Source organism: Podarcis tiliguerta (genome assembly GCF_965153285.1).
Source record: "Podarcis tiliguerta genome assembly, chromosome: Z".
NCBI classification, from domain to species: domain Eukaryota; kingdom Metazoa; phylum Chordata; class Lepidosauria; order Squamata; family Lacertidae; genus Podarcis; species Podarcis tiliguerta.
This window is the reverse complement of record NC_139553.1, coordinates 6,440,297-6,512,385: the sequence shown is the minus strand read 5'-3', so window position 1 is coordinate 6,512,385 and position 72,089 is coordinate 6,440,297. Positions and strand designations below refer to the sequence as shown.

Genomic DNA, 72,089 nt, shown 5'->3' with positions numbered 1-72,089 from the left:
GAGACTTGTAACAGTTCCCAGAACAAAACTTCTCTTTGCATAGCATGTTCCAAAATGGTAAAATAGAATAAAGGAGAGCCTAAATAAAGAATTCCCTCCCCTGCCGTGAGCTTACTTTGGTAAAATTGGCTCACTGGCCACCAAAGATTAAGGGCAGGCTTGGTTTAATTTGTGTGCTACATTCTTGTTAATGACAATATCTAATTAAGGCATCTGGTGACAACTCCACATGGAGAAAAAGATCAAGTGGGTTTTATTGGATTTTTCAATAGACTATGACACTGTGGATTTGAATGAATCCCTCGCAGGGGGATGGCCTTTGTTTGTTGAAATCTGTCTCTTTCTCTCCCTCCCTTCCAGCAGTCTAATGTTGTCTGTGTCTCTGTCTCCCTTCCTCCCCACTCTCTCCTTTGTTGTCTAGGATCCAGCCCTGAAATTAAACCCATCCTTCTTATGACAGTGGCTGCTCAATAGAAAGTTAACTCCTTATGAATCAAGAAAACTGGAAGCTACAATTGTTCATTTCAAAGTAAGTGGGTGCTGCGTGAGTATTGGCAGAGCACCTCAGCTCAGCCTAACTCAAGCGGAAAGCCTTTTTTGGGTGGGGAGAGGGACTTAAGGGTTTGGTAGGCTTTCATAGTGTTATTATGGCTTAGGAGTGGAAGGACCAGCCTTTCTCAATTCCACACCAGTTTCACACGTGCTCAATCAGGAGTCCTTTCCATCCTGTCACATTAGCACCATACAAGAGCTATTCACCTGTGGAACTGACTCCCTCTGAAGGTGGTGGACTCCCTTTCATTGAGGGTTTTTGAGAGGAGGCGGATGGCCATCTGTCATGGATTATTTAGCTGTGATTCTGGCATTGCAGGGGGTTGGACTAGATGACTTTGAGGGTCCCTTCCAACTCTATAATTGTATGATCTTAAGCATGTGTGAATGTGATCATAAAAAAATTAAATTTATGCACTTTCCTTGAAAATCTGCATTTTGTAGGCATTTCTGTGTGCTTTTCAATGCATTGTCCACACACACACACACACACACACACAAACACACACAGTGGTACCTCGGGTTAAGTACTTAATTCGTTCCGGAGGTCTGTTCTTAACCTGAAACTGTTCTTAACCTGAAGCACCAATTTAGCTAATGGGGCCTCCCACTGCCACCGCGCCACAGCTGCACGATTTCTGTTCTCATCCTGAAGCAGGTAATATTTCTGGGTTAGCGGAGTCTGTAACCTGAAGCGTATGTAACTTGAAGCATATGTAAGCTGAGGTACCACTGTATAAGCATTTTCCCCATAAAAGACATTTTTTAAACCAAAGCTGCATTGCAAAATTCAAAGACATGCTTAAACCAATGGATAGTCATGTACTAATCCACATATAAGTTCAGGACTGGCAAATTAGATTGGTTTACATTAAGATGCAGACCAAATAAATTATCCTCCATCAGAGCCGTAGCTGGGGGCGGGGGTCTAATCCTGGGTGAAGCCTCCAGAGGGGCGCCATTGAGGCTCCCAGCCTCCCAGCATGTCTGGGCTTTAGCTGGAGAGAAAGATGAAAAAGTGAATAGCAGCCGCAAGCTCTGTCCTTCTGAAGAAGGCTGATTTGCAGAGAGAAGGAGAGTTGGGAAATCTGGAGAGGCTGTGCGGCTCTTCCGGTGAAGCAAAAGATAAGATCCCCTGTGGGTTTGCTACTGTGTGAGAAAGAAACTCTGGAGGGATGGAGGGAGGGGTGGGAAGCTGAGGAAGAGAATCAGTTGGACTAGATGATCCTTGGGGTGATTCTATGATCACTTCAGAACTTAGAATGTGTTTAAACAGCTAAGGTTGGGTCATTTTACAAAGTATACATGATCTACACACAGGAAAGTAAAGGGGGTGTGTGGGCATTTTTCCCTGCCAGAGGCAGCTCCCTGACAAGCTTTGGTCAGCCTGGCTGCATTAGGATTGTAATGGAAGGGCACTTTCTACTTTAGACTCGCAAAAAGCATTTCTTCCCTCACATGGAACCTAAAATGACTACAAAATTATCATTTCCTAAAATGAGTAATCAAACAAAAATAAAATTGAAAGGAATCTTGTTGAAGCTTACTCAGGAGTAAATTTGCATGTCTAAACTCATTGAAAGGGTTTGTACGGGACCAAGAAGAGGGGTGGGACGCGAGTGATGCTGTGGATTAAACCACAGAGCCTAGGGCTTGCTGATCAGGTGGTCAGCGGTCGAACCCCCGCGTTGGGGTGAGCTCCTGTTGCTCGGTCCCTGCTCCTGCCAACCTAGCAGTTCAAAAGCACGTCAAAGTGCAAGTAGATAAATAGGTACTGCTCCAGCGGGAAGGTAAACAGCGTTTCTGTGTGCTGCTCTGGTTCGCCAGAAGTAGCTTAGTCATGCTGGCCACATGACCCGGAAGCTGTACGCCGGCTCCCTCGGCCAATAAAGCGAGATGAGCGCTGCAACCCCAGAGTCGTCCGCGACTGGGCCTAATGGTCAGGGGTCCCTTTACCTTTAAGAAGAGAGGTAGGTAGCAAAAAGCCCGAGAGAGAGAGAGAGAGAGAGAGAGAGAGAGAGAGAGAGAACATTTTAGAAGGAAACCAGAGGGTCTTAGCTGATCTTATGAAAATGCAGTGTTTTAATGAACCTATGACCAAATAAATCCAATTCAAAACTTGACCTCAGATAGACAGTTGTTGCACGTGGAAGTTCTACTTTTGACAAACAATTTGCTTTTACTGGAAGGGATGCTCATTTTCCCTTTGGTCATATAGTCATAATACTTCTTTGTATGCAAATGATATATTGTCTCCTTTTTAGGCCCTTTACAAATAAATGTGTTGAGGTGTGTTTGTTTGTTTGTATGTGCACGTATGCAAACATGCATCTGGGCTGTGTGGGGTGTGCCAAAGTGGGTCTTGAATTCAGGTGACAGAAAGCCCAGTTTCGGCTCTTCCTGTTATAGTTATTATGTGAGCGGATAACATCAGAGGTTGTTCCATGTGGCTGCCTTAGAAGGCAATGTGAGACAGAAAATGCCCCTCCATTGATTTGTCTGAGACTAACATACATTTCCAGAGCTTTCCAAACTGTGTGTCATGACACGTTAGTGTATTGGGTGTGTAGCTGTGTCACACGAATGCTTCTCATGCTCCTCCTGGGGCTGGAAAGCGGTTATTAATTATTATTATTTATTTAATGTATATACTGCCCGAAACTTGTAGGTCTCAGGGCGGTCCACAGAACAAAATCAAAATATATAATCACAAAATATATAATCAAAATAAAAACAACAACCCAATAACCCCCCCCCCAACCCCCACATTTTAAAAGGGCATAAGATGTCAGTCAAATCAACCAAAGGCCTGGTTAAAAAGGAAGGTTTTTGCCTGGTGCCTACAGGTGTATAATGAAGGCGCCAGGCAAACTTCCATGGGGAGAGCATTCCATAGATGGGGAGCCACTGCAGAGAAGGCTTGTTCTCGTGTCCTCTGGACCTCTCAAGGAGGAAACACATGAAGAAGGGCCTCAGAAAATGATCTCAGGGTCTGAGTAGGTTTATATGGGAAGAGGTAGTCCTTGAGGTATTGCTGTCCTGAGCTCTTTAAGGCTTTATAGGTCAAAACCAGCACTTTGAATTGGGCCCAGAAACTAATTGGTAGCCAGTGCAGTTGGACCAGGATCGGTGTAATAGGCTCAAGCCTTCTTGCTCCTGTGAGCAACCTGGCTGCTGAATTCTGCACCAGCTGAAGTTTCCGAACCGTCTTGAGAAGGCAGCCCTATGTATAACACATTGCAGTAATCTAACTTTGAGGTTACCAGAGCATAGACAACAGTAGTTAGGCTATCTCTGTCCAGATAGGGGTGCAGCTGGGCTACCAGCTGAAACTGATGGAAAGCACTCTGAGCCACTGAGGCCACCTGAGCCTCGAGCAACAGCAAAGGATCCAGAAGTACCACCAAGCTGTGAACCTGCTCCTTCAGAGGATGTGTAACCCCATCAAGAGCAGGCAACCTCCCACCCGTTTGGTCTAGGGAACCACCCACTAACAATGTCTCAGTCTTATCTGGATAGAGCCTCAGTTTGTGGGCTCTCATCTAGTCCATTATCGAGGCAAGACAATGGTCCAGAATTTCCACTGCCCCACCTGCAGATGCAAAGGAGAAGTGGAGCTGAGTGTCATCAGCATACTGCTGACAAAGTACTCCAAACCTCCGGATAACCCCACCCAGCGGTTTCATCTAAATGTTAAACAATGTGGGGAATAGGATTGTGCCCTGCAGAACCCCACATTGAAGGTTCCACGGGGCTGAAAAGCATTCCCCAAGCACACCCTCTGGGAACCACCATCTGAGTAGGACTGGAACCACCACAAAGTGTTGCCACCCACCCCTAGTTCAGACAGTCACTCCAGAAGGATACCATGGTTGATGGTATCAAAAGCCGCTGAGAGGTCAAGGATTAGTTTAACCTCTGGCTTGCTAGTAAAACTGAATTACTGTGTCATGAAAAGATGCATTTCTAAAAAGTGTGTCGCTAACATGAAAAGCTTGGAAAGCTCTCCCATCCCGGCAGAGACTTGCCCAGAGGCTATTCCACTTGGCTACATTTTCTATTTTCAGTCTGGCTGGGACCTATTGTGCCTCTGGCAGGGGACATTCCTCTGGCTTCATTCTGAAGTGAGATAGCAAGTCCACTATATTGGCTGGGACCCCCCACCCCCATGGCAATCTTTCTTGGCTGAATCTGAAGACCCACCCCTCCTCTAACAAGAGGGCATTTTTTTAAAGAGGCTTTAGTGCAGCAGTTGCATTAGGGATCATTATTCTGGTTTGCTTGTTCTTTGCAAACACATTATCTCCTCTCCCTGGATAATTCTGTCTGCTGCCAATTTTCTTTCCCTTGCCTCCTTTGCAAGGGTAAATTAGCTGCTGATTGTGGTAGAAACTGGCTGGCAGATTGCAGCTACTGCTGGTGGCAGTGTTGGAGTTATAATGGGATGTTTGTGAACTTTGGAGAAGTTTTGGACTTGGCTCATAACAGGCCATGGATGTCTGAAATGGTGTAATTCATAACCCCAAGGTGGATGGTGTCCATTGGGGCTGGTAGGGTGCAAGGCAGGGAGGCTACAGTAGATGTGGAGCCAACTAATTCTGCATTTGCCCACATCCTTCTGAGTTGTACAAGCTGGAACCAAGGAGGAGAAAGCCGAGACTGGTTGTAAGTAAGGAGTCAGTCAGGCTGAGGGCAGCTATTTAAGGGCAATTGCCTATTTGGTAATCCAGCACAGAATTACAAATGTTCCAATAGGAAATAATGGAAATTGTCAGCTCATTATGCAAACACTCGCTTAACAAACGATTTTTAGGGAATGCATTGTTTTTCTGAAAGCAGGACCTGCATGCACTGAACTGACACAGTCCTTGCCTCAGGGGCTCATTATCTCATATTGGGAGTGCCAAACAATTTATTTTATTTGAAAAGTTTTCGTGCATAGATAGAGCAAATGTGTTGTCTGATGTGCCAAAGCTTACAGCCTGAGTTCAAATTACAAGAACGGAAAATTTGATAAAATGTTAGAAAGAAGTTCTTGATAGTACAGGCTGCTTGATAACAGGGTACATTGTTTCTGGAGGTGAGGGACTCTCTAGAGGTTTTCAAGCAGAGACTGGATGGCTACATGTATCAGTGATCCTGTAGCAGAGGTTGGACTAGATGACATCTGAGTTCCCTTCCAGCTCTTTGATTCTATGAAATTTACATCACTCAGCCCAAACATCAGCCTGGGGGATGTGTGTATGATATCAGTTATTTTAGGGTTCCCTTGTGCATTGCAAGAAGGATGATTCACCAACAGACAGCCTATTCAGAACATTATCCCAATCCCATTGGTACAGTTAGGCAATTTTATACTCCAGGGAATAATGGCTTTATGGATGTTTTAATTGTAATGTGCATCACTTTACTTATTTTAAAATGTGATAAGCCAGTCCTGCTGATTTGGGGAACCTTCTTTTCCCCAATCCAGCCTAGATGGAGGCACCAGCCAAAACTCAGTTAACTTCCACAAATTATGGGTGATAAATGGAGGTAGAAGAGGGATGGGGAGACAATTTTCAGTTGAGGGTCACATTCTCTTCTGGGCAACATTCGGGGGGGGGCACATGACAGTGGTGGGTGGGGCCAGAAGCAAAAGTGGGGAGAGCAATGAATGCAAATTTTGCATTTGTAGGTCTGTGTCTGCGTGCTCATGCATCCTTCTCTATCCTCCATCCAGGGAAGAAAGAGACGATATTGAAGTTCAGGGTCATATTCCAGCCGGGCAAAAACACCCGAGAAGGGTGCAAATCAGTGTTGACAAGGGATGTGGTCTGGGAAGAGGAGGTAGCTTGGGAGAATGATGTTGGCTTGGGAAGACTCCTGTGAGGACCAGACAAAGACTTGGAGGACAACATTTGATCCCTTGATGTAGGATTCCCAATGGTCAAATAGAACAAGTATTGGAACTCTTTGGCCTCAGCCAGAGTGGAGAAAATTCATTTTCCTCCAAAATCATTTGTGTTGACTTACCTTAGTTCAGCATGGAGTTAGAATGGAGAAACCATGGTTACAGCCACTGCTGTAGGCTTCTGAACCTAGAAACCAGTGTACTAAGGCTTTGGAAAACTAAAGTAGGCAAGTGCTGCTAAACCTTGGTTTAGCATGTATCCTGCACATTTGGAAGTGCCTACCATGTTGTGGCTTGCAAACAATGGTAAGCGTAAGCCATGATTGATGTGATGTCTGTTTCTGTCTGCCTGCTTCTCTCATTCAAACCCATTATGCTTCTTGTGTGGTTAAGCAGGAAAGATTTTAAAGATGCTCCATTGCCCACAGTGCAAATGCACTGCTCCCTGGAACATTGATCAAACACAGGAGAAACTTTAAATTCATGCAGAGAGAGAGAGAAGAAACAACACTCTAATCATTCTCCCATTCAGTAGCTCAGTTCCCTGTTTCTTTTATGGAAATGGCAAGGCAGAGAAATGTATTATTACTCTTCAGATAATATCAATTCTCAAGTTACCACCACTGATTGCAGAGAGTACATAGTCTAATAAATCTTGTCACTGCCATTGTCACTCATCCACCGTCTAGTTTTCCAGGTGGTGAGGGGTAAATTTGCCAAGTTACCTGTTTTGCTTGCCTGAGTCCCAAGATACAAGAAAACTAGCAGAGCAATCTGGGGAAGGGGAGGAACCACTTTTTCCATCCCTTGCTGGTGTTGTGACTCCAAAGTTGACCAGGTACCATGACACAGAGTAAGAGGCTGCAAGGTTTCTAGCTAAGTGGCTGAACCAAGTTCAGATTCCTAAACCTGCTGCTGTTGGAACCCAGCCAGATGGGTGGGGTAGAAATAAATTATTATTATTATTATTATTATTATTATTTGCCTGAGGCTAACAGATGGGAGCCATCCAAACCACCTCCCAAAGCATTAGATCCCATGGAGTCAGAGCCAGGATGTCATGTTGTGTGGATGTCTGATGATTGTCTTCCAAAGCAACTACCAGTACTCTATTCCAAACTTAAAAATGGAAAACGTAATGCTGGTGGTCAACAAAAGAGAGTTTTAAAGACTGTCTGAAGGCAAATCTAAAAAAATGTAATATAAACACTGACAACTGGGAAACACTGGCCTGTGAGTGCTCCAGTTGGAGAACAGCCTTTACCAAAGGTGTCATGGTCTTTGAAGACACTCAAACTCAGGACGCAAGGGAGAAACATACTAAGAGGAAGGCACGCTTGGCAAATCCACACCGTGATCAACTCCTGCCCAGAAACCAATGTCCCTACTGTGGAAGGACATGTAGATCCAGAATTGGCCTCCACAGTCACTTACAGTCTCATTTTTAAAACTGTATTTATGGAAGACGATCTTACTCAGCTACAAGTGATGACAGAAGAAGAAGAAGAAGAAGAAGAAGAAGCAGCAGCAGCAGCAGCTTATGGGTACCTTCTCCTGAGTTGGAGGAACCAAAGACCTCTTGAACAGCCTCATCAGTCCTGTGGCACCTGAAGTGCAAGCGCACGTTGGGGGGCCATGGAGCAAAGGAGGAATGCTGGTTTTCAGGCCAATGGGTGAGCATGAAAAGGGTGAGTCCACAAGAGCACACCTACCTTATGCCCCACTCTTTATATGGACAGGTCTGTCCTTTAAAGCACTGTGTCTGAGTGCTTCCCTCCCACACTCTCCCCAGTAAAAGCTGCTCTTTAACACTGAATCAGAACAAATAGCAATTTAGCATTTTTGTAGATTACTGTTTGCTTCGATTCAGCGGTAAAGTGCAGCATTTCATGGGGAAAGTGCATGGGCATTTTTAAAAAAGCACTTGAACACAGTGCTTTAAAACATGGACCTATGCCTAAAAATGCAGCACAAAAGGTTTTCTGAATGAACCTGTAGTCTGGGAGCAGAGGCTTAAACGTTTTTTAAAGGCCCTGGACTCAACTACACTCAATTATATCGTTATAACTGTGTTATAAACATGTGACACCAGATGGTGCTGTAGAGCAGCCAAAATCGCCTATGTGATTTTGCATTATGAGCTTTATAATGCGTTTTCCTATAATGCTTTTTTAAAGATCCAGTCCCTGTCTGCTTGCAACCATTGTTGGAGCAAGTGGTTTGCTCAGAGCTCTCCATGGTACTGCAATTCTTGCCTTGCTGGCCAGATCAGAAGAGCTTACTTGTGTGGGTAGAGTGGAGGATAGAAGAGTTGTCTTCCCCACTTTTCAGAACACATCCTCTACCACCGAGCTATGGTCCTTCCCCAAAAGCTTCACAAAGAAGTCTAAGATCTTATGCTATACAGAGATAGGAAGCTGCCTTATACCGAGCCAGATCACTTTTCCATTTAGCTCAATATTGTCTACACTGGCTGGCAGTGGCTGCTCAGGATTTCAGGCACAAGCCTTCCCCACCCTGCCTGAAATTGAACCTGGGACCTTCTGCATGCAAGACAAATGCTCTGCGGCTGAGCTGTGGACATCTCCTCTTCTTCCATCTTTCTGAAAACACTCTCAACCTGGCCCAGGGAGGGCAGTGCAACAGATTGCCCATGTCTGTTTTCCCCACCCTTCTGTTTCCTTGTTGTCTGTTTCAAACAATCTGCCAATTTATCATCACAAAATTAAATATTTTAGAACGAGACTTGAGGCTGGTGACAGGCTCCAGACTGATCATCTCTGGCAGAGAAAAAGTGACGGTTCTTTTCTGTCTTTCTGCGAAAGCCATGACTTAATGTTGGCTGGGAGATTGGAGAGTGGCTGACAACTCCAAGCTGTCTGAGAGTAACTCAGTGAAGACTCTTTAAAAAAAAAGAGAAAAGAAAGTGCAATCTGGAGATAACTTAGTGCCAAGAAGAAAAGGGGGGAAATGTGAATCTAATGCATCCCTTCAAACATGAAAAATAGAGGCAAGTATTTATATTTTTAAAAAGAAACAAACAAACATATATTTATTTAATTTGGGGAAAACAAAACAAGAACAAACATATACAGTACAGAGGAGCCATTTGACATTCTGGAATGACCAGTCCAGCAAGGATTAAATTACCATTTCTCATCCTATATTTCACAATACAATGATATGATATAGTAGAATGAATTAACCCAAAGTATGAATGGACCCAATCCGATCTGGGGCAATCTTGGGCTGCTGAACCTGAGTCACATCCCTTGCCTTCAGCATATGGTGAAAGGTATACAATCAAGCTGTCAAATACACTTCTATGGGAGGGAATTGCCTAAATTTCACTAAGCAGTGGCTCAGGGGCTACCACAGAGGATGTCCTCTCCCAGGCAGTCACCACCAAAACTTTCCAGGGTGGTGAAAATACCAAGAGGGCTCTGCTGATCTTAACATTTAAGAGGATTTGTAGGGAAGCAGATGATCTTTCAGGTATTTGGGGCCTAAAACAACTGCTGGACCCAGTCATCTACCACTGCTCATATTGCCGTGCTAGAAAGAAAGAAAAAAACTTACATGGGGTGGGGATACAACTCTGGGAGTTCAGATGAACAGAAAGAGATGTACTGTTCTTCATTGGAAATTTTAAAGCAGAGCAGGGGTGCCAACTTGAACAAAATATTGGGAGGGCCCAGGTGCCATTTGAATGGCAATACCTATCAACTTGGGGGCCCCCGACCCCCCTCAAATATTTTATGGGGGTGAAGGGAATTTTATGGGGGCAAAGGTAGATGGCTATCCACCTCTGCTTTATAGGAGAACTGTAAGAGACTATCTGTCATGGATTACTTAGTTGTGATTTATGCATTGGAGGAGATTGGACTAGACGACCCTTGGTTATGAACATTAACAAGGCATTTCTGGACATTAAAGTAAACATTTTTTAAAAAAGCGATTTGCCTGGGAGAGCACACACTCCCAACAGTCACTATTTAACAAGGACAGCACCCCTTTTATAGTCCCTATCCTTAGTAAACCACTGCCCCTGTTTTGCCTTTATGGGAACATCTGACAGATGCCTTTTGAAAACATTCTTTTGCTAGCATTTCCTCATATGCTCCAGAGTACATTAGTTTTCTTCTTATCCTGCCTGAAACTGCTTCTCCAGATGGTAAACACGGCTTAATGTGCCTTGAGATGTAGGTATTCTAGATTAAGTACAACTGGATCCATCGTTAGACTGAATATCAATCTCAAATGTAAGAGCAAAAGAAAAACACCTCAAACAGCAGGGGGCTTAAATGCCTCCATATTCATTAAGAAAAGAGCGGGGGGGGGGCACTATCCTGCAGTGCTTCAGTTAGGGAACCTTTGGTTCTGGACTTCAATGGATTTACTGTGAGTCTCCTCACCCTTTAGACCAGTGGTTCACAAACCTTTTGTGGACACTGCCTCCTTGGTTCCATTAGGTCATCCACAGTGCTCCCTTCCCCTCCCTTCCCCATAAGAAGCGTCATTCATAATAGTAGTTTGCATGACCCACCAAGTAGGATACTAGCACAAGAACATTCAAAACAGTAACAGTTAATTGCATCATTATTCAAAATTAAAATAGAAACAATTTGGTTTAATTAATTCAACAGAATTTGATGAACTTGATCTAGCGATAACATATCCACAAAGTCTGATAGCCATTATAGCTCCAGTGCCCACTGCCTCCCCCCTGCCTCTTAATGCTGTCCCCACCACCACCTGGTAATCTCGCCCCCGCTGGGGGTGCTTCTACCCACTTTATAAAAGCACTGTTTTAGACAGCAATATGTAGCAAGGTGACTTACAGATGCCAATTTGCATTTTAAAAATCATATGCTGATGTATACATGCAAGTTTAGAAATAAATAGAAATACAATGCAGTTCACCATAGTGGAGAAAACTTTGATCAAGCCACCTGTATCTGCTGTCCAGGCACTAACTGTTGGTGATCAACCTCAAGGCTCCTCCTCTTGTCCGTGCTTAGAGGTTCATATCTTTAAACTGGACTTGGACCAGGTAGTGCTTCAACTCGAGGACATTTTCAAATACCCCTGTTGTTGGACAGCCCTTCAAATAGAGGATTGCTTTCTGTAAAACAGAGCACATGATAATGGGCATTTCTTTCCTTCAAATATGTGCTAAGCCAACTTTGCTCCTTTTCATTCTTCTTACTGGACCCTTGGACCTAAGAACATAAGAAGAACTTGCTGGATCAGAACGCCACATGTCCATCTAGTCCAGCATCCCATTCTCCCAGTGGCCAAGCAAGATGCCTGAGGCCCATGAATAGGACCTGAGCCTAACCTACTGTGTGAAGGTAACATTTGCATTTGTTGCTCCTTCCACCTTTGCCTCTGGTGGCCCCACAAATCACTGACATGTGGTCCTTGGAAGGTTGTGAAGAAAGGAATGCGACCCTCAGGTTGGAAAAGCTTCCACAACCCTGTTGTAGATCAAACATGGCTGTTGAAGGCACAGCATCAAGGCCTGGGCTTGGGCTCAAATGGAGGAGAGGTTCTGCGGAAAAGGGAACTTTAGGAACACAACTATTAAAGATGCAAGAGCCCTGTTTTCTTATTGCATCTGCCTACGGGTGGCACTGTGGATTAAACCACAGAGCCTAGGACTTGCCGATTAGAAGGTTGGTGGTTTGAATCCCCGTGACGGGGTGAGCTCCCATTGTTCGTTCCCAGCTCCTGCCAACCTAGCAGTTCGAAAGGACATTAAAGTACAAGTAGATCAATAGGTACCACTCTGGCGGGAAGGTAAACAGCATTTCCGTGCGCTGCTTTGGTTTGCCAGAAGTGGCTTAGTCATGCTGGCCACATAACCCAGAAGCTGTACGCTAGCTCCCTCGGCCAGTAAAGCGAGATGAGCGTCGCAACCCCAGAGTGGGTCACGACTGGACCTAATGGTCAGGGTCCCTTTACCTTTTTACCTACCCTTAATCAAGCCAGACCTTGGCCTTCAGAACAGAGTATGGCCCCTCTGCACCCCCAAAATCAGGGCTTGCATATCTGTTTTACAACTGCCAGGTGAAATGCAGCTGATAGAAGTTTTGCTCATTGTTAATGTTTGTATGCAGCAAAAAGTTGAACCTCGTGTTTAATACACTCAATTTTCTGTTGTACTTGTCGATGAACGGCAGTTGAAGGCACAGGAGACTTGTAGGGGAAGCAAATGAAAACGTTGGCAACCTAAACTCCGAACAGGATTGCTTATTTCTTGCTGTTGACAGCAGATTAAAATGTTCAAATGAGTGCCTGGGTGCTTTCTAAAGCTGCTTCCCAGTGTCTTCATTTGTGCTCACAAGATCTAGTTTTTATGTACTGGATGAAGTTGCATAAGATTACTGTGAGGTTGATCACTGAAAGCTGATTAGTGGAGGGTGTTGCTAGCCTAAATTTAGGCTACTTTCCCACTTTTCTTCTAATGGTAGAAGCATCGAGGATTCTTCCTGCTTGTAGCTCATGCTTATGCCACAAGGAGGCATTGCAGAGCTACATAAAGAATCTTGCCTCCCTCCTCCACCTCCTTTTTCTATCAAAAGTACAGGCGGAGGAAAAGCATTTAAGAAAGGGAAAAGGCTTTCTTGGTCTAAAGACAATGTCAGCTCTCCGAGTTACACAGAGCTCTTCAGGAGAGGCACAACCAAAGGGCCCTTTTGTGGATCTCAGAATTTTGAAAATTACAGTTTCCAGGTTTAAAGATGAAAGCTAGGAAGCAGATATCAGTAAAATTACATCTCAGCTACCATGTCCTGCAGAAGTGGGGATTTTGACAGGGACAGCATCTCTGACTGTTGCTATTTTATCTTTTAGGTGCCATGGTAAAAACTCTTGAATTAAAACAAGAACAAATAACTGGCTGTTTCCTTATTACTGATGCTATTTCTTTCTGTTTGTAAGTAGGAAGGAAGGCATTGATTGGCAGAGTGAGGCTGATGGGGCAGGGCACCACTTGTCCTAGCAGACTCTTCTCCACTGCCTCTAGGTAATAGGCACCACTATCAAACTGCTCTTACAGTCAAGAAGTGTCTCCTAGTAGTCAACCAAAATCTCCCCTTCCAAACATGAACCATAAGTCCTAATCCTGCCAACGAAGCCTTGACCAATTTAAATGGCTTTCTTAAATACCTAGGCAGCTGCTTCTATTTTGACTGAGCAAATAAATAAACCCGACTGAGTGACAGTATCTGGGTTTTGTTTTTTGTTTTGTTTTTTGCTTCCAGGTTCCAAGGCCTAGTCCCACAATCACCTATGGATTCCTAGCAGTTGGAGTGCCACTGTCTTCACCTAGCATATATTTTGTGGCTTTGACAATTCATCCATCCATCCAGATCAAAGGAGGCTGTGAAAGTGTACCATGTTGTCTGTCTTCAGGCAAGTAGGAAGCTGTATCTGCTGGATTTCTGATTTTGATGGAACGGTTAGAACATAAAGCCATAAGAAGTCACCTGCTGGATGAAGTCCACAGCCCTTCTACTTCATTATTTTGCTTCCAGTGGTTCCTAGGAAGTGCTGTATCTCAGCAGTACAGCATCTGCTTGGCATGCAGAAGGTCCCACCCAGGTTTAATCCATGGCGTCTCCATGTAGGTCTGTGAATTCCCCCTGCCTGAAACCCCAAAGAGTCATTGCCAGTCCGTGTATGTTGTTGTTGTTGTTATATTATATATATACCTCTCAGAATTTTGAAAAATTCCATCCATGTCTTGAAGGCACAGGAATTGTTCCATGGGTTGGGGTGAGGACAAGGCACATTGACAACCTGAGATGCCACCACCTTTCATGAGAAATGTGTGCCAGTGGATGCTGGTGCATTAGGGCAAATGGGGGCACTGCTTTGTGTATATCTCAGTCTGCCCATTGCCAGCCCCCACCCGACTGCCTTACCTATTTTTATTTATTTATACTTTCCCATCTTTTCCTCCAAGAAGCTCACAGTGGCGGCGGCACATAGTTCTTCAACTCTCCAGTTGTGGTGTAGTGGTTAAGAGCGGTGGACTCGTAATCTGGGGAACCGGGTTTGTGTCCCCGTTCCTCCACATGCAGCTGCTGGGTGACCTTGGGCCAGTCACACGTCTCTGAAGTCTCTCAGCCCCACTCACTTCACAGAGTGTTTGTTGTGGGGGAGGAAGGGAAAGGAGAATGTTAGCCGCTTTGAGACTCCTGAAGGGGAGTGATAAAGCGGGATATCAAATCCAAACTCCTCCTCCTCCTCCTCTTCTTCTTCTTCTTCTTCCATTTTATCCTCACAACAGCTCTGTGAGGTAGGTCATGCTGAGAGGCAGTGATTGGCCCATGGCCACACCCAGTGAGTTTCACAGCTGAGTGGGGGTTTGAATCCTGACCTCCCAGGTCATAGTCCAGCACTTTAACCACTACACCACACTTGGCTCAAATTGCCCAAGGTATGGCTCTGTTTGTCAGCTTTCTCCTCAGAACACAGTAGGCAGGAGGACAGGGACAAAATTAGTTGGCTTAGCCTGTCATTGGCTCTGGCACCGTATGCTGTTGGCCTCTCTTTGCCTTCAGCCCTGCCAGTCCCAGTGGGCACCAGCCACCCCTGGATGTGCCTGTTCCTGACTCTCCAACTCTTCACCTCTCTTTGTCTGAAATGAGCATCTCCTTTGATGAATTGATATTGGAAGTACCACCCCAACACCTGCCTTCCTCATAGCGCCAAGCTAGAGATTGCTTTTCTCAATTTTTCTCTCTTTGTCTCTCAGCATGATGGACTCTTAGTGGCAGGTCTGCTTGTTTTAAACTGCATATGATTGATTTTTCTCCTTCCTGCTTTGTGTACACGTGGCTCTGTGCATGCACGCACATCTCTTATTATAATATAAATAGATTTAAGCTCAAGTGAGGCTATTAAAGTTCTCCTTTGCCAATCCATTTCTTTCTCACCCTGGTGCAGGATGGTTATTGTCATGGTTTTAATTTGTTTTCTAGCTTATCCTGCTGGGTTAGAATTGCAGAAGTAGTATTTAAAGAAGTTGTGTGGTTTCTCTCTTTCTCTCTCTCTCTCTCCTCCCCCCTTTCTTTGAAACAAGCAAAGCAGCATGCAGAAGAAGAAGTAAGAACCAGAGACTGGCATGATGTTGAGAGGTGACTTCAAAGAAATCTGAACTGACCTCTATAAAATAAAGAAAACAGTGTTGTTGTTTTAAAATGTAGAATGTTCTGTGTTCTGCTACCAGCTTTGTGATTTATATAGTTGTTGAAAAGCATTGATAAACCACCATTTAAAAAATAAATAAATCTCTAAGCACTGCAAAACATTCAAAAAAGAAAGAAAGAAAATAACATTAAAACAAAAATAGAACATAGCTAGCATAACAGTAGCAAAAAAGCTTAACAGAATCATAGAACTGTAGGGTTAGAAGGACCCCCCAAGAGTCATCTAATGCAATCCTTTGCAATGCAGGAACCACAGCTAAAGAATCCCTGATGAATGGCCACCCAAACTTTGCTTAAAAACCTCTTGTAAAGGAGAATCTACCACCTTCAATGGTTTCACTGCTAAAACCAGGCACCCCCAACCTGCGGCCCTCCAGATGTTTTGGCCTACAACTCCCATGAGCCCTAGCTTAAAGGACCAGTGGTCAGGGATGTTGGGAATTGTAGTCCAAAACATCTGGAGGGCCGAAGGTTGGGGATGCCTGGCCAAAAGAGTTCTTTCTGAAGTCAGGCAAAAAACAGGGCCCGAACTTTTTCCTGGACAAAAGAGTTGCTGCTTCACATATAGTGGAGGGATGGGCACTTCATAGTGCTAGGGCGAGATCAGAAAATGTCTCCTTTATGTTCACCATCCTCCAATATTCTCAAAAGTGTGGTACCACAAGTGGAGCTTCCCCAGATGTTCTATGCAGTGGCGGAGGTAGAGGACTGCGGGGGAGCACACACCCCCAGCAGCGCAATCCTGGTGGGCTGCCATCACGGCTGCCTCCCCACACGCTGGGCGCCACGGCCCCAGGTGGCATGCCACACCCCTGTGGGTGGCGCGCCACACCCCCAGGATGCCCGTCACACCCCTGTGGGTGGTGTGCCATGCCCCCGGGATGCGCACCAGCCCCGCCCCCTCCTGCTCTCCAACCCACCCCCCCGGGGCCAGAGCATGAATTCCACCACTGGATCTACATGATCTTACAGACCTACACAGGGGCAGGTGAGCTTTCAGGTTACCTGGCCATAGGAAACACAGGAATTTGTCTTCTACTGAGGCTGCATCTACACAGCTATAAAAAAAAAAAAAACTACTCTGAAAATGCTCTGAAAAAAACCGTTTTGAAGCTTGCAATGGAAAATTTCACAGAGTTCCGATTTCAGTTCTACATCGCCATCTGGTGTCACAGTGTTATAACGTTTATAACGTTTTATTTTTTCCTAATGTAGCTGAGCCCTGGGTCAGACCATTGGTCCATATAGCTCAGCACTGCCAACACTAACCAGCAGTGGATCTCCAATGTTTCAGTCTCTCCTAGTCTCAAGATGTCAAGGATTGGACCTGGGATCTTCTGTCCACAAAGCAGATGTTCTACCACTCAGCTATGGGCCTTCCATAAATCCTAATTTGCCAGTTTTTATTGCCCAAACCACCAAGGTACTAGAGACCGTTTGCTATCTTTCATAAATCACTGCCCCTGTTCTATACAAGCCTGGTGCCATATTTCCAACTGTTTAAAAGACCATCTCCATTCCCACAAACCCTATCAGGTGTTAAGAGATGCAGGTAGTTCCACCACCCTCAAAAGTGCAGGGAAGAACTTTTTCTATGGTAGCCCCCAAACAGTGAAACTTCCCCCTCCCATAGAGGTGTGTCTTGTGCTTTCACCATTCACTGAAGAGTCATCTCCACCCTGGCCTCTGACGGTTTAGGTATTTTGTTTTGCGGAGTCCCCACCCACTATTCTGTTCCAGTTGTGGCAGTTTGCATGTTTTATCACTGCAGTGGATTGCCTCCAATGTTAGTCCTACTCATAGCAGACTCACTGAAATGGATGTCTAACTTAGGCCCATTAATTTCAGTAGGTCTACTTTGAGTAGCACTAATTGGATGCAACTCAATGGGTGCATTTAAAAAATAAAATAAAATGGTATATTCTATTGTAACTTGCCCTAGGACCATACGGTAAAGGACAGGTGAGACATCTAATAAATAGCTATGATAGGTAAATGGAACCTCCAGGTTTAAAGCAAGTGTATCTCTAATTACCAGTTGCTTTGCAACAAATGGGGGGGGGGAGTTCTGTTACCTATGCTCCCTGTTTTTGGGAGGGCACCCATTTACCCCTGACTACTATAGGGTTGAGCATCTATTGCTTTCCTTGGGGTATCTATTCCATAACACTGGAGCAGCCACTAAGAGGACCCTGCCTTGATATTAAATAGATGTAACTTTCTAATGTTCTCCCCCAGCTGGTTTAAAAAAAAATTAAAATGAGCAGGGATGCAGATGGCACTGTGGTCTAAACCCAGGACTGTCTTAAGCATATGTGGCGCTGGGGTGCAAAGATTTGCCCGGTGCCCCCCCCCCAGTTGACCAGTCCCAGGTGCACAGGAGGTTGTCTCACTGGCTCGGTCGCCCCTGAACTCGTGGTGCAGAGCCACCCGCAGCAGAATAGCCCACCGCGGCATTCTGACCGATGGGCGGGCTCTTCCCATACTCAACTCTCAGGCATCAGACTCTTGGCCTGGTGCCCTGAGAGCCCAGCACCTGGGTGCCCCGCACCCCTAGTGCCTATGGGTAAGACAGCCCTGTCTAAACCACCAAGCCTCTTGAGCTTGCTGATCTTAAGGTTGGCAGTTTGAATCCACACGAATTACGATGGGGTAAGCTCCCGTTGCTTTGTCGCAGCTCCTGCTAACCTAGCACTTCAACATCATGCCAGCATAAGTAGATAAAGAGGTACTCCTGTGATGGGAAGGTAAATGGCATTTCCGTGCACTCTGGCTTCTGTCATGGTGTTCTGTTGCACCAGAAGTGGTTTAGTCCTGCTGGCCACATGACCTGGAAAGCTGTCTGTGGGCAAATGCCGGCTCCCTCGGCCAGAAAGCGAGATGAGCGCTGTGCCACATAGTCGAATTTAACTGGACTTAACTGGCCAGGGCTCCTTTACCTTTTTAACAAGCAAAGGGAGGAAATATGCTTTCTATTAAAAAAAAAACCCTAAGCACAGGCTGAATCCTTGGATTTATGAAATTTAAAATATACCCATAGAAGGGTATCTTTTTAAAAAGATGTGTTATGCATTTTTAGCATTGGCAAAGTTGGTTACTGGAGATGGGGCGGGGGTGGGGGGGTCAGCACTACAGAGGTTGGATTCTGTGCACGTTTGATGATAATTGTTTTCTTAAACGATTTTCTCCTTCCTTTTATAAAAATATCCATAAATTGGCTGCCATACAGTTTACATTGCCTGCTGCGGAGACAAATACTTTAATTATATTTTTTTTTAAAGGGTGGTGGTGAGAGAAAGAGAGACAAGAGGAGGGGGGCGGATATTCCTAACACATAAAATGGGGTGGGGCATGGAGAAAAAGCCTCTAAAAATAAAACTGGATCCCAGAATGAAGAACTGAAGTAAAAATTGAAAAATAAAAAGTTAAATAAAATGAAAAGGAAAGATTCCACTATGCAGGAGGGAGCTGGAATTTTATGGTAGGAATTCCTAAATAGTCTTGTCAGCATCTTGATTTCTAAAAGCAAAAATTACCTTTGGTTTTCACCTCCCCCACTTCCCATTTTGGGAAGGGTACCTTCCTATAAAATAATGAGGTTTTTTGCTACTGCCTTCACCAGGACTTCCCAAACCTTTTTTGGGCCACTGTCCCTTGGTTCCATAAACTCATCCTCAGAGCCCCCTACCCTACTCTACTCTACTCTACTCTACTCTACTCTACCCTACCCTACCCAGAATGGTGCCTAGAAGTGAATGTGGCTGGAATGGTTCTTCACCATTGATTTAACTTGAGAAGCAAAACAGATTCATAGAACAGAATTATAGGGCTGCAAGGGATCCCAAGGGCCATCTAGTCCAACCCCCTGCAAGGCAGGAATCTCAGCTAAAGAATCCATGACAGATGGCCATCCAACCTCTGCTTCAAAACCTCCAAGGAAGGAGAGTCCACCATCTCCCAAGGGAGACTGTTCCACTGCTGAACAGCTCTTACTGTCAGAAAGTTCTTCCTGACGTTTAGTCAGAATCGCCTTTCTTTCGGGTCCTAGCCTCTGGAGCAGGAGAAAACAAGCTTGCTCCATCTTCCCCGTGACAGCCCTTTAGATGTTGGAACACTACCATCGTATCTCTTCAGCCTTCCTAAATTGTGGAGCCAGTGGCCCACTTTGGGCTCTTAAATTTCAGCAGCGCCATGTTCGACGCTAGAATTTGGTGTCCCCCCTTTTCTCGTGTTCTCTTCTACAGCATTGTTGTGGCACCCCATGCAGCATGGCACCCAGTGTCTGCTACCCATAACCGCCTCTGGTAGTGCCCAGAACTGGACACAGTACTCCAGGACATGTGTGACCTATGCAGTATAAAGGTAAAGGGTAAAGGGACCCCTGACCGTTAGGTCCAGTTGCGGATGACTCTGGGGTTGCGGCGCTCATCTTGCTTTATTGGCCGAGGGAGCCAGCGTACAGCTTCCGGGTCATGTGGCCAGCATGACTAAGCCACTTCTGGTGAACCAGAGCAGCACACAGAAACACCATTTACCTTCCCGCCGGAGCAGTACCTATTTATCTACTTGCACTTGACATGCTTTCAAACTGCTAGGTTGGCAGGAGCAGGGACCGAGCAACGGGAGCTCACACCGTTGCGGGGATTCGAACCGCCAACCTTCTGATCAGCAAGCCCTAGGCTCTGTGGTTTAGACCACAACGCCACCTGCAACATATGCAGTATAAAGCGGGACTATTACTTCCCTTGATTGGGACACTGCACATCTGCAGATGCAGCCTAAAATAGTATTCCCTTTTTTTGCTACTGCATCGCACTGTTAAGCTTGTGGTATGCTAACACCCCTAGAGCATTTCCACATGTACTACTAGCAATCCGTAAAGCGTGGTGCTGTGGGTATCTACCTGCCAAGCAGGTCCTCTAGCACTGAGCCATGGACCTCTCCATAGCGACAGAACTTAGAAAATAGGGGGCGTTCCAGTGAAATTGGAACAGTTGGAACTCATGAATGATGATCTTGCCCCACCAAACCTATTCATCCTGTGCATGATCCAACCAGCTATTGGCTCAGAACATTTCTTGAGCCAAACTGCCTGGTGTGAGCTTAGGGGCTGCAAAGATGCTTGTTAACGCCACAAAGTTTTCTGTTGCCTAAAATCCCCAGGCCTTGCCTGAAACGTGTCCCAGCCTCTGACGGTGAGTTTCTACCTGCCAAGCTTGATGAAATCCTCTCTCTTGCTCTCAGGGAATAATTAGACGATCACCTTCAGATGGGTAAGATGAGACCCTGCTTTCCAACCTTTTACCTTCAAGAGAGGAACGGATTATCCTAATGTTCTGAGCCTTGCTAGCCTGAGCCTTGGCACTATCCCCATATAATTAAGACTGTCAGTCAAGCCACACTACCTAAGCACTATATATTTCGAAGCTCAGTAGGATGGCAGCACAAAGGATTGCACTGCATTGCAAAGACAGATGCCATAGAATCATAGAATGGTTGAGTTGGAAGGGACCCTGAGGGTGATCTAGTCCAACTCCCTGCAATGTAGAAATGCATTACTTTCCCCCATTGTTTCATACTCATCTCTTATCTCTTGTTCAGCTCAGGAACAGCCAGTGGGAGAAAACATCCTATTCCACTGGGGGTTATGGATAGAGCTGTAGGAGAAAACTGATTTGATGTAAAGGCAAATCTACCTAATTCGCACATTTCGAACCAATGCATGAATTAAAATGCAGCCATCTTTTAAACTGATTTGATGTCCCCCACCCCGAATCAGATACGTAGGTTTCTGTGTACTGTCAGCATTGAACATAAGCACTCATGGTCCTTGTGAGAGCCAATAATTCATGACTGTGACTCATCTGTGCCAGGCAAAAACATTCCTCTACAACCAAGCCATTCGCTGAATTAACATTCTGTGGCTTTTTGCAGGGTGGGTGGTTATTGGCTTGTCTTTGTCTTTGTCTTATTATGTATTTTGTGATCTCATTCTGAAAGGTTATTTACAAATTCAATAATAAATAATTTTTTAAAAAATAAATAAATTATAAATCCTTTGAAATTTTAGCTTCAGTTCTTCAGACAGGTAACGTACCAAAATTCAGATACTGGGGTGTTTATATAAATGCTTATATGTGTGAAAATATTAATCAAAACGCATTACAGTGGTACCTCGGGTTACAGGCGCTTCAGGTTACAGGCGCTACAGACTCTGCTAACCCAGAAATAGTACCTCGAGTTAAGAACTTTGCTTCAGCATGAGAACAGAAATTACGTGCGGGCAGCAGGAGGCCCCAATAGCTAAAGTGGTACTTCAGGTTAAGAACATTTTCAGGTTAAGAACGGACATCCAGAACGAATTAAGTTCTTAACCCGAGGTACCACTGTATATGGGGGAAAATGCTTTGCAAAAAATGTGTATGTTACCCAGAATTGCATACAGAAATGTGTCTGTTGTGATAAAGTTGCAGTAAAATGTGGACGAATGTTCATGAGGACTCTTTTATTTTATTTTTAATGGAAACTGATATGACAATGCTGAGAACTAAATTAAAGATTGGAAAAATGAGAAACAGGGAGAAGCTGAAATGGGCAGATTTTCGCATCCTGATGGGAAATGAACTCATTATGGGATTTCTTATGGGAAATGGTATCTGGGCCAGCTGTGGAGGAGCATTTTAGTTTCATAAACTTTGGTGCATGGATTCTAAGCGCAGTACAATGGCATCTCATGAGCATTTAACTCGTGCAATTTCAATCAAGCTCCTCAGTTCTAGAACATTCCTGAATCAGAGGCTTAGTTTAGGAAACCTGAAGGGCAGAAGGACAAAACTTGCACCCTTTTGGAAAACGAAATCGAACTACAGTCTTGGCACCACTGGATGCTTTCTGTAGCCAAAAAGAAACAAACAAAAAAAGTTATGAGCTGACCAAGATGTGCATGTAAATGCCCCACAAGCAAATCAGGATGAATGCTCATTGCTCCATAAGCACCCCATAAACAAATAGGAATGACTACTCAATAGAGGCTGCATATACACCATACATTGAATGCACCCCCAAAGATTCATTGAAAATCCACAACACTTAGCACGCTTAACAAACTATAGTTCCCAGTATTTTTGGGGGGGCGGGGGAGTTGTTTGTTAATTATGCTTTAAAAATATGGAGTGCACACAGCCTTAGTCTAAACACTGTTTAAATTTTGTGCAAGTAAATAACGATGAATGCTAAATAAGCAGGTTGTCCAGAGGAGCCCAAAGTAATTATCCTTTAAATTGGCCACCAGGGGGCTCTCCTGATCTGAGACAAAAAAATATATATATTCTCTTATGCTTCTAACAGATTATAGAATTTCCAGGGTGAACGGCAGTGGGTTTCCTTTAACAAACAGACAAAATCCGTATCATTGCGGGTGTTTGCAGAAAATTTAACTCTGTGTAATTCACTTAGTTCCCTTTAATAAAAACATCCTCAAAGCATGCAGAAATGTGGTTTCAGGAAGGCCCAACAGATTTGTGCATTTCATACCTAGTTTGCACCTTTAATTAAATTCAGGAGGGAGTAGTCATGTTAGTCTGTTACAGCAAAAGCAGTGAACAGTTTTGTGGAACCTTAAAGACATTCAGATTTATTGTGGCAGAAACTTTTGTAAACTAGACCCCCTTGAATCAGATGCATCAGTTGGAGACCCACTCATAGCCAGATGCTGTCTTTGAATTGATGTGCAGGTTTGAGTCTTTTCATTTAGGACTCCATCAAAAGTAAGGTTTCTCTTACACTACATGTATTAAATTAGCTGACCGAAACTAGGAATATTGCATTTCAAGTTGTTATAGTTATTGCAAGTAGTCAGAGGAAGGGGTTGTGGCTCATTTTGTATGCAGAAGGTCCCATCATCAGTCTTTTGCACCTCCAGGTGGGAGTGGAAGATTGCCTGACCAGAAAGCCTGGAGAAACGCTGCTGCTCTATTTTTTAAATGTTTTATTTTTCATTTTTTTGAAATTTTTTACAATCACCCAAATTAATTACATTTTCCAATAAAAAATACACAATTTGATTCCCCCCCTTTTGTGGTTTCTTGTGTTTTAAATTTCATTACTGCATCTCCCACTTAAGTCAATTTATTAATTGTTCCCTATGTTTTCCTTAGAGGGACGCAGGTGGCGCTGTGGGTTAAACCACAGAGCCTAGGACTTCTTGATCAGAAGGTCGGCGGTTCGAATCCCCGCAACGGGGTGAGCTCCCATTGTTCGGTCCCTGTTCCTGCCCATCTAGCAGTTTGAAAGCACATCAAAGTGCAAGTAGATAAATAGGTACCGCTCCGGCAGGAAGGTAAACAGCGTTTCCATGCGCTGCTCTGATTCGCCAGAAGTGATGCTGGCCACATGACCCGGAAGCTGTACGCTGGCTCCCTCGGCCAATAAAGCGAGATGAGCGCCACAACCTCAGAGTCAGTCACGACTGGACCTAATGGTCAGGGGTCCCTTTACCTTTACCTTTATGTTTTCCTTAATAAATATATTTAACTGCTTGTTTTACATTAATCCTACTAATGAATTTTAAAAAAAGGTAAAGGTACCCCTGCCCGTACGGGCCAGTCTTGACAGACTCTAGGGTTGTGCGCTCATCTCACTATAGAGGCCAGGAGCTAGCGCTGTCCGCAGACACTTCCGGGTCACGTGGCCAGCATGACAAGCTGCATCTGGTGAGCCAGCGCAGCACACGGAACGCCATTTACCTTCCCGCTAGTAAGCGGTCCCTATTTATCTACTTGCACCCGGAGGTGCTTTCGAACTGCTAGGTTGGCAGGCGCTGGGACCGAGCGACGGGAGTGCTCGAACTGCCGACCTTTCGATAGGCAAGTCCTAGGCGCTGAGGCTTTTACCCACAGCGCCACCCGGGTCACTCTAATGAATTTAGTCATTTACAATTAATGTTTGCATAATCCACAAATCTTTCCCATTCTTTGTTAAAAGTTTTTTCTTCTTGGTTTCTTATTCTTCCAGTAAACTTTGCCATTTCAGCATAGTCCATCAATTATAGCTGCCAGTCCTCCTTCGTAGGAACTGTATCTTCTTTCCATCTCTGGGCATAAATCACTTGAGCGACTGATATGGAGTACATAAACAGTTTTTTAGAAAAAAATCTTTGGGTATTTGTGAACCTAATATCCCTAAAAGGAAAGCTCCTGGTTTTTTATTAAGAGCTATCTTCAACATTTTCCCCAGCTCATTATATATCATTTTCCAGAAAGCTTTTGCTCCCTTACAAGACTACCAAATGTGGTAAGAAGTACCCTCTTTCTCTTTACATTTCCAACATACCTCCGATTTAGACATACATTTTTGCTAATTTACTAAGAGTCAAATACCATTTGCACATCATTTTCATATAATTTTCTTTCAGTGTGTTCCATAACCTCTCCCATGCAGCCAGATCAATGTTATGGCCTATATCCCTTGCCCAGTGCTACTCTATGCAGACAATATGGAGCTAGGTGGACCAATGGTCTGACCTAGTACAGGCAGACTCCTGTGTCTTGTAAATATTTGACACAGGTGGGGCCGCTTTCATTTCATGGGCTCCTGGACCTGCTGTTTAGCTCTTTCCCCCAATAAAATATCCATAGTGTGGGGCTGAACTTCTGGAATCTCAGATATGTGAGATCATGTTCTTTTGCATTCTGGGGGTTTGGTGGGTATGAATTTAGGGGTTGCAAAGCTCACTGGCATTCTCCCAGTTCCATCCTTCTGAGAAGCACCTTATGTTTCCATAATGTCCTGGAACAATGTTAGCAGCATTATTCCAAGGGGCAGTCTGGAATTAAAATACAAACATCCATATTTGAAACACACAATGAAACATTCCCATCTGGACATTAAAACATCCATCAATAAAATATGCAATAAAAGACTCAAGCCACTAGTCCCAATTGCAGGCAGAGTGCAACTGCTCCTGCCCTGTGACCAAGCAGTTTTCCTGCCGACGTCTTCCTGGATGTGTCCGGTACAAAAAAGGAAGCAGCGATTGCATGCAGAGAATGAGGGCTGTGGTTTCCTGCTTCCAGCGACAAGAAAATGACGCAGCATTTCTGAGATGCTTTGTTCAGAAGAGCCCTAAGAATGATAAGAAATAACTCCTCAGAATTAGGGTACTGGAAGGTTATATAACCTGAAGTGAGACTGCAGCTTCTCATGCTGTTCTAAAATACAACCATGATAACTATGGTTATTATTACTACCTCTATTACCGTTGGTGCAGCTGTTAACTTTGGCCTTAGATTTTCAACAAAAGTGGGACATAGATCACCCCATATGACTTTAGTTCAGTTTTCGACAAGAAACCATACCATACCAAACCTAACCAAACCAAACCACAAACTTGAGAGAGGCCTCCTCCTTTGGAGGCCTCCTGGTGCATCCCTCACAATTAGCAAACACAATTGGTTGTATCCTTTTAGGATTTTACCCAGAGTAGACCCATTCAAAATAATGGGTCTAAGATAGGTATAATCATTAACTTCAATGGGTTTAATCTGAGTAGGGCTAGCTTTTGTGGGGCACATGTGTACCCCAAACCATAAGTTCTAGTCACCCACTTCAGCAGGAGTGAGTAGCCTCAGGCCCAGGGGCTAAATGTGGCCCTCCAAGCCTCTCTATATGGCCCTTGGAATTTACGATGGAGGCACCCCTTACTAGCCCTGTTTTGCACTCACTTTTGTGTGTGTGTTTGCCTGGCTGGCCTATGTTCCAATCTCTGCTTAATTGTTTTGTGTCCAGAATGGAATTCAATCCAGCGAATATAATTGGCACTTGCTGTTTCTTTTGGTTTGCAAATGATGTATAATTAAGCCATGCCATCTTTGCATTCAAATGAATGGGGTAGAACATTGTAACGAAAAGATAATGTGCATTAATTAATTCCATGAATTGCCTAGGGTTTTTTTTTGCCATAGCGGAAAGCCAAACAAATAATGTCATTTTTGTCAAAATACAAACTGCAGTCGAATGGAAACATTGCTGCATACAATGAACGCAGGGCAGAATGGAAAACAATGTGTTTGTACATTGCTAGTCTTAGCAGAACACAAGCTTCACATGAATTAACAGTGTGATGCAGCAGCAGCAAAAAAGAAAAGAAAAGCTACTTCCATTCTAGGCTGCTTCAACAAAAGTATAGTCTCCTTATTAAGGGAAGTAATAGTTTTGCTGTATTCTGCCTTGGCCAGACCACACGTGAAGTACTGTGTCCAGTTCTCAGCACCACAATTTCAGATCCATATTGACATGCTGGAATGTGTTCAGAGGAGAAAAACCAAAAAGAACAGTGGAGGAAGTTGGGTATGTTTAGCCTGGTAAGTCCACTCACCTCCCTTGGTGTGGTGGTGTTGCTGCATGGAAGAGGCTTCACTGGGGCCCTGACGGTGGAATTCAAACAGCAGTGCCCTTCCTGATAGGCGGCGGGGGCATATGCTTGGACCAAGGCATTTGAGGTTCAGGAAGGGAGTAGAGCTAAGTGGGGCTTGGAACTTTTGGATTCTGAGCCAGCCCCACTGCTTTAACAAAATGGCACCAGGCCTGATTGGGCGCCTGCCCCCACCGTCTGCCCTTGTCCGGGTGTGTAGCAGGACTGTAAATGTGGTGGTGGCCTCTCTGCATTGTAAGCCCCACTGGACAGTGGCAAAAGTTTGGGTTGTGTCTGTAGTATGCATTGTTAAATTTTGTAAGGAGGAACACACACACACACAGAGAGGGTGGGCAGGGAGAGAGAGAGAGATTCAGTTAGAAATGGGACTGACTTATGACTGAACATGTGTGAAACTTAAATGCACCTGAAACTGCCTTGGTCGCACTGGTTGATGATCTCCGGCGGGCTAGGGACAAGGGTGAGAGCTGTTTCCTAGTTCTGCTGGATCTCTCAGCGGCGTTTGATACCATCGACCATAACATCCTTCTGGACCGTCTTGAGGGGCTGGGAGCTGGGGGTACTGTCATACAGTGGTTCCGCTCCTTCCTCCTGGGCCGTGTTCAGAAAGTTGTGGTGGGGGATGAGTGTTCAGACCCCTGGGCTCTCACTTGTGGGGTGCCTCAGGGTTCTGTCCTCTCCCCCATGCTTTTTAACATCTATATGCAGCCGCTGGGAGAGATCATCAGGAGGTTTGGGCTGGGTGTTCATCAGTATGCAGATGATACCCAGCTCTACCTCTCTTTCAAATCAGAACCAGTGAAGGCGGTGACGGTCCTGTGTGAGTGTCTGGAGGCGGTTGGAGGATGGATGGCGGCAAACAGATTGAGATTGAATCCTGACAAGACAGAAGTACTGTTTCTGGGGGACAGGAGGCGGGCAGGTGTGGAGGATTCCCTGGTCCTGAATGGGGTAACTGTGCCCCTGAAGGACCAGGTGCGCAGCCTGGGAGTCATTTTGGACTCACAGCTGTCCATGGAGGCACAGGTTAAATCCGTGTCCAGGGCAGCTGTGTACCAGCTCCATCTGGTACGTAGGCTGAGACCCTATCTGCCCGCGGACTGCCTTGCCAGAGTGGTGCATGCTCTGGTTATCTCCCGCTTGGACTACTGCAATGCGCTCTACGTGGGGCTACCTTTGAAGGTGACCCGGAAACTACAACTAATCCAGAATGCAGCGGCCAGACTGGTGACTGGGAGCAGCCGCCGAGACCATATAACACCGGTCTTGAAAGACCTACATTGGCTCCCAGTACGTTTCCGAGCACAATTCAAAGTGTTGGTGCTGACCTTTAAAGCCCTAAACGGCCTCGGTCCAGTATACCTGAAGGAGCGTCTCCACCCCCATCGCTCTACCCGGACACTGAGGTCCAACACCGAGAGCCTTCTGGCGGTTCCCTCACTGCGAGAAGCCAAGTTACAGGGAACCAGGCAGAGGGCCTTCTCGGTAGTGGCGCCCTCCCTGTGGAACGCCCTCCCACCAGATGTCAAAGAGAACAACAACTACCAGACTTTTAGAAGACATCTGAAGGCAGCCCTGTTTAGGGAAGCTTTTAATGTTTGATGTATCACAGTATTTTAATATTCTTTTGGAAGCCGCCCAGAGTGGCTGGGGAAACCCAGCCAGATGGGCGGGGTATAAATAATAAATTATTATTATTATTATTATTATTATTATAAATAGACATACCCACCCATTCCAAAATGAAGGTGCCATAAGACTCTAGTGCTATATATGCCCATGGATTTAAAGCACATGACTTTCCTACAAAGAATCCTGGGAACTGTAATTTACCCATCACAGAGTTATAGTTCCCAGCATCCCCAACAAACTACACTTCCCAGGATTCTTTGGGGGGAAGTCATGTGCCATAGATCTATGGTGCCTAGGATGTGCTTATGAATTTATAGTGTACAGACATGGTTAGGCTGGAGACAATGCTACGTAAAGATGTTGACCATTAATCAATAAATGAACATAAATAAATCAGCAGTCCAGTGAGAACAGTTCTCATCATCAGTTATCCTAGGTTTATCCATCCATCCATCCAACATGCAAAGCTTTCACAGCTTTCTTCTCTCATCCCCGCATGAACTCTAGTTAGTAGGTCATTATTATTCCCAAAAGGCATCTAACCACTCTTCCTCCTCTCATTCATTCTCTCAATGGGACTGTGAAACCAGACCTTATTAATGCCAAGTAGCAGATCCGTGACTGAGGTCAACAACTTTGAATTTGTGGTTCATCAGCACTCTATAAATACACTGCCCACAAGCTGCCCAAAAGCACATCCTGTTGCTGCTGTTATTTTTGTTGAAACAAACTGTTGTTCCTATTAGAAATAAGCTGAATTCCAGCAAAATGTGGTCATAGGAAGAATTCACCATTGATCTCTTTGGGAACTTCTGATAGTGTGAACAAGGCAGACAAATACTCAGAACAAGGGAAGAGAAGCTGTGGCTCTTCAGATGCTGCTGAGCTAAAGTCCCCATCACACCTGAGCATTAATTTTAGGGCTGATAGGAATTGAAGTTCAGCAACATCTGGAGGGCCACAAGCACCACAGCCCGGATTTAGACCTATGTCTCACTGAGATGGTTAAAGGTTAAGACAAAGGTTAATGCTGCCAGTCAGAATGGGGTGGGGGAACAATGCCAATGAAACAATTCGTTGTAAGGACCTTATAGCTTTATTAGCAGCAGGCTCTTTTTCTGCTGCTCCAGAGGGTAGGACCCAGACCACTGGATTCAAATTACAAGAAAGGAAATTCAGACTGAACATTAGGAAGAACTTTCTGATGGTAAGAGTTATTCGACAGAAAAAAAGGTAAAGGTACGCCTGACCATTAGGTTCAGTCATGACCAACTCTGGGGTTGCGGTGCTCATCTCGCTTTATTGGCCAAGGGAGCTGGCGTACAGCTTCTGGGTCATGTGGCCAGCATGACTAAGCCACTGCTGGTCAACCAGAGCAGCGCACGGAAATGCTGTTTACCTTCCCGCCAGAGCGGTACCTATTTATCTACTTGCACTTTGACATGCTTTCGAACTGCTAGGTTGGCAGGAGCAGGGACCGAGCAATGGGAGCTCACCCCATCGTGGGGATTCGAACCGCCTTCTGATTGGCAACTCCTAGGCTCTGTGGTTTAACCCACAGCGCCACCCGTGTCCCATATTCAACAGTGGAACAAACTATATAATAAACTGATGGTCTCTCCTTCTTTGGGGATTTTTAAACAGAGGTTGGATAGCCATCCGTCAGGGATTCCTTAGCTGTGATTCTTGCATTGCATCATCATGACCATGATGCTATGCTCTGCCTCCACATCCTGCCCTCCATGGCTCCTTTTGTTCTATTCTCTGCCTCCACAGTTGTAGGCAGGAATGCTTCTGAACATCAGTTACTGGAAACCACAAGAGGGGAGACGGCTCTTGTGCTTAAATCGTGTTTTCTACTGTGAGAACAGAATGCTGGACTAGATGGGCCACTGGCTCTATCCAGCTGGCTCTTCCAACACTACAATTCTATGATTCTATGAATTTTTAGAAATCCATCCTGCTATTGGGTAATTAATTACCAATTATCATAGTTCACACTTTAATTAGAACAAATGCATGTGTGTTTAATTAAATACTTCCAAGGATAGCCATGCAAATCTGCATTGCTACAAAACAAAACCCACAAAATCTGATGATGCTGATTCCAGTCCCAAGACCTTGTCATCGGAGAGTCACCCCCTTAGACTCCAAAGGAAAATAACAGACATTCACACCTGCCTTATGGCAGCCCTGCAGGTTATGGTGAATGTGCATTGCGAGTTTGCAAGGTCCCTCCAGGGTCATGAGACTGGCTGGCTCCTATTCAAATATTTCCAATATGTTCTAACACTTTCTAAAGTGGCGCAAAGTCACCACAAGCCGCTCTGTAAGTGCTAAGTGTATGTTGAGACCCTGGAGAGTTAGCAGAAACTTCCCTGTTAACTGAACCTTTCCAGTTGTTTTGATGTGCTGTCATCTTTTTAATGGAGGTGTTGTTGCTGTTGTTGATAAATGTCCATGTGGCTTTTAAATGTGTTTTCATTGTGTTGCTAAAGCCTCTCTTTTTTTTGGCGGGGGGGGAGTGACTTCTTAGGTTGAAACTAGGTATGACAACATTAATGCAATTTTTAAAAAGGTAAACAGGTGGCACAACCTTCCCAAAATCCAGATCAAGAGATAGGAGCAATGCAACCAGTCTGTGTCCCTTGGCTGTCTGGATCTACATGAAGTAATAACTGTGGTATTTGATTGAATATTAGATATAGATTTTGATTATGTCCTGTCCCAATATTAATTACATTTCACCTCTTGGATAGAATGCATCAACAAACGATTCCTGTGAGCCTGCATTTTGTAACCCTCATGCTTTCTTCCTATGCCTTGTAGACACTGCATAGCCTTCTAGCCTTTTCTGACCCTAGAAGGGTAAATGATGTTTTGCTAAAGAGGTAAATGTTGAGTTAGCACAGGCATAGGTAAACTCTGGCTCTCCAGATGTTTGGGACTACAGTTCCCATCATTCCTGGCTAACAGGACCAGTGGTCAGGGATGATGGGAACTGTAGCGCAAAACATCTGGAGGGCCGGAGTTTGCCTATGCCTGAGTAAGCATCTGGGTGAGAACCAGTATTTCTCATTGAAGCTATCCAAGGCCCAGAAAGAGGAGATTGGAGAAGAATTTATGACCCTCTTCCCTTCTCACTGAAGGTCTGGCTGCCAAGACAACTATCAGAGTTGCAAGTTGAAACCAAATAAATAAGGTAAATTATCAGTATGGAGCCATGCATGTTTACATCGCATAACCTGTAGCCTTCCTTGATGTATGTACAAAGATTAAAAAATGCTTTATGACTCTTTGTGTGCTGTGTTTGAAACTGCTGTACAGTGGTACCTCGGGTTAAGTACTTAATTCGTTCTGGAGGTCCGTTCTTAACCTGAAACTGTTCTTAACCTGAAGCACCACTTTAGCTAATGGGGCCTCCTGCTGCTGCTGCGCTACCAGAGCACAATTTCTGTTCTCGTCCTGAAGCAAAGTTCTTAACCTGAAGCACTATTTCTGGGTTAGCAGAGTCTGTAACCTGAAGCGTATGTAACCCGAGGTACTACTGTACAGTATAAGCTTTGTTCTGATGTGCCTCATGGCAGTCCTTTTTAACTGAGGGTTCACTAAATAACTGGTTGGCTGTCCTATTGCAGTAGCTTTAATAAACTGGGTTCCTACAGGGGACGCTAGCTTGCTAGTCTTTGGTCTCTTGTCTATTTAAAGGTTTTCCTTCTCCTGGGCAAGGACCAGTAATATAGAAGTAAATTCTTACCTAACACATTTTCCCAGTGCCCATTACTTGCACTGGTGTAGTGTAAGTGGGATGTGGGGTTGTCTGCTGGAAGGCCAGTGTATTTGACAGACCCTTCTTTCTCTTGCAAATGTATCAGGTAACAGCACGGCAAGAAAGATCTGTTAATGAGGTCTGCAAAGGAAGAACTTACTCATAGGTATGAGGATGCCATGAAGGTAGCTTGGAAGCTTCAGCTGTAGCCCAGGTTTGAGCAAAGATGGGCCACAGAGAACAGGTCCAAATCAAATTATTAGTTAAGAATAATTGCTACATAGTAGCAGATATTCCATCAGGCTGCAGAACTGAGGAACATAAGGGGAAAGGGGCTGTTCCATCAGCTCTTCTGACAGACCAGCTGCCTTTGGCTCTCTCAACTGTCACCTAAAGGTAAAGGGACCCCTGACCATTAGGTCCAGTCATGACCGATTCTGGGGTTGCGGCGCTCATCTCACTTTATTGGCTGAGCATGACTAAGCCGCTTCTGGCAAACCAGAGCAGCGCACGGAAATGCCTTTTACCTTCCCACCAGAGAGGTACCAATTTATCTACTTGCACTTGGTGTGCTTTCGAACTGCTAGGTTGGCAGAAGCAGGGACCGAGCAACGCGAGCTCACCCCCTCACGGGGATTCAAACCGCCGACCTTCTGATCAGCAAGTCCTAATTCATCAGGCTGCAGGGTAGAGGGAGGGAAGGGAAACAGGGTTATTCCATTGGTTCTCCAAAGAGAGCAGCTGCCTTTGGTTTGCTCTCATCAGTCACCTAGCAGCAGCAATTCAATCAAGCTTTCTGAACTGCTTCCATCGCTATTGGATGTTATAAGAACTTAGTAACTTTCCCTGCCCTCTTTGAGTATGCAAGCAATGTCAAAAGTGAGGAGACTGAGCAACAGCCACCACTTGCCTTGCATCCTCCCTCTGGGAATGTTCGAACACAATGTTTTTATATGCTCTTTCTGTTTTTAACAGTTCTAGGTTTGCATTTGTTTCTATATTTAGGATTGTTTTCATTTGAGCATTCTGCTGTCAGCTGCCTAGAGTGTTCTTTTTTAAAGCAGAAAGGTGGGATTAGAAATTGTCTTAATAGACAAAAGAAGCAAATATTGGGCTGGAAAAACAATATGGGAAAGTGTCTAGCACATTCTCCTTGTCTGCCTTTATTTCTGCTCAGATGGAGTGCAGAAAGTCGGCCTATTTAGGGGTGGCCCCTTATTTGTGGGATTCAATTCCATGTGAGAATGGGCAAGCTCCAGCCCTACACATTTTAAAATGGGTTTTTAATACCCCACTTTCTCCTTTGCTGCTTTTGTGGTTTGATCTCAACTGGACTGCAAAAATTATATTACTGTTTTGTTTTAGATAGATATGGCTGGCCCACCCATGAGACAAAGTGAGGTGACCACTTCAAGTGTCAGCATCCACTGGGACACCAGATCCAGCCTGCAATGAATGCATTGCCCACCACTTGGTGAATAGAAGGTGCTGCTGGTCACCTTCAACCATTATGGAAGAAATTGTGGGGGCTGCCCTCTGGGGTCTCCTGGGGTCTGCACCCACCTGGTGTAATTCAGAGCAGCCTCCCCATCCCTGGTGACTACCTTTGATTCCCACTTCAACTGCTGGGTACGGTCAATTTGATATTCACCCTTGTTTCCAATGAAGATCTTAATTTTCCCTATGTTCCTGATGTTCAATCTCTTCTTACCTGATGAGGGCAGGAATCACCATCAAGACATCAGGAGTCTTGAGCTGGCCTTGCTGTTGTTACTTCTGCTCCTGCAGCAGCTGTTGCTGCTTTTGTTACTCTAAATTGTGTTTTTGTTTATCTCGGTGCTTGGAAAGTTAATTTTAATAAGAAATTAGTTCCAGTTTCAGTTTGCCCCCTCCAAAAAGGATTTAGTTCTTGGTCAAACTTGCGCTCTCCAAAAAAGGACTAAACTCAGCTTGATCTGTGAATAAATGATGGTATAAAAATTTAATAAACAACAACAAATTTTGTTCCAGTTAAATTCACAATTCATTCCCCTGGTTCTTAGCATCTTCTCCTCAGCCTTCAAAATTTTACAAGCTGCTCTTCTAAAGTTTAAAATATACTTAAGAAGACTAACAAAAATGTCACTCAGTATATAATGAATGGAAAAGACTGTGGACAAAAAAATATAAATTTCACAGCATGTTACCTAATAAGAGAGAACTATATGAAAATGCATCATAGGGGGTATCTGGCACCAGAAAGGCTGGCAAAAATGAATAAAACATATAATAATAAGTGCCGGAGATGTAAGAAACAAAAAGGAACCTTTTACCATATATGGTGGACATGCCCTAAAATTGGGAAATTTTGGAGCATGATCCATGAAGAAATAAAGAAAATGCTAAGAATATCATATAGTAAAAGGCCAGAGGTATTCCTTTTAGGAATTTTAAATGACGATATTCCAAACGACAAAACTTAATTTTTCTTATACATGACACCTGCAGCAAGAATCCTGGTGGCTAAGTATTGGAAAGGGAATCAGTTACCCACTAGGGGAGAATGGTTATTTAAGCTTTCAGAATATTTAGAATTAGTCAAATTGACAGATATAATAAGACAAAACCAAAAAGTTAAGCGAAAAAGGAATGGGAGTGCCTAAAGGAATACCTTAAAAGTCAAGGTTTGAGGACAGAAATCTAGCTGAGTCTGGAATAACCTTGTGAAGTGAAAGGATAAGAAAGAGGGATTTATATCTAGATGCTAGGATAGAGGTGATAATTGAAACAGGAAAACAGGAAGACACAATGAGAGATAAAGGAGGTGCTGTGGGATTGGTGGAAGTCAATGTTTGTTTTCCTTTTTAGTGTTTATATTATTAATTTGTAAGATTTGGAATTGCTTTTCATATGCTTGTTTTTGTGTTTTCTGTATTGTTATTTTTCTTTTGTTGTTGTTGTGTGAAAAATACTAATAAAATTTACTATTTAAAAAACCCCAAAAATGTCAAAACACAGAGACAGTCTAATGTGAAAAGTGGTTTCATTTTTCTAACAATTATGATCTTTAAGCTTAAACAGCAACATCACTTTTCAGATTGGTAGAAATGCTGACTGCTATGGCCACAGTCAAACACAGAGCTAAGTATGATGAATGCCCTATACATACATTACTGAACTAAAACTGAAATTAATACCCCCCCAAAAAAACTTTCATTGCAAAATTCATGTTTACTTCACCCACTTCAGGTGTAATTCAAAGATTTTTTAATCAATTCAGTGAGTTAGTTAATCTGAATTAGCTCCTTTCAAGCACTATTTATATCTATATAATTGATCTCATATATACAAATGTGTTATGTGTGTGTGTGTGTCCACACATACACACACACACACACTGATCTGTAGAGGTTTTATTGTCTTGTAAATCCCTTGAGAAGCGATCTACAAATCACATAATATATTTGAATAATATGATGAGTGCATTGTATGTTGCATGCTTGTTCATGTATGTTTGTAATTATGTGGAATTAAAAACGTAATTTGTTAAATAATACACCACATAAATTTATTAAAGAATACATCAAAAGGAAGGGAAGAAAGAAACACAGTACATAATGAAAGAACATAAGAACTGCTGGATCAGGGCCACGAGTGATCTAGTCCAGCATCCTGTTCTGACAGAGGCCAAGTCTGTGGGCAAACAGCATTCAAGCAGAAGAGCTCACTCCTTTCCTGGTATTCAGAAGCACCTCCTACAACTATGGAGGACAGAATGACAGAACTCCATAGAATGTGTAGCTTAACCCACTGTCTAATCAGCTAAGGGGAAATCACATGGTAAAACGCAACTTCCTCTTGGCATTCTGTGGTCATCATGCCTTCCTAACTTCATTTACCAGCAACACGAACCCTGCCTAAGAGAACGCCACCGAGCTGTTCTGTTTTCAATTTCACTTCCTTCTTCCAGTGCGTCTCTCTAGACACAGCTCTCTACCCTTCATGGCTCTTACTAGGCCTCGTGTGGCGATGCAACTCTCCTTTTGTTAATGTTGTTTTCCCCCTCTTCAAACTGTGTGTTTCTTTCTTTCCACTGGAAGATGCCCAGGAATGGTTGCCTCGGCCCTTCACTGATCATCACATTCTCTTTGGCTGTGTTTTTCCAGTCCCAGATGATAATCAGAAGCCTCAACCCCTGCTTGGAGGTAGGTGTGCTTTTGAAATATGAGCTGATGTTTCCTCTGGACAGTGCCAGCCATTAGACAGAGTGAAGCAGCTGATTTTTAATGTCAATTGTCCTTCTTACTGTGATTAGAAGAGAGATAAGCACCTGTAGGATTTTCAGCCTCAGCTGTCGGAACAACACAGCTGCACTTAGATACTCTAGGCACCATGACGTGGGGTGAGCACGCACAAAGGCATAATGTACTGGTTTGACTCTGTGAAACAGGGGTGTAGGGCTTGTACTGACTCAGACCACTCTGATCAATCTAGCTCAGTAATTTCCACATTGACTGGCAGGAGGTCTCCAGGAATTCATGGGAGGAATCTTGCCCAGCCCTACCTGGAGATGCCAGGGATTGAATTTAGAACTTTCTGCATTGCTTTGGGATTGGACTAGATGACACTTTGAGTTCTTTCTAACTCTGTATTTCTATGATTCCATGACTGCAAAGCAGGCATTTTGCCACCGAGCCTTCATCTGGAACCTTTTCTCTCCTCCTGCCGATATCTCTGAATCTCTTGACTCAGAGCGCTAGGTGTTTTTTTTTTTTTTTTGTAAACCAAAGTGGTTGGAAACAGGTGTGTGTGTGTTTATGCAAATATTAAAGCCTTCTTGTACCCAGTTTCTCCTAGTGCCCATCAGTGAGGATTCTAAGGGGCCAAAGAAAGCACAGATTCATTCTGGTTGTAGTGAAATAGCAAGGCTGTGCATACAACATTTAAAGTGCATTCCAAGCTGGGGTGCCGGGTATGGGGCTTCAGCCCCCTCAATATTTTGAGGCAGGGGGCAGAACCCCCCCCCTCAATATTGAGGGGAATGCCATCCCCTGTCACCCTTGGGTGAGCACTGGGTGGAGCTGACGGATGATTTATGCCCTCCACACACACCCGCCTCAGTCACCAGAGCGTCCTGGCAGGCACCTACATGTCCCAGCAGGTGTGGCCTTATGGGGGGGCATTGTCTTGTGCGTGTGACATCATGCATACACGACAACTCTCCCATGTGGGGCCCAGCTCAGCGCGCCTGATGTAAAGCACATGACTTCCCCTGCAGAAGACAAGTTTGTTAAGGGTGGTGGGAATTGTAGCTCTGTGAAGGCTAAACTATTTTCCCCAGAATTTTCCAGGGGAAGTCATGTGCTTTAAATGTCTTTAAATCTATGATGTGTTTGTAGCACTTCTTCTGCCCCAGTGCTTTACTGCCTTGCCCTTCCCACTCTCCCTCCTGGTTAAGTCATTGGGATGGCTGTGACAGAAGGTAAAGTAAGCCTTGTTCCACTGACCGCTGTTGTGCAGATTGTTGCTTGTTCACTCCTAACAATTAGGCATGTCTTCCTCATTCTCTGTAGCATCTTTATAAACACAGTTTTACCGAAATGACCTGTTCTTGTTTCAGGTGATCCCAGGTATCACTTACAAATGCATGGAGCTGAACCTCAGTGCTATTCCACCGGATATTCCAAATTCCGCCCAGAGCCTGGATCTCAGCTTCAACCCACTGGGAATCCTGACCTCAAATTATTTCTCACCACTCTTCGCACTAAAGTTTCTGGACCTCACTAGGTAAAGTAGTGTATTTTTATTGCTGAGACCACTGGCCCAATTGGCTTCATGTCATGTTGAGAGCCAACGACAACAGATGCAAAGCTGGTGGAAATGCAACAGTTGGTGCAAACATTACAGCATCTGCTACATAAAGCTACTGGGATGGGGGTCTCCAGGCATGTCTGTATGGTTCTTGGGACTCTTCCCATGACTCTGCTTTCCACCCTCCAGAAGTTTTTTTGTATAGCTGCAATGTGTGCTTAAGCTTTGATAATGCTTCTTGCTTGCTTGGATGGAGGCAAGAGGCATGTGAATAGGCCTACTATAGAAATAGGCCTACTGTGCAGAAGGTAAAATTTACATTCTTTTGCTATCCCTACTTCTGCATTCACCACTTAATCCACCGCTTGAAGGTTGCTGGGAAAGGAATATGGCCCTCGGCCGGAAAAACATGATATTAGATAATATTTATGAATTACAAATCATGAATCATGATTTATGATTCACAATTTACAATTCATGATATTTATGAATTATGAATTATGATTCATGATTTGCAATTCATGATACTTATGATTTAGGATTCCTGATATTTATGGATTATGAATCATGAATTACGATTCACGATTTTTGATTCATGATATTTATGAATTATGAATTATGAATCCTGATTCATAATTTAGGATTCACGATATTCATGAATCATGAATTATGAATCACGGAATCATGAATCATGGTTCATGATTTAGGATTCACGATATTCACGAATCATGAATTAGGAATCACGGTTCATGATTTAGGATTCACGAATCACGAATTAGGAATCACGGTTCATGATTTAGGATTCACGATATTCCCGAATCATGAATTAGGAATCATGGTTCATGATTTAGGATTCACGATATTCCCGAATCATGAATTAGGAATCACGGTTCATGATTTAGGATTCACGATATTCACGAATCATGAATTAAGAATCACGGTTCATGATTTAGGATTCACGATATTCCCGAATCATGAATTAGGAATCACGGTTCATGATTTAGGATTCACGATATTCCCGAATCATGAATTAGGAATCACGGTTCATGATTTAGGATTCACGATATTCACGAATCATGAATTAGGAATCACGGTTCATGATTTAGGATTCACGAATCATGAATTAGGAATCACGGTTCATGATTTAGGATTCACGATATTCCCGAATCATGAATTAGGAATCACGGTTCATGATTTAGGATTCACGATATTCACGAATCATGAATTAGGAATCACGGTTCATGATTTAGGATTCACGATATTCCCGAATCATGAATTAGGAATCACGGTTCATGATTTAGGATTCACGATATTCCCGAATCATGAATTAGGAATCACGGTTCATGATTTAGGATTCACGATATTCACGAATCATGAATTAGGAATCACGGTTCATGATTTAGGATTCACGAATCATGAATTAGGAATCACGGTTCATGATTTAGGATTCACGATATTCCCGAATCATGAATTAGGAATCACGGTTCATGATTTAGGATTCATGAATCATGAATTAGGAATCACGGTTCATGATTTAGGATTCACGATATTCCCGAATCATGAATTAGGAATCACGGTTCATGATTTAGGATTCACGATATTCCCGAATCATGAATTAGGAATCACGGTTCATGATTTAGGATTCACGATATTCCCGAATCATGAATTAAGAATCACGGTTCATGATTTAGGATTCACGATATTCCCAAATCATGAATTAGGAATCACGGTTCATGATTTAGGATTCACGATATTCACGAATCATGAATTAGGAATCACGGTTCATGATTTAGGATTCACGATATTCACGAATCATGAATTAGGAATCACGGTTCATGATTTAGGATTCACGATATTCACGAATCATGAATTAGGAATCACGGTTCATGATTTAGGATTCACGAATCATGAATTAGGAATCATGGTTCATGATTTAGGATTCACGATATTCCCGAATCATGAATTAGGAATCACGGTTCATGATTTAGGATTCACGATATTCACGAATCATGAATTAGGAATCACGGTTCATGATTTAGGATTCACGAATCATGAATTAGGAATCATGGTTCATGATTTAGGATTCACGATATTCACGAATCATGAATTAGGAATCACGGTTCATGATTTAGGATTCACGATATTCCCGAATTTATGACTTATTATATGACTTATGATTCATGATATTTATGAATTATGAATTATGAATTGTGGCTTATTTATGGTTCCTGATTCCTGATTCATGAATCATGGTATTTATGATATTTATGATATTCATGATTTATAACTGATAAATTATGAATTGTGAATTGCTTTTATGAATTATGAGTCATTATTTATGAATTATGATTTATGATATAATAAACCACAGAGCCTAGGGCTTGCCAATCAGAAAGTTGGTGATTTGAATCCCTGCGACGGGGTGAGCTCCCATTGCTTGTTCCCTGATCCTGCCAACCTAGCTGTTCGAAAGCACGTCAATGTGAAAGTAGATAAATACGTACCACTCTGGTGGGAAGGTAAACAGCGTTTCCATGCTCTGCTCTGGTTTTGCCAGAAGCAGCTTAGTGATGCTGGCCACATGACCCGGAAGCTGTACGCCAGCTCCCTCGGCCTACAGAGCGAGATAAGCACGCAACCCCAAAGTTGTCCGCAACTGTACCTAACGGTCAAGAGTACCTTTATCTTTACCTACCCTGCCTATCTGACTGGGCTCCTCCTTACAGTTGGTTGAGGTGTATGTGAGCAGGACAAACAAGGGCTTGCCTTATCTTTGTGGTGAGGGTAAATTTCACTAATTTTTGGTGTGTGTGGAAGTATATAATCCTGGTGGTGGCACAGGAATTCAACCTCCTCCAAGATCCTGTATTTGCTACTACCACAAGCCGTGGCTAATTTTCAACCATCAGCTCAAAGAGAACAATGACACACCTCAACGGTGTTTCAATCTCAGGAGCATAATAGAAGGGAAAAATTGGATGCTCCCACAGGCCAGTGGGAACCAGCTTGCTATGTTTCAATATATGCTGTAAACCACTCAGAGTGGCCGGGAAAATCCAGCCAGATTGGTGGGTATTATTATTACTACTAATAACCCCACTCCCCACCACAACAATGCATCTGGAATAATGCTACATCATTATGAGCACTGCTTCAACCAACAAAATTTATTGTTTGAGGGGGCTTCTGAGATTTTTTGAGTTTGAAAGCTAAATTATCCCACAGACAGTCCTGATCTGCTGGGCAGATAAGGGATAAGGCAACCTCTCAAGTGTCCTGGTCCTGGGCTGTATAAGGCATCATACATTACTACCAACACCTTGAACTTGGCCCAGTAGCCAAATGGCAGCCAGTGCAAATCCCCCAAGCCAGGTGTTAAATGTTGGCAGTTGGTTTCCCTGCAGCTGCAGCCTCTAGACTAATCCCATGCATAGCCTCGCAGAGGAAAAGGCAGTGATCCAAAGCCCTTTGGAGTGATCCCTTTGGAGTTTTCCTGAATTGCAAGGGTTTGGACTAGTCACTAGATGATCCTGAGGGTCCCACCCAACCCTACATAAAATAAAATGGTGCAATAAAATGGTGGCCTGCTTGTACAGACAGTCCTCATTTTTGTGCTCCATCTTCCTTGGGACAGCTCTTTAGATATTTCAAGATGGCTATCATATCTCCTCTCACTCTTCTCCTTCATAAGGCTCGGTTCCAGACCCTTGACCATCTCGGTTGCCCTCCTCTGCAGACGTTTCAGCTTATCAATATCCTTCTTAAATTGTGGCACCCAAAACTGTACACAGTATTCCAGCTTGTTCTGACCAAGGCTGAATAGAGCGGGACTATGATGTCAGCTGATCTGGACATTATACTTCTGTTGATGCAGAATATTTTACACCCCCACCTCCAGTCACTGGCTCCTTGGTCATGAGTAGTGACAGGGATTACCCTTATCTCCCTTGAAAAGTACAAAGAAATGAATTTGGAAGAGTGACATAATTTCCCAGTTGCTCTTTCAGCTCTATGAGTTTTTCAAGGTTCAGATTAATTCTGATGGATCTGAATTTTACCCAGATACTCTGGAATAGTGAAGGGGGGATGTACACATGCACATACAGATTTTCTCTGTTTGTGGAAGGGTAAGAGATAGAACCCGAGGGAATGACAGCCTCAACATTTCCCAAAAAGTCCAAATGTGCCCCTGAGCTTAAAGAGGTTGATGGCTGCATGGAGCCCATGAGCAGCCCCCTGTTTTCAGATTCTCTCCTTTTTTCCCAACAATAGATGCAACATCCAGAATATCGAAGACAATGCATTTGCTGGTCTCTGTAACCTTTCTGTCTTGATCCTGACTGCCAATCCTCTCCATTTCCTGGGTGCAAGAGCTTTTCATGATTTGACATCCTTGAAAAGACTGGTAGCTGTACAAACTGAACTATACTCCCTGGACAACCTGCCCATTGGACAATTGACATCTCTCCAAGAACTGAATCTGGGAAACAACTACATTGATTCATTGAAGCTTCCTGAATATTTTTCCCGCCTACTATTTCTAAAGTTTTTGAACCTCCAAGCAAACAAGATATCTTCCATTTCGGTAGGAGATTTGGATGCACTGTCAAGCCAGAACCTCACACTTGTGCTATCTAAGAATGACATAAAACATATTGAGGTAAATGCCATTGCAGGACTTCACCTTCAGAAACTATCTTTGAGAGGCTGCTTTGAGAGCAGCACCATTATGCAAGCCAGTCTTCAGAATCTGACTGGCTTATATGCCAACAGTTTAGTGTTAGGAGAATATAGGAACATTAAGAAGCTGCAGACTTTCAATAAAGGTATCTTGGATGCCCTATGTCATATGCGCTTGCAGGAGATAACTCTCATCAGCACTAATGGTGATGTTGATAATACAGATGGCCTCTCTCTTTGCTTGAACAAGTTCTCCACTATACGACTGGTAGATACCTACATAAAAGACGTGTCAAATTTCCCAGAAAACTCAAGCATACGCCATCTTGAATTCAAGGACTCCAGATTTAGACAGGTGCCTTCAGTGAGGTTGTCTTCCTTGAAGGAGCTAAGATCACTCCACATCACCCGAACCAAACAGCTTGTTGAATTTGAGGAGGACTTTCAGGGACTGCAGAAGCTCGAGACCCTGGATCTCAGTCAGAATGCGCTTACTGCTGACCTTTGCTGGCTCTGCCTCAGAAAAGGGGTTCCAAATTTGAAGTATTTGAATCTTAGCTTCAATGTTAGAATCAGTTTACAGCCTGAGTGCTATGGCCTCCCCAAACTGGAAATGATGGATTTACAACATACCACACTCAGTGGAGCAGGAGAGCTCCCTGTTTTTCTGTGCCTTCCAAATCTCATCTACCTTGATATTTCACACACCCACACAAATATTCAGTCAGAATGTACATTTTGTGGGTTGAAAAGTCTGCAAGTGCTGAAAATGGCTGGCAACACCTTTGAAAACAATAAGTTGCTTAACACCTTAAAGAACCTCAGCAGTCTGCAAATCTTGGACATTTCCAATTGTCGGCTGCAATATCTCTCCCTTAACAGCCTAGCCAACCTCCATGAGCTCCGCGAACTGAACATCAGTCATAACAAGCTCCTGGGCCTCCATCCAGAGGCCTATGTCCACCTCCAAGCCCTCACTATCCTGGATTTCCATAGCAACCAGCTGTCTGTTTTAACAGAGAAGGATCTACAGAATTTGCCCAGCAGCCTGAAGAATCTGGACCTCTCTCAGAATCTTTTTGATTGCTCCTGTGAGAACTTGCATTTCTTGCAGTGGGCCAAAGAGAACAGGAACCACCTCCAGCATGTTGAAAACATGATCTGCCACAGCCCCAAGCACTTAAGGGATGCCCGTCTGATGAATTTTGACCTAGCTTCTTGCCGTGTCAGTACAGCCACAGTGGCTATCTCAATGACCATTTCTGTGGTTCTAGTCTTATCTTTGATTCTGGTTTATAAGTACTATTTTCACCTGTATTATTTGGCAGTGTTGCTTGGTGGACGCCGTCGCTCTGCTGAGGAGGACAATGTCTACGATGCTTTTGTCATTTATTCCAGCAGAGACCAGGAGTGGGTGAGACGGGAGTTGGAGGAAACTCTAGAAATGGGAGTGCCTAGTTTCCGCCTCTGCTTCTTCTATCGTGATTTCATCCCTGGAGTGCCTGTCATCACCAACATTATCAAACAAGGCTTCCAGAGCAGCCGGAAAGTCATCACTGTTGTCTCTAGTCACTTCCTGGAGAGCCGATGGTGTAACTTTGAGCTCGAAGTAGCTCAGTCTTGGCAGCTGCTGGACAGCAAAGCCAGTATGATCTGGGTTGTCCTAGATGGGACGGACAGAGCAGTTCTGCAGCGGAAGTTGGGCCTGTTCCGCTACTTGCGGAGGAACACCTATTTGGTGTGGAGGGACTCTGAGTTGAACCGGCATATATTCCTGAGACAGCTGCGGTCAGCCTTGCTTAATGGTTAAACATGGACAAGGAAGAACTGGAGCTAATGTTAGTAGGTTAATGTTAGCAGGCTAGGGCCATATCTCAATTTTTCTGTTGCTGTGAGCCAGCCACCAAGTCAGGGCCGACACTTTGCTGGCTGAGGCAAAGGACAAGATGGTACCCTCCACCAAGGCACATGCAGAAAGCAACTGGATAGGTAGTGGAATTGTACTCCAATACTGGTGAAAGGACAGTGACTTCCACTGCAGTTGAGGGCAGAAGGAAAACGTAAAGTGTACAAGGCAGGCCACTCTCAGCTCCATCCACTCTCTGCCCCTCAGCATCTGCCAACTGAGGCAGATGCCTCACTCTGCCTCATTGTAGGCCCTCCCTGCACCAAGTGAAGGCAATGTTTGAGAACAAATGTTATGAAGGGTTACTTTATTGAGCCTTGAATAATTTCCATCTGGGAAGCAATGCGATGCACTACAAATGTCCTTCTTTACTGGGGACAGTCTCTATTCCTTGACTTGGTTGAATTTATGTTTCTTTGCCTCCCCATTTCTTTGCCTTTGGGGGTGTCATTTATAAGTTTTCAGTGGGTGCTAGTCCATTTGGGCAAATGGAGCATGGCCCCACCAACCTCTGTGAGCCCTCAACTTGACCCCACCTGCCTGCTTTCTGGTTTACAACCTGTCCAGGGGGGAGCACTGCCTGCCAGCTTCCTCCTCCTCAGTCTCTGTGTTATCCCACTTGTAGAACTCAGCAGGGAGGAGGATGGAGAGGACAGACAGAGCCATCTGCCTGTAATATGCTCTGGTTTATCTAGAGATGCTTTCTGCCCCACCAGTCCAGTGGGCACTACCTCCTGCTGTTGCTTATCCTCCATGGCTCAGCACCCTCCCCAAAATCCCTAGTATGTGTGTGTGTGGAAGGGAATGGCTCCCTGTTTCTAGCATGGATATAAAAACATGAACATGAACTTTTAGTGGGAAGCTACTGTTTTGCACACCCAGCTGCTGAGGTATATTTTTGAACTGTTGATACCATATTATCACTCACTCCTCCATAGTATATCTTTACTCTGATGAACAAACACACTTTCGGCTTATAAATTCATGGGATTCACCCTATTGCTGAGTATATCAATGCACAAGGCAGAGTAGAGCCTTCAGCAATGTGTATAATGATATTTCAGGGTGCAGGGTAGGGACCTTGGCATGGTAATAGGGATGCTACCAAGGTGTCACTATCACTATTCTGATCAGTAAAATTCTGGAGGATGTGCAGGGTCAGTGGGTGGGGAACAGGGGAATGTTCTGGTTGGATGACCCTAATAAAATAATTTAGCCTTTATCCTTGGGGAAATTATCTGTGTATGTGGTGTGGAATCTTTAAGAGGGGGAAGAGGAACACGGTGTCCTTCACTTTGCCTCCCATCAGCCCCAGCCAGCATGGCTAGTGGTCAAGTATGATGGGAATTGTAGTGCAACAGCACCTGGAGGTCCAGAGGTTCCCTTTCCCTGCCATAAGGATAGCATTTCAGAAGCTACATCCACTGGCCAATCCCTCACCTGAACAGTCCCTTCCTCCACCTGTGATATGACCTGTGTGCCCTTCTCCATCTCTCAGGGCTCTGACCTTTCCTCTGCCCTGGTTCCTGCCTCATGGGCCAAACCCCACAACTGCCCCCCTCTTCTGGGTCAATCCATGACTTGCTGAAAATGAAACAAAAATGAGTTGAATTGTGTATTGCTAACAATAATAAATGGGAAGCAGAGAGAGAGAGTAAGACAGGCTCCTTTATTTATTCAAGGTTCTATACTGTCTATGCCTAGTAAAAGGAAGAGGGAATAAGATTATTATTTTTTGGTGAGGGGTATGTAGCCATTGGCCTGGAGCAGACGTGGTCCCCATCCCTACCAACAATATGGCTGTCACACTCTTGTTTCATGGGAGGTAACCAATGGTTCCCTATTCAGGTGCTTTGCGGAAATAGAGTTGCTTCCTGAGACATTGTACAGGAAATAAACAACAAACAAACAAAAATATATGACTTTCCCCAAGGGCAGTGTTTATTTGTTCATTACAGCAAATAGGTTTTTGAAAAGAAGTGTTTTACTGTGTTTTGATCTGCTTTTTAACTTATTGTAGATTTTAAATAGTTTTGAATGTTTAAATAGTTATTTTATAATGCTTGTAACTGATATTCTTTTTGTAAACAACTCTGAGGTTTTATTATATTCCAGCGCTGTATTAATCTGTTAAATAAATAAATAAATAAATAAATAACATAATGAATTAGAAAAGGAGAATGCCTCTTCTAAAATGTAGAATTCTTCTTCCAAAATGACTGTTGCCACCCACAGCCTTCCCCCTTTAATAAGTACTATTATTATTATTATTATTATTATTATTATTATTAATCACCTTCTAATCTGCTAATCTGGACACGGGTGGCGCTGTGGGTAAAACCTCAGTGCCTAGGACTTGCCGATCGTATGGTTGGCGGTTCGAATCCCCGCGGCGGGGTGAGCTCCCGTCTTTCGATCCCAGCTCCTGCCCACCTAGCAGTTCGAAAGCACCCCTAAGTGCAAGTAGATAAATAGGTACCGCTTTATAGCAGGAAGGTAAACGGTGTTTCTGTGTGCTGCGCTAGTGCTGGCTCGCCAGAGCAGCTTCGTCACACTGGCCATGTGACCTGGAAGTGTCAGTGGACAGCGCTGGCTCCCGGCCTCTTAAGTGAGATGAGCGCACAACCCTAGAGTCAGACACGACTGGCCCGTATGGGCAGGGGTACCTTTACCTTTAATCTGCTAATCAAGTTAATCAAAATGTGTGCAGTGGAATAATCCAATGAATTAACCAGCTCAACACCTCTGCCCTCATCATCTGGTATTTAGTGCTGTGGCATCCATGGTCTGTTTGTGGGCGTCCCAGTAAGAAGGATCTGCTGGGGTGCTCTGAGGACATGTTGCTGTTCTAAATGGGTCTTTGATCTGATCCAGTGGCTGATCTTCTTTTCTGCTTAAAGTGAAGTAAACAAGGACATTGCTCAAGGTCCTTATGACTGAGGAAAGAAGAGAAAGCTTAGGACAATGTCAATATTAGCCTGGATTTCAGAAGCTACAGCTTTAAATTAAGGAAAAAAAGGTAGGGGAGAATCAGTTTGCTCCCGAAAATGACTGCACAGGCATCTTTCTCTCCCTCCCTCCCTCCCCTTCCTCTCTCTGTGGGTCCTTGACAAACAATTCACAGTGTAAATATACTTCTGCCTCAAATCACACTGTCCTAAGATTCTTCTTCCTTTTTTTGTATTATCATTATCATAATGGGGTTCTGAAAGCCTGAGAGCAGCTGGGAGAATGATAATAAGAGTTTACGATGGACGTGTTGTTTATAGGGTAAGTGTTTGCTGAATACAGAACCAGGCTACACTGAGTCGCTTGGGACCATATTGTGTATTGGAATACACAACTAAAGGCAGATCAGCACATTCAGAAGACCAAGCTGGAGGGTTGGGGGGTAGGGACAGGGGAATGTTTGTTTGTTTCATTTGTTATAGATCTCCATTTCATAAAAATACAGCAAGACGTTATGCAGCACACAAAATTGCAGTAAGATAAAACAATCAATAAAGCATTAAAAGAAAACAAAAGAAAACAACCATCAATAAATACAAGTTTGTAAAAAGAAATTCACATCTCAAAGGCCTGTCTGGAATAATGCTGCTTTTTATTCCTGCTGAACCTCTACTAGCAGGGAGATCCACAGGGCAGGGCCTGCCACTGTAGACACTCAATACCTAGTAAAGGCCAACCAAACCTCTTCCATATTGGGAACCACAATAAGTAGTTGACAAACGGGAACATGTACAGATGGGGGTGACCAAGATGATAAAGGATATTCTAGCTAAAGCAGAGACTCCCAAACTTATTTTGCCTATCACCCCCTTTTCAGAATAAGAAAAAATACTCAGTGCCCCCTGGAAATCCACCTTATTTAAGCAAACAAACAGAACGATGCAGTGACAAATTTATATTATTTTATGTTTCTATACTTGTACCTATGTCCTATGACACAGTAAAGAAAGATGTTGTAAATAAGACACATCAGTAAGTGCCATTACACAACAGATGTAACATGTGTAATTGGTTTTTCAAAACTGGGGAAGGAGGTGGCCTAGGCCCCCTTATTTTTATTCAGCACCCCCCAATTGTACCCAAGGCTACTACAGTACCCCTGGATTGTTCCAGTGCCCTCCAGGGGGTGGTATCACTCACTTTGGGAAACACTCAACTAAACAATAGGAAGAAATTTGTGACAGTAAGAACTGTTTAGTGGAACGGACTGCCTCAGAAGGTGGTGGGCTCTCCTTCATTGGAGGTTTTTAAAGAGAGGTTGGGTGGCCATTTGTCTGGTGTTCTTTGGCTGTGGTTCCTTCATTGTAGGTGGTTGGGCGACTTGACCTTTGGGGTACCTTCCAACTCTACCATTTTATGATTCTAAGTGCCCCATCGAAGGCTCTCGATGGCACAAAAGGGTTCAGGTAGTCCTTAAAGTACTTTAGGCTTAAGTTGCTTAGGCTTTTTGCAGATTAACACATACCTGGCTTGGCAGCAAATTGACAACACATGCATGACTGAATGCTCCACAAAAATCTTCTGCCAATGAGAAGCTACAAAGCTAGGGAGATGGGTTCTTTTCTAGGGACAGATCAATCCATTAGTTTTGGTTCCTCTCGATTTCTAATTTTTCGGATCCTAAATTCAGTGCTCCAGGTTTTGTACTTTTAAAAAAAAATGCCTGTATGAAAATATGTCAGCAAGGATTCTATCTGTCATTAAACAATTTGTCTGGAGGTGAGAACTGCTTGTCAGACATTGCCTCTCCCCTCCTGACCAATACATTGAGTCCCTGGGTTCTGTCTAAGTGTCTCTGTGTGAAGGGGCATATTACAATGGGTACTTCCAGAGCTCACTTGCAATTAGCCCCATTGCCAAAGCCTAGGCAGTCAGAGTAGATGTCTACTCTTTTCTTTGAGGGTGGAAAATACATGTTTTAAGACCCACCCTCTTCTTTCTACTGTTAGATTGTGTTAACTGATTTTGATATTTTTCAGTTGCATTGGCCACCAGCTTGGATAGCTTTAAAAGACAGATTCATGGAGGATGAAACTAGCATGATGTCTATGTTCTGCCTCCAATGTCAGGGGCACCACTGGCAGAGGAAGAGGGGGGTGGGGGGAGCGCACTGCCCCTGGCACCATGATCGCGGTGGTGTGCCATCGCAGCTGCCCCCCTGCGCTGGGCACTACACCCCCAAGATGTGCGCCACACCCGTGCCATGCCTCTGGGATGCACGCCATGCCCCCTGCGGGTGGCGCGCAAAGCCCCCTGCTTTCTGCCCCCCAGTGCACTCAAGCTCTGCCACTCAGGGTCACTATTTCTCTGAATACCAATTGCTGGGACTCACAAGTGGTCAGGGAGCTATTGGGTCCTGCTGGTAGGTTTCCCACAGGAATCTGGCTGGCCTCTGGTTGGTGAAAACAGGATTCTGGACTAAAAGGGGCATTGGCATAATCCTGCATACTCTTCTTATGCTGTCACTCCCCTTGGGAATTTATGGTGAAAGATTGGAAACAAAATTAAATAATACTAACAACAATAATAGCAGCCCTTTACATGTTGAGATCTTGATCACATTTGTTTTGTAATAAAAGATTACTATGAAACTTACGAATTTCCCCCCCCCCAAGCAATATGTAACTATTCTAAACTAGCAGGGAGGGCCTAGCACGTCCTGGGAACTTTTAGAAACAAACAAACAACAAAAATAAATCGGATTTTTTTAAGCGGTTAGTGTAATTTGTTAATTTGGACCTGTCACCTCAAGGATTGGGTGAAGCCATGCCCAAGCCACATTTTGGTATGGCATCTTGATTCAAAACATCAACCTAAGAACTCACCCACCCCCAACACCTCATGAATCCTCAGGTCAAGTTTGGTGATGATATCTCAAGAGGTGGCTGAACCTATTCCAAAAATGGGCAAAGTCACATACTAAAGTCATGTTTTTAGTCCATCATCTTGATTCAAAATGGCACCTGGCATCCAAATTGTCTATGAAGAAATCATTGTACTGAGTTTGGGTGACAATATATCAAGAAGTGGATTAACCTGCAGAGAACATGCAGACAAACCATTTTCCAAAATACATAGTAGATAAAATAAGTTTTGCTGGGACTCATTGACCCAGAGAAAAAGATGCAGGTGGTTGTGGGAGAGATAGCCTTTGCTGTGCTAGCTAGCTATGCAGGGGTAAACCTTTTCAGCTGTTGAGAAGCAAGCCATGGTTTTTCTCCATCAGTTATGAAAGAGAAGGTTCCTTTCTTTATTTCAAATATTCTTTAAGCCCTTTGGAATGATCTGCCCTGAATGTAGGAGATTAGACATAATTCCCCTGTCAATGCTTGCTTCTGACTAGCTGACAACTTATGCCTTCAGAGATCCCCTAAACTCATGGCTGAATATATTAGACAGAGGACAAGGGATGGGTACCAATTAGGATGGGAGAGAAGCAGGTGGATTTTCTAGCAGCTGGATATTCAGTTCATTGTAATCACATGGAACAATGGCCAAAGTGTATTTCCCCCTTCCTTGTCAACCTGAAATGGGGGCAGTGAAGGACAGGATTGGCTTTAAGGAGCAACTGGATAGCAAATTATTATACTATCTGGCCACTGATGCCCCATGGAGCATGACCTGATCTAACCTCCATTCTGGCAGTTTGAATGTATTCACCCCTGCTAACACCAGTTTTGTCTCAATGCTGTGTTGTCCTGGAATGGGAAACATGTATCCCTCTAGATCTTGTTGGATAACACCATGGCCAATGGGATGGCAGGAGTTGTAGTCCAAAAACATCTGGAAGGCCACAGGCTCCCCACCCCTGGACTATAAGGGGGGGATGGGTCAGAAACTGTGCCTTGTAACTCAATGGTACAGTACAAGCTTGGGCTGAAAAGTCCTAGGTTCAATACTCAAAGGATCATAGACCTGGAGAGTTGGAAGGGACCCCAATGGCCATTTAGTCCAACCCCATGCAATGCAAGAATTTCAACTACAGCATCCATGACAAATGGCCATCCAACCTCTGCTTAAAAACCTCCAAGGAAGGAGAGTCCACCACCTCCCGAGCGAGACCATTCCACTCTTGAACAGTTCTTACTGTCATATGTTTCTTACTTCCTGATGTTTAGTCAGAACCTCCTTTCTTGTAACTTGAAGCCATTGGTTCGAGTCCTACTCTCCAGAGTCGGAGAAAACAAGCTTGCTCCATTTTGCTTGGGACAGCCATTGAGATATTTGAAGATGGCTATCATATCTCCTCTCAGTCTCCTCTTTTCCAGGCTAAACATACCCAACTCCCGTAGCCATTCCTCATAAGGTTTCCAGACCTTGATCATATTTGTTGCCCTCCTCTTCACACGATCCACCTTGTCAATATCCTTTTTAAACTGTGGTGCCCAGAACTGGACACAGTATTCCAGGTGTGTCCTGGATCAGGGTCTACTTAAAGGGCCAGGTGCCAGCAAAGGAGCTGGTGAGGACTGGCAGCCCACCACGCCTGACAGGTCCCCTTTTCCAGGGGAAAACTGGGGGGCAAATGCAGTCCATGCCTAGAGTGCACAGCACAAACAGAAAACCAGTTGGATCTGTGCTTTCTAGGCATGGGACAAGCGAAAGTATGGACAAGCTGTTGCATCAAGCAAGCATTATGCTACACTTCCCAGTGCTTTTCACCACCCTATGCCTTACTGAAACAAGTCCAAGGTCACATCCAGTGCTTCTTTTCTGGGGGTATGCAGGGGGTACGCTGCATACCCCTAAACATTTTCTGAATCTTTGTACAGTGGACGCTCGGGTTGCGAATCGGCGCTTCTGCGCATGCACGACCGCTGAAACCCGGATGTAACCCATTCCGGTACTTCCGGGTTTCAGCGGTCCACAACCAACCCCCCCCCCAAAAAAAAAACGCAACCTGAAGCATCTGTAACCCAAGGTATGACTGTACTTTTGTCCATTTACTGTATTTATTTTTCCCAATTTGAACTATAAAATGGTGACTTTCTTGAGTCAAAATGAGAGTACCCCTAAACATTTTTTTTAAAGCACTGGTCACATCTACACCATAGTTTAAATCACTTCCATAGTCACAGCTCCCCCCAAAGAATCCTGAGAGCTGTACTGACAAGGGTGCTGGGAATTGTTACTCTGTGACAAACAGAGCAACTCCTAGGATTCTTTGGAGGAAAGCTTTAAGCATGCTTTAAATGTATGGTGTGGACGTGACCCAATTTTGGAGGGGGAAGTGAGTGTGTTGTACAAGAGCTATAAACAAACTTTAATTGTGCAACCTGAATTTGTTAGAATGTGCTTGAACACAGCAATGGTCTGAAAGCACCCCACAATACTGGGGTACTCCAGAATTGTTCTCCTCTTTGCTTTTTGTGCTGTGGTAGCACCCAGACAGTCTGATAAAATATATTTTTGTCACATTCATCTGCTGACATGATACCTTAAAAAAGAGAGGGGAAAAAACCTCCTCACTGTATGGATACCAAATGCAATGATATAATTGGTCCCCAGATCCTACAGGGTAAATTATCTTGGGACAGAAGCCACCAAACTCAATATTCCGAAGACCAGTCAAAAGAAAGGCAGCATTTAAAAAATAAAAAAACTCCCCTCCAAGAGTGATGTTAACACTGGCAGGCTTTTAGTTGAGGGTGGGTTTAAAAAAATAAAAAATAAAATCTGGAGAGCTTATGTTGCTGACCCAGTTTTTGTAAATACACACACTCAGCGCCACAATCCCCATCTTTAATAAGTCTGTGGCATCGAAAGCAGGTTTTGATGTAAAGTGAAGCTGGCAGGGGAGTTGAGCAACCTCTGTGCTTCTTCTTTAGCTGTGCCAAGATTGCACTCAAGGTGGCTTCAACCTTCAGTAAGGCTTGTCGTTATTTTTATCCACATGTATATGTATCTAGAGATCCACAGAGTCTATGCTAATAGTAGCAATCTCAATTCTCCAGTTCTCTGATCCTTACATAGCCCAAATACTACCATTCACACACAAGAGAGAGGAACCATCCCACTTTGCAGAAGTAAAATAATCCCAAACCCCTAGGAGGTACTCCCACCCCATCCACACCAAATAATAGCTTAATAGGCAAGAATGAGTGAATTTGTCCACTCCAGGTTCTAATTGTTTTCAGTCTTAAATTTAACTCTCCATATTTCTGCAGTTATTTGAATAATTTTTTTTTAAAAGTGAAAAAAATTCAGCATTTTAGTGCTAATTTCCTCTAAAATGTACATTTTGGTATGCACAGGCAGCCTGCATGCATTTCATTCATTCATTCTTTTTATTTATATGCTGCTTTACCACACAAAAAAATCATGCTCAAAGGATTCATTTCAAATAGCAAATATAATAACGTACCAAAAAACCACATTCCAATACACTGGTACCTCGGGTTACAGACGCTTCAGGATACAGATGCTTCAGGTTACTGAGGCTTCAGGTTACAGACTTTGCTAACCCAGAAATATTACCTCGGGTTAAGAACTTTGCTCCTGGATGAGAACAGAAATCACACAGCAAGAGACCCCATTAGCCAAAGTGGTAACTCAGGTTAAGAACAGTTTCAGGTTAAGAACGGACCTCCAGAATGAATTAAGTTCTTAATCTGAGGTACCACTGCACTATAAAGATAAGAAAATTACTTAAAAACATGCAGCATCCAATAGCAAAAATTACAAGGGAACTTCACAGTTTTACCATAGTCCAAGAACACCTGGGGTGGAGGAACGGGGGGCAGTGGGGGCAGCTGCCCCAGGTGTCACCACTGAGGGGGTGACAAAATGCTGGGCAGCACTCACCGTGGGGCCTGCAGTGCGCCCACAGGCGCCACACTGCCCCAAATGGTCTGCCCTCCGCCTCCCCCTCAGCTGTAGGGCAGCTAAGTGGGAGGAGGCAGGCAGACTCTTCAGAGGCCCTGCACAGCATCCTGCTCTGGCTGGCCCTGCCCTCGCGGGTGGCTGGCCCTGCCCCTGGGTGCAGGGCACGCCCACTGCCCCAGGCACCCGATCGGCTTGCTCTGCCACTGGAAACACCTCTCCCATGCTGTTGCTCACAGTCCTTCTCCTGGGTTTCTTATAAGGCTTCTAAGAGCAAAGGGTGGGGTAACTGGAAACACCCCTCCCATTATGTTGCTCACCTGTTGCCCTCCTGCCCACATGCTTAATTAGACATACAAACTGTTAAGTTGTGGGTGAACATATCAGATGACACAGTGATTCTTTAAACAGCTCTTCTTTAATCAGATGCCAGAACAGAACTGAACTGAAGGCCTCAGTCAGCCTGCTTATATAGAGCTCCAGTACCTTGTTACTATAACAACTTTCTAAAACTATCCAATCACTGAACGTCACTTTCGATCCTTCATTTGCATACAAACTATCCAATCACTGAACGTCACTTTCGATCCTTCATTTGCATAACTATCTACAGTATCCCCCTGCTGGCCAGGGTGAGAACTTCAGTACATAACACAAACCCTAATTAAAGGTTCTGCCAAGCTGCCAATTGAGTTCAGGCTCTGGATCCAGGTTGGGTTGCACTGAATCATTTCAGGTTGGATAGGGGCTGCTTTTAAGTGCTAGATTGGGCCTCAAATTGGATTTGGTGACCATGCTCAGCCCTACCAGATACTCTGGCAAAGAATAGCCAACAGATGCCCAATTATTAATTAATCTGCCTATCCTTTCTGGAGCAAAAGCACACTACATTTATAAACTTGTCATTTATTAAAATGCAACAATGTGAAACAGAGAAAGAGACTGGTTCAGTAGTTAAAATGGAAACATGAAAGGATTATCTGCCAAGAAGGATATGAAGCTTGATTAATAGTTTTCAGGGGTTACTCAAGCCACACTATTTTGTAAAAATGCACTCCCACAAGATGCAGTGATGACCAACAATTTGGGTGACTTTAAAAAAGGATTACAAAATTCATGGATGGGGGGTAATGCTATCAAAGGCTATGTTCTACCTCAACTATGGGAGGCAGTTGCTGAATACCAATTGCTAGAAATCACAAGTGGGGGAGAGTGATGTTGAACTCAGGTCCCACTTGTGGGCTTCCTAGGGGCATCTTGTAGGCCAGTGTAAGAATAGGATGTTGAACTGGATGGGCACCTGGGCTGATTCAACAGGGTTCTTCTTATGTGACATTTTGTCTCGTCTGCATCTGCCAAGTAGGCAGAAAGCAACGTGCCTGGGTCATGAAAATGACCTTTGGATTGAGTATCTCTTCGTTAATTCTCATGCAGTCCATTACTGTTCCTTCAGGCTGATTTGGAAGCAGTCAGATTGGGCTATGGCAATCATGTTCAAGTCACCTTGAGCATTGTAAAGGCTTGCATGCCTGGCAGGGATTTCTCTCTCTCTGTTCTTGTTCATTGGGAAAGGTTTGTGCAGCAGAAATGCTCGGTGTGCTGTCAGCGAGTAGAGCTGCATTATTTGAGTTGGAGGAAAACAGCACCTCCCAGTTTGCAAGCAAAGCAGGTGAGAAACTCTACTCCCCTAAAAATCCAATCCTACAATCAAGCTTCTTTAGACCTGATTAAAGAGGGGCTGGACAAAATAGAAGATGTTTGCAAAAAGTCCAATATAAGAGTAACAACAGTAGAATAATAGAATCATAGAACTGTAGAGGAGCACAGCCAGAGAACCCCTGACATCCAGCCTCTGTCTGAAAACCTCCAACGAAGGAGTCTACTACCTTCCAAGGCAGTCCGCTCCATTGTTAAGCAATCCATTGGTTCGGGTCCTACCTTCTGAGGCAGCAGAAAATAAGCTTGCTCTATTATAATGATTATAATTATAATAATTATTATTTTAAGAAATGCACACACACTCTAACTTCTCCCAAATAACTTTTGCAGGTTGTCGCTTACTGTTTCCCTAGTAATTCCAACCATTTATTTATAGACTGCAATAAAGCCTGTGTGTGTGTGTGTGAACTTATTTATGTGCTTATTGATTTTCTTCCTCTTCAAATGGGTTTTTGGTTGGGGGCAGAGTGAGAAGCAGCAAAAGGTTAAAAAAAAAACTTCATCTCTGGAGATATAGAGATTTTTTAGGCAATTATTTGCATTCATTCATTAATTTGTTTATTCATTCATTTGTTTGTTTGTTTGGTTGGTTAAACTGTAGTATTTTTGTGGTTTAATAGAAATTGTCTCTGCAATATTTGCCCAAGAGGATACTTAGGGGAAATCAGTTGCCTGCCCCAAGTCTTTGCCAGCCCTGGCCCCCATCATCACAACAGCCATCATTATCACAGAGTATTGGAAATGACAGCCACAGGTCCTGTAACTATGGTAATAAAATACTCATGTAACAGGTATTTACTCTTTTCTTGCAACATCAAATTTTCTCATGAAAAGGGGCATCTTTTCACTGTAATTTATTCTACATTAACTACTCCTTAACATTGTTGAACTTTACTTTCCTTCCCTCTAAATTATCCTGGCTCTCTAAAATGTTTGCTGCCCAAATCTGGAAAAGGTGTAGGAAGAGAAGAGCTTCTAATGAAATTAGTAATCTCTGTGACATTGGGCAACGGGGTGAGACCGGTTATAATAAACCAAGTTCTGGCTGGCTTAAGGCAGATGCTGGAAAATCTCTTCCTCACCAGATGTTGTTGGACTGCAGCTCCCATCATCGCTCTACAGTGGTCATGCTAGGTGGGACTGATGGGAGTTGGAGTCGAAGCATGAACAGCCACAGGTTCTCATTCCCTGGCTTAATGGGACTGATATTGTCATATGGGATACATGAGGATATGCATCATCAGAATGGGAGGAGGGAGTATGTCAGGAGTGCCAGCTTGGCCCTGCAACCACGGGTGCCCAGGATCGTGGGTGCTATGCAGTGCATGGCCCTGGAACCAAAATTTATGGGTACCCGGCCTGTTCATGGGGAATTTTATAGGGCCCCAGGGAGCTAGCATCTATGGATTATGCAATGTTTGCTTCTAGGGGTGGAGGAGAAATCGGATTCAGGATGCTTTAAAAGCCAAATTTATTCAGTTCACACTTTCAGAAACAATATGCAAAACCAAAACACAACTATCCTTTGAAATGCACTTTTAGCTGTATTTTCCATTGCCGTTTTCTAACCAAACATTTTACACAAATGCATGTGTGGGTGAAAATGTGCATAAAAAGATGACATTAGTGAAAATAATGAACAAAACTGCAATATGTTAGGGAAAAATTATTCCAAAAATGTATACATTAGCCAAAACTGAGCACAAAATTGTGTTTATTCATAGAGATTCAGACTAACATGCTGGTGAATTTTGACAAGGATTTTTTTTTTAATGCAGATGACTGCAAAAGTGTGCAGAACTTAAGACTGGAAGAATTAGAAACTGAGAGAACTGAAATCGGCAGCTAAAGTCATTCAGTGTTGCCCTATTTCAAGAGGTAAAAATCTGGACACAAAAAGTTGCTGAACTTTTTTAGGACAATTGCCCAATAGCCTCTCCGCCCCTGCCGAGCCTGAGCTGCCCATGCCAGAGCCCAAGCCCAAGCCCAAGCTGTCCACACCAGAGCCAGAACCCAGGCTGCCCACGGCAGTGCCAGAGCCCGGTTTGCCTGCACCAGAGCCCAAGCCCATGCTGCCCACACCAGTCAGAGTCGGAGCCAGAGCTTGGGCCACCCATTCCAGAGCCTGAACCAGAGCCACCTGCACACTTATAAAAACCCAACAACCCCATAATCCAGGACATTTGCTTTAAAATGTAAAATTACCCCCGAGTTGGCATCTAGCACCTCCAAAAGAGGACATGTTCGGAATTCCTGGACATATGGCAACCCTAAAGTCCTTGGCACTTGAGCTATCTAAAGCTATCCAAAGTGAAAAAGTGAGGAATGGAGAGAAAAGTGAGTGGGCCTGATTCATCTCTACTATTAGCGATAGTGAGGTGGCCACCTCAGGCAGCAGATGCTGGTCAGCAGTGGAAGCTTCCTGACTCTTCCTCCTCCTCAACTCACCAGCTATTCTCCTTTGTTTGCCCTGGCCTAACTCTCACTTTATGAAGAATGAACTCAGATTTCAGGTTTTGCCAAAATCTTTAATGCTTAAATCAGTGCTGTAGATCAGAAAGGCAAATTTAAAAGGTGCAGCAGGTGAATTGCATGGCTGGGTGCAAACTAAGATGCTGATCCAAGTGACATGCCCTCTGCTTCTTCCTTTTGAAGAGCAGGGCAGACACGGCTTTAATGAGGCAAGTGAGGAGCCCCTGCATTGGATGAGTGGTCTCTTCACACTAGTGCTGGAATCTACATGACCTAAGGCACGGCGTGGAAGACAGGGCCAACAACACCTAGCTTGTCATTGGGCAATTTCCCCCAGGGTGGAGGCTTGCTGGCTGGAGGAAATGCTGGAGGGCTGCCCCACTGCAGGAGAGGCATGACTGAAAATGTCCAGTAACATTGAAGTAATTCTTTCCCTCTGACAACCCAGAGATCCAGGGCTTGGTTTCTTTTTCTGGATCCAGTGTTTCTTGGCGACCTAGAATCACAGAATCATAGAACCCTAGAGCTGGAAGGAATCACAAGAGTAATGTAGTCCAATCCCCCGTAATGCAGGAATATTTTGCCCAGAATGGGGTTCAAACCTATGACCCTGAGATTAACAGTCTCATGCTCTACTGACAGAGCCAAAGTTCCATTCTGTGTACAGTATAGGAGGCAACTTGTATACCTCTGCTTCTTCTGGGTCCTTTCCATCCAATTCTGTTTTGTAGCTCCCTAGTTTCTGAGCAGGGATAGATGAATATGCCAGTTTTGATTCCTCTCAGCTTCTTATTTTTCTCCCAATTTTAAATTCAGTCCACATTTCCTCAGCAATTTCCAAAGAAAATCCTCATGAAAATTCACCAGCATTTTAGTTTGAATTTCTCTGAAAATACACATTTATGTATACTATTTTGGCAAGTACACATCTTCCACTAATATGTGTGTTAACTTCACTAGCGTACAGATTTTGTGCACATTTTTGTACAAGTTGATTTGTGAACTGTATCATAAAATGCATAGAAATGCAAATTCCAAAGGATAGCTTTGTTTTGATTCATGTAACTGGTTTGAAAAGTGTGACTCTGCATGTCTTAGGAAGATGGGCAGATGAGAAAAATGGAGAGTGGTGGGGAGTCACCAGTCCGCTGGAATGGATCCAGGAAAAGGTGATAAAAATGATTTAAGGGCTTAGAGAAGGGGTTGACCTATGTGGAAGGATTAAAGGAACTAATTATACACCACTCAGATAAAGAATGACTAAAGAGGTGGTTTTATAATCTCCTGTAAATACTTGGAGGGTGTCAGCATGAAAGATGGAGGCAGAATTATTTAGGGTAGTTCATTGGAGAGTTCGTTTGAGTTAAAGGGGTGGTAAGAATCAGCAAATAACACTTAATCCTGCCATTAGGCCAATCAGCTCGATGATAAACAAGATGGGAGAAGGCTGAGTGATGGTGCAGGACTAAAATGCAGGCACAACTAGAGATGGGGGAGAAATTAGTCCATTTTGCCTTTTTGCAAAATTAAAAGCTCAGAATACAATTAAAAGGTTTAAAATCACATATACATTAAAAAGCAGTTCTAGTTGTTCATTTACTTGTCAGAAGGGAACCCTTTTGACCTAGGGATGACCAGGATGACTGTCAGTATATTATACCAGTGTTTCCTCAACTGGGATATTTCAAGGGGCCGCAGGTGAAATTATATAATTTATATAATTATAAAAATTATAAATAAGACATTTTCTATTTACAAACAAAATAGCTACCTTTCTACTGGTAGGACAGAGGGGCCACAGGAAGGAAACAAGGTCAGAAGGGGGCCACGGTCAGAAAAAGGTTGAGAAACACTGGATTATACTACTCCTAGGTGCTAGTCATTATATATTTTAATTGCTGCTGCACAAAATTAGCCACTTTGTATATTATACTGGGATTATTATTTAGGAGCCGCAGAGTGACAAGAAACTGTTCAGAACTCCCAGTTTATTCCTGGCATACAGGCAAGATAAGGTCAGAGCATAAATCTCTGTAAAACAAGCACTGGAGAAGCACGTGTTCTACAATTTCAATTTGGCCAGAGTCACAGGGACAGCATCTCTCCAAATAGGGGATTTTTCTATAGTGACCTTCAAGAACATCAGAGGGGTATCGAGCCAGGGTGAATGCCCTATGATGTTTAGGCAAATCCAGATTGCTTAAATACTTCTTAGGAGTTCAAAGATACCTACTGTAATCACTGACAATAAAGGAGAGGGACCTATCCAGATCCGTTTGGCTTTCTGTGTCTGTGATATGCTGTTTGATGGCTTATTTAGCCTGCTCAAAGCTCATTCTGAGCAGATGCTCAAAGGAAAAAGCCCAGAGCTAGAATTTTGGTCATAATTGTTTGATACCATGCAGATTGGAATTCATCCTTGAGAACAAGGGGAGGAAGCTCAGTGGGGAAAAAACCCAATAATCTTACTCAATAGTTGAGGATAAACTTCCATACACTGGCCTCTATGCTCAAGAGACCTGCCTCCAGCCCCAAGATGGCAATGTGATACCTTTAGGGACCTAACTTTAGATTGTATGCACTCTAGAGATGTCAAATTTGGAAAGAAACCTACATAGCTGGGCACCATATAAGAGTTGGGCTATGGACTTTACTTCAAATAATTTCAATGCTGTTGGTATATAATAGCCTTCTTTGGATCTATACAATTTTGTATAGTCAATGAGCCCCTCTGAGCCTTGATAGTAACATAGTCCCCTGCTTCCTGAGGCATTAAAGACTATATGCAGGTATTTAAAGCAGGAGACCTTTTCTACTTTATGTTCCTCTATAGTCCAGCAGTGTTCCCTAGGTTTTTTGGCAAATATATACAGTCGTACCTTGGCTCCCGAACCACTTGGGAATCGAACGTTCTGACTTCTGAATGATTGAAAACCAGAAGTGAGTGTTCCAGTTTTTGAATGTTCTTTTGGAAGCCAAAAGTCCCACAAGGCTTCCACGGCTTCCAATTGGCTGCGGGAGCTTCCTGCAGCAAATCAGAAGCTGCGCTTTGGAAGTTGAATGTTTTGGAAGTTGAACAGACTTCCAGAACAGATTCTGTCGACTTCTGAGGTACGACTGTATGTATAAATTGGCTAATACTGTCTTTTAATGGTTTATCTGTGTGCATTCTGTATAGTATGATAGGATGTATATTTCTTTGTAGTGATAGCTGAAATAACCATGATGGCTGCAACAACAAATAAACCTTGAAGATAAACATGCAAGTGTTGCTGATGCTGTTGTTTTTTCAAAAAACGTTGTACATGTTTTTATTTATGAAATGGTCTGTTTTCATTGTTGATAGTTTTCATTGTGAAACTGGTATTGTGAAGCTGATATTTTTCTTCTCAAACTAATATGTAAACCATCTCCTATTTAAAATTCACACTTCACTGAATTTTGTGATGTAGTTCTCCAGTTTATTTCTTTTTACAAATGGCTAGAAAAGCACAAGGAAATGGCATGCAAATATGTTTAAATAAGGCAAAATTGCATACAAAATGCATGTAATATTAGGAGAATCATGCACGAAAAGGCCTATGAATTTTCTTGTGGACAGTGCACCTTTTTCAAAAGCCACAAAATGATGCAGAAATGGGGAACTTGGAAAAATTAGTAATAGAGAGAAATCAAAATGCAGAATTGTCCATTCTTAGGCATAGGAGAATGGAGAACCTGGAGGCACATCTCAAACATAAAATTTAAATTGGTCTGAAATTGATGTGATTGCCACATATTTGTTCCTCTACCTCACCTCACCCAAACAAATACTCAGACAAGTGCACCTCTGCATCCATTCACAAGTGGAGAGAAAGCACGATTGCACTCAGGTTCTGCTTGGGGTGCTGCATGTGGGCATCTGGCTGACAACCATGAGAACCAGATGTTGGACTAGGTGCTCCTTTGGATTGTTCCAATGGGGCTCTTCTTATGCTCCTTACAATGAGAATTCGGTTAAATGTAATTCTCTCTTCCATTTCCCACCCGCCTGAATTGTATTGCCTCATTTCATGAAATAAATAAATAAAACTTGTTGTGTGATTCAGTTCCAAGTGTTTATGAAGGACAAATTCAACAACCACGGGGGATAATCTTCTGAGTGTGTGACACAAACCCACTCACCTACAATCATATGGTGAATTGGCATTAGAAATTGCCTTGGGATGCACGCCAATCTTCAGTAGCAAAATTCTCAAGAATGAAAATAAGACTAGCAACAGTGGTGTTTTTTTTTTTTTTTAAGGAAAAGAAAGAAAGAAATGGGAAATGGGAAGTTTTAAAGATCTGATAAGAATTGTCTGCCCGCCCTTTCTGGCATTGATGTGCAAATAGCAGCTGGGACTTGGAGTCAGGCTCCACATTGCGTTGGTTTTCCCGGAACATCACATAATCATAAGAAGAGCTGAAGGAAACTCTGTAGGGAGGGTAGCATTTACACACCTCATTGTGTAACCACCCTATACCAGCAAATTACATTTGAGATGGGCTTTCAAGCCACCAGTCGCTTTCACAACAGGACTTTGAAAAACTCAATCTCCCTTGGCTCTCTGGTGCCTTAGTGCCTTTTAGAAAATTGGTTATAAAATACTTTCTTTTCTTTTCTTTCTTTCTTTCTTTCTTTCTTTCTTTCTTTCATGACAAATGGGGGGGGGGGCAATCCTAAAAGCCTAAAGGCTATTTTATCATCTGTTCTATTTACAAAAAGTATCTCTGGGGCTGATGTCAGTGCCTTGGGCTGCTGGGAGCAGAGGAAGATTGAAGGCTGATGCTTAAAAAGCTGTAGTATTGGCTGGTTTTGTACTGTGTGGCTTTAAAAAGGAGAAGAAGCGAGTTTGGAGCATGCTAGCTAAATTTCCATTGGGGCTCAAAGCAAAACAGAGACCAAAGGAAGAGTTTGACAGCTCTTCTGGAGGGAAGGAGAATGGGGTCTATATGATGGAGCTGAACCCAAAATGGAAGTTACCACTAAGGAGTTCTTGCACAGTGAAGTAACTGTGTGTATGTCTCAATCCACGTTCTCCACACTATGCACCACCTACCTATATTCTGCCCCTTCTTAGGCTGCACTTCTAAGCCCATTTACCTAAGAATAAGCTCTGATGATGCGGGTGGCGCTGTGGGTTAAACCACAGAGCCTGGGACTTGCTGATCAGAAGGTCGGCGGTTCGAATCCCTGTGACGGGTTGAGCTCCCGTTGCTCGGTCCCTGCTCCTGCCAACCTAGCAGTTTGAAAGTACGTCAAAGTGCAAGTAGATAAATAGGTACCACTCCAGCGGGAAGGTAAATGGCGTTTCTGTGCGCTGCTCTGGTTCACGAGAAGTGGCTTAGTCATGCTGGCCACATGACCCGGAAGCTGTACATCGGCTCCCTCAGCCAATAAAGCTAGATGAGCACTGCAACCCCAGAGTCGGTCACGACTGGACCTGATGGTCAGGGGCCCCTTTACCTTTACCTTAAGTTCTGTTGAATTCAGTAGGACTTACTTCTTCTGAGTCGACATGGTTAGGATGGCATTGTTTTTCACCTTGTTTCTAAACTCAAAAGCCTCAAGTGCCCACCCCAAGTCAATTTGGCAACTAGAACTCTCTCCAGCCACCCACCCTCATCAGGCCATGCCCATCTCCAGCGCAGCTTTGTACCCTCCTTGAATGCCTTAACTTGGCTGGAATGTGTCCTTGCACTCCAACTATGCCTCTTATTTGCCTGGATGGAGGGTAGAGTGTGTAGAAACTACTCTACATGTGAGTGTGTAGAAACTATCCTACCGTACATAAGTAAAAATTCACATTTGTTGCTCTGCCTACTTCTGGCCCCACCCAGCCAGGTTAGGAGTGCAGCCTAAGGAGGGGCAGAATAGACATATGTGGTGCATAGTGTGAAGAAAGTGGATTGAGACATACACACAGTTACTTCACCCACAATGCAAGAACTCCATAGCTCCATAGCTCAAACTGGCATGTGGCCCCAGGGCTGAAAGGAAAGATGCGCTAATCGCTTGATCATTTGGGCCACCGTTTTCTCTCCCACTTGCTATTGGCTGCCCAGGGTATGGCAGTGGCTATCAGTGTTACCTCCTTTTTTAAATAGTGATGCCTTTTCTTTACCAGTGTCTTGAGCTAAAATTCTTTTTCTTTGTTGTAATGCCAACTCCCCCCACCCACCCCTTTCAACCTTATCTGGATTCTCCAGGTGGTTATTGGAACTGTGCCATGTGCTGAGGGAAGCATTTTCTTTCTTCCTTAGCTGTTAAATGAAGGCAACATTCTAGGCCTGTGCTATTATTCTCATTAATGGGAAGGGAACATTAACAAGGAGAACATATGTGCTAGCCTTTTCAGATTAGGTGGTGGCATTGACTCTCTGCTTTTGACCCAGCATTGCTTAGTGGGCCTAAAGTGGTTGCTAAAAGCCGAAAGGGATGATAGGTTGGTGGCATATATGTCTGCCAATCATTTTTCTTAAAAAAAAATGCTGTTACAAATAAATCTGGGAAATATGCTATATGGACACACTAAAATGAAGGTTTTTAGTACAAGCTAGGTTGTGACTGGATGAATCCCTAGCCAGAATTAAGATTGCCGGAAGAAATATCAACAACCTCAGATATGCAGATGACACAACCTTGATGGCAGAAAGTGAGGAGGAATTAAAGAACCTTTTAATGAGGGTGAAAGAGGTGAGCGCAAAATATGGTCTGAAGCTCAACATAAAAAAAATGAAGATCATGGCCACTGGGTCCATCACCTCCTGGCAAACAGAAGGGGAAGAAATGGAGGCAGTGAGAGATTTTACTTTCTTGGGTTCCATGATCACTGCAGATGGTGACAGCAGCCACGAAATTAAAAGACGTCTGCTCCTTGGGAGAAAAGCAATGACAAACCTAGACAGCATCTTAAAAAGTAGAGACATCACCTTGCCAACAAAGGTCCATATAGTAAAAGCTATGGTTTTCCCAGTAGTGATGTATGGAAGTGAGAGCTGGACCATAAAGAAGGTTGATCGCCGAAGAATTGATGCTTTTGAATTATGGTGATGGAGGAGACTCTTGAGAGTCCCATGGACTGCAAGAAGATCAAATCTATCCATTCTTAAAGAAATCAGCCCTGAGTGCTCACTGGAAGGACAGATCGTGAAGCTGAGGCTCCAATACTTTGGCCACCTCATGCGAAGAGAAGACTCCCTGGAAAAGACCCTGATGTTGGGAAAGATGGAGGGCACAAGGAGAAGGGGACGACAGAGGACGAGATAGTGTTCTCGAAGCTACCAGCATGAGTTTGACCAAACTGCGGGAGGCAGTGGAAGACAGGAGTGCCTGGCGTGCTCTGGTCCATGGGGTCATGAAGAGTCGGACACGACTAAACGACTAAACAAGAACAACAGGTCATGGCTGAGATTTGTGGGGCATCAGGTTGTCCAGCCCTGGATCTAACTGGGGACCATCACTCCACCATGCTCTGGATACACTCTTGAGTAAGTTCAGAGGCAAGGTTAATGGTTAATTAAAGTTTTAAAATCTTAAATAAACATATAGACATGTGGGAGCAGGGAGAAACACAGAAATGTGCAAGAATCCCATCAATAATACAGAATGTTCCAACCAACCATACCCTCTCAGAAGAGGTGAATAACTCTAGATGTCAGGAAGGATGCTGAATGGTCACATAAAAAAAAAGTCCTAGAGCAGGTGGAGATTATTTGGAAATGACCCCAAATCAAATTGTGCTCTGAAAATCCATCACATCACACACAGAAACAGAAATTCGCATAAGAACCACAGAAATCCAGAATCAGAGGGTAGGTGGACATAGTACTCTTGGTGTAGCTTGACCAAGGCAGAATAGAATGGAACTATGATTTCCCTTGATCTGGACCAGGGGTCAGCAAACTTTTTCAGCAGGGGGCCGGTCCACTGTCCCTCAGACCTTGTGGGGGGCCGGACTATATTTTGAAGCGGGGGGATGAACGAATTCCTATGCCCCACGAATAACCCAGAGATGCATTTTAAATAAAAGGACACATTCTACTCATGTAAAAACACCAGGCAAGCCCCACAAATAACCCAGAGATGCATTTTAAATAAAAGGACACATTCTACTTATGTAAAAACACGCTGATTCCCGGACAGCCCGTGGGCCAGATTGAGAAGGCGATTGGGCTAGATCCGGCCCCTGGGCCTTAGTTTGCCTAGCCATGATCTGGACAGTATACATCTGTTGATGCAGCCTAGAATAGCATTAGCTTTTTTTCTCTCTCCCCCCCCTTTTGCTGCTGCATCACACCAGTGACTCATGTTAACCTACTAAGATCCCTAGATCTTTTTCACCTGTACTGCTGGCAATCTAGACGCCAAATTGTGAATTTGGTTATTACTGCCCAAGTGGAGAACCTTACATTTGTCTCTATTGAAATTTATTTTGTTAGTTTGGGCACAGTTCTCCAATCTGTTAAGATTATCTTGAATTCTCCTTCTGTATTTTGGGGTATTAGCTACCCCTCCCAGTAAAGTGTATTTTCTTTTATGTAGGTCTGATTGATTTGGATGGAGCTAACTTTCAAATAAGCATGTTTAGGATTGCAGCTTTATTTCTACTTCCAGTTTATCATCTTCATAAATTGTGGGGGGAAAGTGTCCTTCCCTAAATGGGAAGATTGGAGGAGTTGCAAGCTACTTGTCGGAAGACACTGGCCTTCCCAATCTCTATTTTGTTAGTATAATGAAAAAAATATTTCCAGACTAAGGATTATTATCCTTCTTCCAGGATCCAGAAATGCAGTTAAACATTAAAACATATTTATTACAGTGGATTCTAAAATATATATTCAAGTCTTAAAGCAAAAGATTGGGAAACAAGAGAAATGGCTGGGTCCATATATTAACACTACATGGCCTTAATCTGGAGGCATCACTCAGATACAGCAAATGCCACATTTCTGAATATTCCACCCTTTGATGCCCACCAGAGCAGCTGATGAAGATGGAGGCCAAAATTGTTTGCTTTAGGACTCTAATAATTAGAATCATAGATCTGTAGAATTGGAAGGAACCCAATGTAACATAACAACATAACAATTATGTTATTTTAGCTACTGTGATATGAGTGTGAACGTGTATTGGCCCCATTGTCCATAAAGATACTCAAAATGCTAGCTTTTTAGAGATGTACCACACTTCTTTGGCTGTATGGGTTTCAATAACTAATCTAGACTCACCCCCTCCCCCCGTTCTTCCCCTGCTCCTACTGTGAATAATTCAGCTGGAGAGTCTGCATATTATCTTTGTTGTGTTACAGACTTCCACACTGGCAGGAATGGATGCATCTCTTAGACTCAATTTCTCATTTTTCAGTTTTTACCTCCTATCTCAGTCTTAAATTCAGCTCACCTCATTTCCACATCAATTTGCATTAGGAAATAGAAATGAAAAACCCACATGAAACTTTGTAGATATCTCTGTGCAATTTTTTTTTTTGCAAGCAATTCTCTGTAATCTAAGGTATTCTTGTACATGATTCTCACTAATATACACTTTTTGTGCACATGGTTCTGAATAGATGCTTTTTGTACACCTTTTTGACTGGAAGAGATTTTCAGGAAATAATTTTGCCTTCCAATTCAGTTCTCCTGATGTGCACGGGTGATCTTTTAAAATGCAGTAAAAATCAGGAGAACTGGAGAAATGACACAAAACACCTTCTCACCTCCCCTTTTTGGGAAGCGCTGGACCTGCAGGGCACCCGAACTTCCGCATCCCACCAGAGTGCCCACCAGCTGGGGGGCGCCCAGGACAGAAGGCTGCAGCTCGGGTGCCCTGCAGGCCCAATGCTGCCCGATGTGACCCATCCCGCCCACACCCCTATAGCTACACCACTGAGTGGGGTAGTAAAAATAGTAAAATTGTTTGTTTCTGTATCTGGCTTCTGTAAGGCAGTCTGTCTCCCAACACCCATCATCTATTTTCCAAGTTGGGTCCTGAGAGGGGACAGCAGTTTCTGTGTATGCCGAGGGTCCCCCTGATCTGGGGGTTGGGGCTCCCTTAGCTGTAGCCTCAGCTCTTCAAGAGTCAAAAGAGGGTCCACCAACTGCTTACGGTCTACCCAAGTGGGCTTTGGGTGGACATGATTGATTCCATTAGACTGGTCATTTGATCTGGGTCAGCTGAAAAAACTGGGCATTTGATTCTTCCAATTGAAACGGTCCATGCTGGAGAATGAGGTGTGAACCCAGGTCAGTTGTGCCTGGAGACCTGCAGATACAGTGGTACCTCTGGTTGTGAACGGGATCCGTTCCGGAGGCCTGTTCGCAACATGAAAAGAGCGCAACCTGAAGCGCCGTATCTCTGCAGGTGTGCAGCACGATTTGGCGCTTGTGCGCATGCGCAAGCAGCGAAACACGGAAGTAACCCTTTCGGGACATAAGCTGAAAGAACGTAACATGAAGCAAACGTAACATGAGGTATGACTGTATTTTCCTCAGAGGGTAAAGACTCTGTAAGTCTGATATCGAGACATTCTGTCTTGAATTGGGGATGGCGCCAGGTCAGGGTGAACAAGAGTGCCATCAACAGGGACAGGATTGGGGGGAGGGGGAGGGTCATATTCTTCAGGATCAGAAAGTACTGGGGGCGGGGGCAGAGGAGCCTTTTCTAAGACTGGCAGAAACTTACAAGGCTTCATCAAAGCAGGTTTCAACGTCAAATCATCAAACAATTCTCCATGATCATGTTCATTCCATTTTCCAGTGTTCCTAAGGAATTCCAACAATTTCAAAATAATAGCACAATCTATCAATCCGAATTCAGGCCAAACAACAAGTTCACCAAGGGGCCATTCCTGTTGGCAAAATTGCCTTAATTTTTGCTTGGTCAAATTGCCCCCCAGCCCTCCCGCCACAATGAACCAATTCTCTAGGACACATCCCAGTGGACCACAAAGGGGCACCTTGCTAGACCCAGAATTCATCCTTTTTCTTCTCCTTTTTTTCTAGGTTTTAATTTATACTTTTCAAATTTATACATTTCATTTATTTTACAAGCATTTTAACATTTCAGTGTTTGACTTCCTCCCTCCCTGCTGGAGAACCAGAAGCATTTCCTTTTATAATTTTTTTATTTAATGTAATTATTACAAAATATAACCAAAATATTGCAAATACATACATACATACATACATACATACATATTTCACATAAGCACACCAGTATAAAAAAAGAACAGAAAAAAGGAAGAAAAGAAAAAAGAAAAAGAAAAAATAAGGAGAAAAAGAAGAAGAAAAGTTGGAATAATTTCTTCCAAATTTATTCTACAGATATTTCAATACTGTAATAAAATTTCATTGGTTGACTTCCATTGCTTACACTGCACTTCCTATATACATTTTAAGCAAAATTTTATGTTATTCCATATTTTTCCCATAGAATTTCATACAAATATTCTAATCAATAAGTTTTCTAAATTTTTCATAAATCTATTCTAAACACAACCAATACCTTACATTTAATCTTTGTCTACATAAATAATCATTTAAACATTTCCATTGTTCCTGGATTTTTTATTTTTTTTGTTGTTTTTGTCTTATCAAATCAGTCAGCTTTGCTAATTCCAAGTATTTGCATAATTTATTCAGCCATTCTTCTTTAGTTGGAACGTAATTCCCTTTCCAATTATTGGCTATTAACATTCTCACTGCAGTTGTTGCGTACAAGAAAATATTAATTTTGTCATTCGGGATGTCACCATTCAAAATTCCTAATAAATATGACTGCTCTTTTATTATGTGATGTTTTTATTAGCTTTTAAATTTCCTCATCTATCATATTCCAATATTTCTTATGTTCCGGACATGACCACCACATATGGTATAAGGTTCCAATCATTCTATTACACCTCCAACACTTATTATCACCCGGTTTTTTGCATTTTTGCCAACCTATCTGGCGACATATACCTTCTATGGTGCATCTTCATGAAATTTTCTTTCAATTGATAAGAAACCGTAAAAATTATATTTTTTTGTCCAAAATTTAACCCAATCTTTGTATTCAGTTTCATAACCTAAATCTTGTTCCCACCTTAACATATTCTTACTTTTAATTTTTTGATCTATTTGTATATTATTTAATAATTTATACATTTTTGTAAGTATTTTTTTGTTTACTCTGTAAGACTTCTTTATTTAACTTTGATATTTTAATTTCAAACTCTCTGCTTTTTATATCTTTTTCAAAAGTCGCTTTCAATTTATTCCCATCCTTCCCTTGCACTGAGTGATACACTCTTCTCATACTATTGAACAATATTGAGCACAATATTGTTCAAAGTAACCTTGTAGGTCATCTAGTCAAACTCAGAGCAGGAAGTTTGCAGCTACAGCATCTCTGACTGTCCAAGGATGGCTAATCTGTGGCTTTCTATTTTTTGTTGGATTACAGCTTCCATAATCCCACTTCCAATCTGATCACCATGGCATTTGGCTGCTTTCCCATGGCACCAGACTCCAATTGTGCAATTATTCAGGGATAATATGGGGGTAATTATCCCTGCTGACCCCCCTCAGGGTAGGGGGAGGCTTGCCGTCACCCGCGGGTCATCCGAAAACTCCCGCTTGCTACAGAATGTGGGGGCAGGGACGTTGGGTGCTGAGTATCACATGAACTGGAAACTCTCCAGAGCCATCGCCATGAGCAGGAGGATCCCTGTTCTTCAAAAAATATTTGAATTCAGACTTTGAAACAGGCATGTTCTGGAAAGAAGGAGGCCAAAAAAGAGGACCTGTTAAATAATTCAGTCACTGAGTGCCAAAGATTTGATTTGAAAAGGACTCTCGACATTTCGCTACATTTTATGTGAGGTGTGTAGCCGTTTCTTTTGTTTCTTCTCTATATTTGTTACTTCATGATTTGGCAAGCCTCACAAAGAAATATCTAATTAATTAAATGGAATGCAGGAGGAACTGTATTAAAACTTTGGAATTTGATATTTTATGGCGCGGTCCCTTGTGGAGGGCTCTAATTAGAACTGACAAAAACAAGATTAGATGTGCTTTTAGCTTGGGACGATAAAATGGCATAAACTGTGGTGCCACCGAAAAAGAAAGGAGCCTCCATAAGGGGGTGGAAAACAGCTGATGGACTAAAACTGGGGAATATTTCACAC

General features: G+C 43.5%; 1 protein-coding gene across 1 annotated transcript; it reads left to right on the top strand.

Moving 5' to 3' along the window:
• The first annotated feature begins 36,387 nt into the window (after positions 1 to 36,387).
• Positions 36,388 to 47,049, top strand: TLR4 (toll like receptor 4). Its single transcript, XM_083422978.1, has 3 exons — positions 36,388 to 36,682; positions 38,098 to 38,264; positions 42,561 to 47,049. Exons 1-3 carry the CDS (start codon positions 36,527 to 36,529, stop codon positions 44,776 to 44,778), a joined length of 2,541 nt encoding a protein of 846 aa, XP_083279104.1. The 5' UTR covers positions 36,388 to 36,526; the 3' UTR covers positions 44,779 to 47,049.
• The last annotated feature ends 25,040 nt before the right edge of the window (positions 47,050 to 72,089 follow it).

Bases quoted from the DNA above. Each gene is read 5' to 3' on its own strand.
- TLR4 (XM_083422978.1), top strand. From the start codon at position 36,527: ATGTTGTTTTCCCCCTCTTCAAACTGTGTGTTTCTTTCTTTCCACTGG. The intron at 36,683-38,097 runs GTAGGTGTGCTT...TTCTTGTTTCAG, and splicing joins GCCTCAACCCCTGCTTGGAG to GTGATCCCAGGTATCACTTA. The intron at 38,265-42,560 runs GTAAAGTAGTGT...TCCCAACAATAG, and splicing joins AAGTTTCTGGACCTCACTAG to ATGCAACATCCAGAATATCG.